At 40.7% G+C, this 69,468-nt stretch overlaps 8 protein-coding genes across 12 annotated transcripts in view; 5 read left to right on the top strand and 3 right to left on the bottom strand.

Moving 5' to 3' along the window:
* The window catches only part of lemd3 (LEM domain containing 3), a 16,321-nt gene extending 8,575 nt beyond the window's left edge, over positions 1-7,746 (bottom strand). The window contains 7 exon segments of the mRNA XM_020601308.1: positions 1,768-1,913; positions 2,035-2,114; positions 2,655-2,728; positions 3,079-3,148; positions 4,098-4,138; positions 6,316-7,443; positions 7,446-7,746. Coding sequence (XP_020456964.1) covers positions 1,768-1,913; positions 2,035-2,114; positions 2,655-2,728; positions 3,079-3,148; positions 4,098-4,138; positions 6,316-7,443; positions 7,446-7,650 — 1,744 coding nt within the window. The 5' untranslated portion in view covers positions 7,651-7,746.
* Positions 7,747-10,316: 2,570 nt separating this feature from the next.
* On the bottom strand, positions 10,317-16,234 carry tmbim4 (transmembrane BAX inhibitor motif containing 4). Its single transcript, XM_020601309.1, has 7 exons — positions 15,970-16,234; positions 15,316-15,424; positions 14,845-14,950; positions 14,150-14,183; positions 13,945-14,062; positions 12,297-12,342; positions 10,317-11,241 (listed from the first exon to the last, which is right to left on the bottom strand). Exons 1-7 carry the CDS (start codon positions 16,058-16,060, stop codon positions 11,035-11,037), a joined length of 711 nt encoding a protein of 236 aa, XP_020456965.1. The 5' UTR covers positions 16,061-16,234; the 3' UTR covers positions 10,317-11,034.
* A 2,241-nt stretch (positions 16,235-18,475) lies between these two features.
* On the top strand, positions 18,476-20,539 carry LOC109960977 (beta-2-microglobulin-like). The gene is made up of 4 exons (XM_020601492.1): positions 18,476-18,634; positions 19,428-19,700; positions 19,811-19,837; positions 19,986-20,539. The coding sequence occupies exons 1-3, from the start codon at positions 18,571-18,573 to the stop codon at positions 19,822-19,824; spliced, it is 351 nt and encodes a 116-aa protein (XP_020457148.1). The 5' UTR covers positions 18,476-18,570; the 3' UTR covers positions 19,825-19,837; positions 19,986-20,539.
* Positions 20,540-21,804: 1,265 nt separating this feature from the next.
* LOC109960993 (beta-2-microglobulin-like) lies at positions 21,805-24,079 on the top strand. Its single transcript, XM_020601518.1, has 4 exons — positions 21,805-22,041; positions 22,523-22,795; positions 23,824-23,861; positions 24,015-24,079. The coding sequence occupies exons 1-3, from the start codon at positions 21,975-21,977 to the stop codon at positions 23,835-23,837; spliced, it is 354 nt and encodes a 117-aa protein (XP_020457174.1). The 5' UTR covers positions 21,805-21,974; the 3' UTR covers positions 23,838-23,861; positions 24,015-24,079.
* A 2,317-nt stretch (positions 24,080-26,396) lies between these two features.
* Positions 26,397-36,345, top strand: irak3 (interleukin-1 receptor-associated kinase 3). 2 transcript variants are annotated; one of them, XM_020601231.1, is made up of 13 exons: positions 26,397-26,629; positions 27,534-27,722; positions 29,673-29,740; positions 29,863-29,902; positions 30,077-30,240; positions 30,480-30,544; positions 30,629-30,743; positions 32,132-32,250; positions 32,398-32,596; positions 33,148-33,210; positions 33,669-33,836; positions 34,178-34,532; positions 35,563-36,345. In XM_020601231.1, the coding sequence occupies exons 1-13, from the start codon at positions 26,527-26,529 to the stop codon at positions 35,673-35,675; spliced, it is 1,761 nt and encodes a 586-aa protein (XP_020456887.1). In that variant the 5' UTR covers positions 26,397-26,526; the 3' UTR covers positions 35,676-36,345. The 2 variants fall into 2 exon arrangements, with proteins under 2 accessions (XP_020456887.1, XP_020456886.1); XM_020601230.1 differs by having other exon boundaries at positions 35,560-36,345.
* A 4,218-nt stretch (positions 36,346-40,563) lies between these two features.
* Positions 40,564-54,252, top strand: helb (helicase (DNA) B). Its single transcript, XM_020601502.1, has 12 exons — positions 40,564-41,020; positions 44,129-44,485; positions 44,769-45,025; positions 45,261-46,139; positions 47,547-47,724; positions 48,052-48,193; positions 48,303-48,433; positions 48,985-49,069; positions 50,781-50,840; positions 50,976-51,174; positions 51,852-51,998; positions 53,214-54,252. The coding sequence occupies exons 1-12, from the start codon at positions 40,843-40,845 to the stop codon at positions 53,553-53,555; spliced, it is 2,955 nt and encodes a 984-aa protein (XP_020457158.1). The 5' UTR covers positions 40,564-40,842; the 3' UTR covers positions 53,556-54,252.
* A 34-nt stretch (positions 54,253-54,286) lies between these two features.
* Positions 54,287-61,113, bottom strand: cdnf (cerebral dopamine neurotrophic factor). Of its 3 annotated transcripts, none has more exons than XM_020601459.1 (4): positions 60,759-61,113; positions 55,805-55,932; positions 55,368-55,509; positions 54,287-55,266 (listed from the first exon to the last, which is right to left on the bottom strand). In XM_020601459.1, exons 1-4 carry the CDS (start codon positions 60,781-60,783, stop codon positions 55,094-55,096), a joined length of 468 nt encoding a protein of 155 aa, XP_020457115.1. In that variant the 5' UTR covers positions 60,784-61,113; the 3' UTR covers positions 54,287-55,093. The 3 variants fall into 3 exon arrangements, 2 of the variants coding, with proteins under 2 accessions (XP_020457115.1, XP_020457114.1); XM_020601458.1 differs by lacking the exon at positions 60,759-61,113 and adding an exon at positions 56,551-56,943; XR_002275074.1 differs by lacking the exon at positions 60,759-61,113 and adding an exon at positions 56,551-56,629 and having other exon boundaries at positions 55,177-55,910.
* On the top strand, positions 59,180-68,250 carry hspa14 (heat shock protein 14). 2 transcript variants are annotated; one of them, XM_020601457.1, is made up of 14 exons: positions 59,180-59,327; positions 60,271-60,351; positions 61,133-61,215; positions 61,485-61,533; positions 61,779-61,884; positions 62,615-62,705; positions 62,811-62,915; positions 63,918-64,079; positions 65,295-65,450; positions 66,944-67,046; positions 67,191-67,406; positions 67,545-67,709; positions 67,939-68,006; positions 68,083-68,250. In XM_020601457.1, the coding sequence occupies exons 1-14, from the start codon at positions 59,271-59,273 to the stop codon at positions 68,159-68,161; spliced, it is 1,521 nt and encodes a 506-aa protein (XP_020457113.1). In that variant the 5' UTR covers positions 59,180-59,270; the 3' UTR covers positions 68,162-68,250. The 2 variants fall into 2 exon arrangements, with proteins under 2 accessions (XP_020457113.1, XP_020457112.1); XM_020601456.1 differs by having other exon boundaries at positions 67,191-67,415.
* Positions 68,251-69,468: the final 1,218 nt, after the last annotated feature.

Genomic DNA, 69,468 nt, shown 5'->3' with positions numbered 1-69,468 from the left:
CTACTGGCATCACAGTCTGGTATGGTAACACCACACAGGCAGAGAGGAAGGCTCTTCAAAGGGTCATAAAGACTGCAGAGAGGATCACTGGGACTGAACTGCCTGCTATGGACACACTATACACACAGCGCTGTCATAAAAAGGCAGAGAATATAATCAGGGATCCATGCCACCCAGCTCACTCTCTGCTCAGACACAGAAACTACAGCCTCAGGCACAGCAGGGCGGACAGCGTGGGAAATACTACCGACCTATTTTTGTGTATTGTGGTTTTAATACTTTGTCGCCTTTATGTAACTTTTCTATTTTAAGACCAAGTGTTCTTTCTGGCTTTTGACTCCTTAGCTGACTCCAAAGGAGAGCTGCACAAGAACTCCTATATGCCTAGACTGTCTGTTTATGCATAAATGGGAAATAAAAATCTTGAATCTTGAATGAATCATGCATTCTTTTGAACTTCTTTGTATCTAAGTGCATCTATTGACTAGTTTCATTATGGATTAACCAGCTGATTATTTTCTCCATTAATCAGATGACTGGTTTGTAAAAATCCTAGCAACAGTGAGAAATTCCATCACAGCAATTATCAAAATAGCTGCTAACTTATTGTAGGTGCACAACAGCGCAGCCAGACTGATCCCATCTGCAACTTCACTCACACTCTCCTATGTGAGCTGGCAAAGCTTCATAAAGCCAGGCGTATTTCTTGATGGGGTGATATCAGGATCACTGTGAGTCCGTTGTAAATGAGAGGTTAGCAAACAAACAATAAGGAAAATTATTTCGATAGCGCATTTTATGACCGACGTTTATATGCTCACACATTTTATAGTTTGGGATGAAAGTTATAAATGGGACACACCTGGAGGGATGGGGTTCTGAAAGGTGTGCTTTTTTTGGTCTATCCAAAGTAATCCTGCGCTGCTGATTTTAATTTCCTTTTTGGTGGACGGAGTTCGGTGAACTCGGCCTCCTTTTCTCTGCCATTTATCCGCCACATGTGTGCGTGTGGCACCCGTTGACAGTCTTACAGTCAGTCGGGGAAAAAAGGTGCGCACACACTGTGTTTTTTTTTTCTTTAATACCAGTATTAAACAAATGTGAATGATATGATAACTATAATTTTTCATACCATGGCATACCGTGAAACTGGCATACTGCTGCAACCCTACAGCTGGAGTGGAGTATTTTGCAGTTTGTGTCTTTACCAGTAAAACCAAGCTCTGAACTGGTTTCTGGATTATATTTGTACATGCGTGGCATTTCAGAGTTGCTCCATCCTTTTCTCCTGTTTATTCCTGCCTCAACTGTGGCTTGTACACAGCAGAACATGGTTTGTGGTGTTTATCTGTCTCATTTTGTCTATTGTATTTTTCAGTGCAGGCTCCAGGGACTGCATGGAAAGTAGTTAGTTACAGAGGCTAAGACCTTTTCTCATCTACTTACAGGTATGTCAATATTGTTTTAAGACCAAGTTGAAAAACCAAACCAAACCCATCCTTCAGTTCCATCCGTATTTTCTCATCTTATTTTCTCTTAACATAGAAAATTTAATACAATTTGAACGGAATTCCCAAAGAAAAACATGCGCTACATATTGTTGCATATCTCATTTCTACTGTGTTATTTTAACACGAAAGCGAAAGCGCTTGCCAAGAATGTTTTCATTAATTGTCGGTTTACATTTAGTCATCATTGGTGACACTAACAGATCAAGGTTAACATTTTTCAGGCCTGCTGTTGTTTATGTGGTGTGGTTAATCTCACCAGCTGCAATGAGGAAGACTCTGCTGATGACGGTGAAGAACGCTCGGCGGAAGCGACAAGCAAAGGGCATCTTTGGATGTGTGGACTCCAGCCGCGAGATCTCGGACACGTCGGTCACTGGTTCGTCAGCTCCCTGCCCAATCAGCCTGCACACACACACACACACACACACACACACACACACGCACACACACAGAGTGAGAACTGTCCTCACATCCACACACTGCTGTTTCTGCAACACCGTTTCACATGAATATTGTGTGTTACCTTATCCCAACATCCCGGCCTGTCCTGATGATCCACTCCAGAGAAGTATGAGTCAGATTTTCAAACTCCCAATTCTGAGTCTGAACAAAAAGACACACGGTGCAGGTGAGAGGAACAGCACATATCAGCTTCCAAGTGGCCCATACATCAACTTTTGACTCCAGCAGTGCAATATCATGTCATCATTGTACTGTAAAAGTATAAATGCAACTGTGTGGGATGACAATAAAGGTCCTTGCATAAGTGTGTTGCTGTGTGGATAACTACATTTCTGTGTGAAATGTGTACTGGCTGAGAAAACAAATCTTTTAGGACAAAAAAAAAGACTATCTATAATCTTGTAAGTGAGAAAAAAAAAGCTATGCTGGGACCTTTACAAAAGCTCCACCCTCCAGTAACAGGAAAAACACAGCTCCACTTATGCTCTCAACACTCATAACATCATAACCAAAACAAACAGCCTAGAGAAAACACTCTGCTGTATTCTTCCAAAGTGATCCTTCTGCAAAATTCACTGAATATATTGACCACTGAAATCTCTGCTTGTTCAAGTAACACAGAGATAATAGCGATGCAACAGGTTTTGTTCAACAGGCAGGGATATTAGTGTGTAAATGTACCAGTAAATATGCAGAGGCCTCGTCTATGGACAGACTCCTGTTGGGATGCTTCTGGTCTCCACAGTCATGCTGGCCTGCAATCACAGTATCAAAAAGAGCTAACTGCTTGGGTCAACACAATGGCTCTCCACAACCCACTACTCTACTGGCATCATAGAATCTGGAAATTGGTTTCATGCGTTTTCAATCTGTATTTCCTACATTACAGCAACTCTCTCAAACTGCAATAGTGTGATAGTTATTCTCATGATATAGTCTAATAATGTCTTGTGCTACACACTACCGGATTTTGCTTACTTTCATTTGTCCTGTGAATATGAATGAATGTGTACTGATACTGTGACCAGAAAGAGAAAATGCTTTACTCTGCACAGCTCTACACAGTCTGTGGCCACATAGTATAGTGCAGAGAGGTAATAGCTACCAGCGATGTGGGCCAGGTGGTCATGTAGGCTGAGCAGTAGCTTTAGAATCAGGTCCTTCTCCGCCTTGTCCTGCAGACAGTAAACATTTAGTTAAACTGAATAACTTTCTGAGAGCATATTTTCTGTGTTCCAATTCAGGGGACGCATTGTTTGAAGGCTGCATGTGAAGACCGAAGCATCGCAACAAGGCCGCCCCATTTCGAAGGCTCCTTCAAATGCAGCCAAGAAACGCGTCCTTTCGCCAGGCACCGAAGGATCCAATTGGTGAATCCTTCATGGCTCAGCTGCCAAGGTTGCTAGGCGACAGGAGCAGCGTGGCCCATGGTCTAGCCTCCGTGGCCTACAACGGCTACATAGGCCACACCTTCGTAGACTGTGTCCTTTGAAGAATGTGGCCCCTGAATTGAGACACAGCTTTTAATAGCTGGAAAACATTTTAAAAAAGCAAAATAATAAAATCTAGTAGCAACGTCCTGATCAAGTTTTTTTGGCCCCAATCCTGATCCAAGTTCTTTAATATTGGGTGTCTGCAGAATCTGAACCAATACTTGTATTTACTTAAATGTTGTTTAATATATGCCTGACATATAGAGACATCAGCAGTAGCTACGAAATCTGACACATTATTCATGAGTTACTTGATCCAAATATTGAAAGTCGTGCTTCAAACAATTACATTCTGAAGCTTAAATTACAGATTATATGAATGATATGAATGAAAGTTAAACTGGAAGAATGCAGCTACTGAAAATGACAACAATATAAAGTTTTTGTTTTGTTTTGTTTTTTTTACAATTCAATTTTTCATTAACAAGAAGTCACAAAAATGTCTGTATATGCTATCGATAACAGTTCTTAGAAAGAAAGAAAATTGGAAGCGGCCAAAATTAGAATCGGCAGATCAGACTTAATAAAAAAAACAAAAAACAAAATCAGAATCAGCCAAGAAAATTGCAATCAGCGCATCTTTACTGTACACAGAACTAATAGAGACAGTCCGGGGAATAGATCTACTTACATATGTAGCATCAAACTCATTGCCAAAAGGATGGCTCTTAACTGTAACAAAAGGAGAAAGAGACAAAGTCAGGGAATAGAAACAACAGCGTGTTCATTAAAACCTAACACAATAAACATGCAAAGAGACAAGATGGGTAAAAGCGCAGAAACAACAGCATGTTCATTAAAACCCAACACAATAATCATGCAAAGAGACAAGATGGGTAAAAGCAATGAAACGCTTGGTCTTTTACAATCTGATGGCATGTCTGGAGGAATGGAATGTTAGTGTAGTACAGACACTACTTAACACACGCCATTGCCTGTACAGGAAGTTCAAGGTGGGAAACCTCACCACATTAGCTAGGCCCTCGGAACACTGCCATCTCACAGACACACAATTCATTAATGCAAGAACTGTAGCTTGCTGGCTTTTAAATAGGATGAAAAGACAAAAAAATAGAAACACCTTTCAACACATTTGGCACAAAAGTCCCAATGAAATCTGCATGTAAAAAAAAAAAGCAGGTGTCAAACTTTGTAGAAAGCTGTTTCACATGGAAGGGAATGCGCTCAACATGTTTACTAAATGCAAGAATGGGGCGCAAAAGCATTTTATTCATCTCAATGCATTCTGAATCTGATGTAGACAACTGAATCCAGTGAAACCACTGGCAGAAATGTGCATCCCTGTGTGTCTGCACATCTTTGGCATCTATGAGATTATTCAGTTGATCAAGTTTTTAACCTTAACCTTTTAATTCATCCATATATCAAGATGAAAGTTTGGGCCGCAGCTTGGAGACTGCTGAAAAATGATTTGCTTGATCACACAAACACACCATAAACACCACCATCTAGAACCTGTTGGGGGCCAAGACTGAACCAACAATAGTGCCAACATTTCTTATAGAGGAATGGATTACGTTATGATATGGTAGCTGGCTCTGGTTATGAAAAAGCACAGCTAGTGAGTGCACCAACAGGAGGGATCGATTGAACACAGGACTGTGCGCACTGATGTGTGCTCTGGGTTTGTGGTTATTGTCTGTTTACACAAGGTGAAGCCTTGGTAGTCTGGTGAATAGTGTATAATATTCAGTTAGATAGCTAGTGATACATACCCACCTGCCTGAAATATCAGGCTGATGTCTTATGAAGAAACACAAGTAGTGGAAACAGATGGATCAGACCACATCCACACAGACTTTCACTCTGCATGAAAGATGCAGCCCTTCTCATTCAATGGGGGGAGTGTATCATGCAACAGGGACCAGCACAACGCACAACAATGCAGCATCACACAGGGAAAATAAAAGCTAGATTTGGTTCAGCTTTTTCTGCAAAGCAACACGACATCCTCCAGCAAGGTGCTGCAATGGAAGATCACGTACATGTTATTTCTGCAGTTCACCTCAAGATCCTAACAATGAAAGATAAAGTAGCTGCCTTTTGATTAACTTCTCAGAGTTGTACAGCCCTGTCTGTGAGTATTACAAACCACTGTGCTGTGTTCTGGAGGCTAGTAAGCTCCAAACACATAAATCTGCTCCTCCAACATGGCTTCCTGGATCATTCCACCAGTGCATGAAACAACACATCTCCACCATCCAAGACCCCTGTGTTTTCTCAATGTAGGAGAGTGATCTGTGTGACTCCGGCCTTGAGATGAAAGCTTTTTTACTAAACATGCAATGTCGTGTCATTTTGGCAGAGCACTCCATGGTGCTGGTCTTTGCTGTGGAACAATATTCCCCCACTCAAACTAGGGAGAAGGGTGCAGACAAGAGTAAAAATCCATGTGAAGTGTGCAGGTTTATAGCACTAAATTGTCGGTGGTGAAACTGATAGATACCTCAATCTTGGTTGAAGCTGTGACAGCTAATGGCTGTATGGCATAGTCTATACTTTTTAAAATGTGCAATAGGCTTTATAGTAGTTTTTTTATATTTCTGTTCAAACGTATTCATTTTGCATTTGTGATAAAAAAAAAAAAGATCATTTTTGTGAATCTTCCAAAGCCTGAAAAAACCCCATCTGTTTTTGCCACGATAGGAAGTTGTAGTAAACTCCACTGCAGGTGTATTCAACAGCAGGTAGTATGTCACTCTTTCAATTTATCAAACAAATCCCACAACTGTGCCTCCTCCATCTACTTAAAACAGCGACATTAAATTGTCAGTAGGCATCTTTTTCATGTGGAAAAGCTTACATCGCACACCCTGTGTGATACTTACTGACTCCATCCACCTCAGATGATCCAGAGCCCCTCATCCTAAGGTACATGAGGCCCAGCAGCAGGAAGAAGAGGCAGGCTGCCATGAGCAAGAACCAGGACAGGTAGTGAGCGCTAAATAAGTTGCCAGAGGAAGCCACTTCTTCTCTTTTGAACTGCTGGAGCAGCTCCTCCTCCGGTGCAGAGAGCTTATGCTTCAGCAGGGCCTGGCTGTATGAGTGGTTGGGAGCGCTGTGATTGGAGTGGTTGCCCCTGTAGGTCTGGGACAGGCTGCTGTAGTTGGAGAAGCGCGGTCTCAAACCAATGCTGAACGTGCTGCTTCTGGAAGCTCCATCCTCGCTGTCGACGTGGTTGTTTTTGCCGGCCTCTCCTCGATGGTTGTCGTTGAGGGACACGTAGATGGGCTTCTTGGGAAAGTAGTGGCCCCGCAAGCCTCCCGATGGGCCCGTGTCCCTTCTCTTTATCTCGTCTTCCTCGTCCTCCCCCCTCCATCGTCGCACCATGTTTAGACTGCCAGGCGGGTTAACCTCTCTGGCTGCCCCACCCGTCTGAGAACCTCGGCCAACTCCGCGGGAAGAGAACGACGCTTTTGGGTGGCTCCGTCTGGGTTCCAACAGATCCAGCTTTCGGTGTCGGGCGCCAAAGCCCCCAAGCACCTCCTCGTCAGAGTCGGAGTAATCCCCTGCTAGCTTGCTAGTGTTCAAGTTAGACCCCCCACAACCATTTAAAGATCGCGAGTTCTTCTCCGTTTCCCCCATATAATCGTCCTCGCCTTCTGATTCCTCGTCTTCCCTCCCTTCCGCCTCAGAGCTGGATCTGGCACGAACTCTCCAGCCGAGCGAAACATTTCTCTGTCCATCTGGACCCGGGGAAGAATTGTTGCTATTCAGGGTACTCCCAGCATCATACTCATTCTTGAAAGCCACACTCGCTGCTGTAACTGGCCTTGTCTTCGGTTGCTGTGACGAACTGGGACTTCGGTCTACCCTGACGCTGTGGCTGAGGCCCTTTCGTTTCAGTGGAATTTCGACGTCCGACTCGTCGGAGCTGAAGCCGAGGACAGAAGACTTCCGGTCCGGTCTCCTGCTAGAGCTCAGGTGCGTGACGTCATGACTGGCTGGGCGGGACTCGTGTTGCCGCCGCCAGTGGTAGTGTTGATGGCCCCGCTGCTACGGGTTTTACCCAGTCTGGAGCCCCGCTGCTGTTGCTCCTCGCGAAGCTTCTTCAGTTTCTTCAAATACACCGGGCGTGTGTTTTCGGTAACAGGGCCTGGAGTGAAACCAAAGCGCTTTAATTCGGAGAAAAGCTCCTCATCTGTTAACTGCATTGACGCCATCTTAGACAAAACTCTCGGAGAAGGTTGTGAGACGGAAATGACGTAGAGGTGAAGCGGCAGCAGACCGATTGGGCTGCGTTCAAAATCAACATTAACCATTTCGATAATTCTCACATTTATAGTTTTGAGTAACTTGTGAGTTCTGACACCTTTCCTACTTAATATAAAAATATCAATAGGTAATAAATTCTATTCTTAGTGTGATTCTAAAGTTGATGACCCTGAACAGCTAGAGTCTTTGTAAATGACACGGCCAGGTTACAGCGTGAATTAGTCTAGGCTACAGATGGAAAATTACTCCAGGTGGAAAATTACTCCAGGTGGAAAATTCACCTGGAGTAAAACTCCAAATTTTCTAAGATTCGGGAGTAAAAACATGCTTCCCCATATAACTGTGTTATTCTCACCCACAGACTGTTGTTAATTCAATTAAGAAAAAATTCAGTACAAATTTGTGCATAATCTCATACTAGCTCTTACATCTCAAAATTTGTAGAACTCATCAACAAATGTGTTTTTTGTAAAGCCAGAGATGATACAATTAAATATTTATTTTATTACAGTTAATATGCAAAAGAGATCTGGGGAAAACTGGATGATTTAAATTGCCAATCAAAAATCACAAATACAACTGTAACTCACTAAATTTAGTTAGGCTAAATTTGTCAGACTTTAGAAGTCTCTTCTATCTAAATTATTTCAGTAAATGCCTTCTGCACCCTTATGAGTATGTGTTCATACTTATGTTTTTTTTTTTATTTGACTCCTTAGCTATATAAATATTATTGCTATAGGATCCCTTTGTTAAACTCCTGAAGTTTGCACATGACACAACAGTCATCAGTCTCATCCAAGACAGTGACATATTGGCTTACTGACAAGAGGTTGAACAGCTGGCCTTGTGGTGTGGTCAGAACAAACTGGAGCAGAACATACTCAAAACAGTGGAGGTGACAGTAGACTTTAGGAAGAGCCCCCACCACCACCACACCATACTCAGCAGCACTGTATCAGCAGTAGAGTCCTTCAAGTTTCTAGGCTCCATTATCTCACAGGACCTGAAGTGGATGTCCAGAGAGGATGTACTTTGTGCGCCAGCTCAGGAAGTTCAACCTGCCCCAGGAGCTGCTGATACAGAGGAATCATCAAGACTGTTCTCTGCTCTTCCATCACTGTCTGGTTTGATTCCAAACAGAACAGGAATCTGCTTCAGCAGACAGTCAGGACTGTAGAAAACATCATTAGTGCCAGCCTGCCCTCCATGGAGGACATGTCCACCTCACGGGTCAAGAGGGGAGCAGTGAAGATTCCTGCAGACCCCTCACACCCTGGAAATCTGTCTGAGCTCCTCCCCTCTGGATAGCACTACAGGACACTGTACGCCAAAACAACCAGAAACACAGTTTCTTCCCCTGCACCGTCACTCTGATGAACATCTAATCGATGACTGTAAAATAGAACAACAACCCTCAGTGCAACACCTTGTATATATACAACCTTCAACCAAATTGGATATGTATTGGTATATTTACAAATACTTTATTTGTATTTTTCTAATGCACATTCATTTTTCTTGTTTGGACATTCTATTTCTTTCCTTGTTCTCTGTCTTATCTTGTTTACTTGTTGCCTTACAGAAGAGCATGTACATACACACTGATAGCCACTGTACCAGAGTCAGATTCCTTGTGTCCAACACATCTGGCCAATAAAGCTGATTCTGATTCTGATGTAATCTTTTTTCCCTCATTGTAGCCCTCCTACAATATGTCCTTATTTTTCTTTACATTTCATGTCTTAATTTAACTTAGTGAAACTACCATATATTTTAGCATTTTTACTTACTTTTTTATATACTAATAGCTAAAGTATAACAAGATAATGAAATACTACTCCTTTCAGAGCTGATACTTCAATTTAACACAATATCATCAAGCACAAACCATCTGCATTTCCCTTGCCTTACAGAACTTGAACTTTGACTTATCTCACTGCGTTGTTCCCTGTTTTAACATGTGAACAGGTCAGTGCATTTTGTCTCCCTTCTTCTCAGGCAATAGATTTCAGCAGCAACTTCTTTGGGGTAATGCATTTCAGATTCAGTATTTAGTAATGCAGTTAATTTGTCTGATACTAATCCAAAGCATTTGCTCTTTCCAAATTTTAATCATTTTAGTTCTACTTCCAACATTGGCAGTATGTCATTTACTTCTCAACTTTTCCAGCAATACTTTTAAACTATCAGCTTCTTTAGCTAGTGGACTAAAGCTTACAGCTCTGATGTAATGTCATAGCTTACAGATGTTCAGAGCAATGAATTCGAGATGTTTTCAGGAATTTCCCCCAGTGCATGGCCATTAATTTCAGTTGTCTGTTCTGCATGAAATTTATTGTCTAGTTAGAAGGTCACATCTATTGTATAAAGACAAAATGGCAATCAATGTTTCTACACAACTCTTATAATAAGTACCCTTGACCACCATTGGAACTTGGAAAAAAATCTTTATAATTTAGATTAAGTTTTTAAAAACAAATAAATATTGATTTTAAAAAAGTATAAACCCCGTTAGTAGTATTTAGTATTTTTAAGGCTGTTGATATATCCTCTAAATTTTTATACAATCACATCAAATAATTTGCCTCTACTATATGGGGGGGGATATATCTTATGGAGTTTCAATGCTTGAAACTCCATAAGATATATCACCTACTATTTATCCAAAACATTTAGATTTAAATCTTCACCAAGTTCAGAAGAGTTTTAGCTTCTGATTCCAAACACTGTGCACATTTACACTACCAACATACAATGTATAATCTTCTTGTATTGTACTGTAAAGCATTAACAGGTGTGGACCATATGAGGGGTGCAGTAGTACATTCAACAATAAATTAGTGGAATTATAGATCTGAAAGTCTGCTGAGACATTCTGCTGTACTGAAAAATATACTTTGGAAAAAGGAAAGCCTTTCTTGCACCAAAACAGATGAGCAGCAATTAGGCCAGTTGGGGGCGCTATTGGTAGTGTACATTTAAGTCACACAGCTGATTCAGTACATTTTGGATCATAAGAAAACACAACTTCACTGATATAGATCTACTTAATGCAAAGGCAGAGTCAGTTACAAGAAGTAGAAGGGTAAAATAAAATGAAGCACATAATCCAGCTGCCTGGAAAGACAGTTCACCAGGCACACACAGATTTTTTGATTTATTAAGATACCTCCCTGAAGTCTCACATTTGATGAACTTCAGTACAGTAACACTCACATAAACACAGGGTAATCACAGCACAGGCATACCTGTGGGTTTCCAGTAAAGCTGTTGGATCAACAACAAGCTGTTACAACTAAGTAAAGCAGTTTGAAGTGGTACTGCAGTTTTCAGTGCTTCTTCATAGAGTCGAGGACACGCAGGATATGCAGGAAGAGGTTGACAATGTCCAGGTAGAGGTTGATGGAGGCCAGGATGTGCTCCTCAGGGGAGAGCTGCTTCATCAGCAGGCTGGTGTCATAGATGATGAAGCCGCAGAAGACCAGCGCCCCGGCTCCAGCCATGACCAGCTCTATGCTGTCACTGTTGAAGAAGAACTGCAAAGAGAACAGAGTCAGTATGAAAAGGGGGTCGTGTGAGGCTGAAGGTTTCTCTTTACAGTTTTAGCAGGTGTTTAGACTGAGTCTGGTAAAACGCAGGTCCCTGCTGTGTTTTTATGAATGGGGCTGCGGTGGTTGGGGGGTGGGGGGTTGCAGAGTCTTGTTGGTGTGTAACGGTCACATTGTGAGGAGTCAACATGAGTGACTTCATTCCCAATCCAGCCCATGAGTTTCTGTTGTGTTTTGGTTAGCCATGCTGCTAATGTAGCCTTTTCTACCTTAGCACCAATTCTACCACCAGGGTGTTTTTAACATCTAGTACTAACAAAATGCATGGCGTGTTGCTATGGTGCATTAACTGTGGCCAGAAATCAACAGTGAATAGCAGTGATTGCTAATGCTAACAAGGTAAACAAAGGAGTATTCTTCCTGTGGGTGTCCACAGCCCGATCATGCCCCTACATGATTGGTCAAAGCAGTGCCTTTACTGGATGATGTCACTGTCCAGTGTGTACACACGCAGTGGCATGGGGCCTTCAGCTCCAAACAAAATGTTGTTGTTACAATGACAGTAAAGAGGATTCTACTTACTGTTACGTAAGCAAAGTGTGTTGGGTGCAGAGTAAAGGGATGTTTTATTCCAACAAGAACTGGCTATTTTGAACGCTGCAATATTAGTGTTCCAATCTAAATGGGCAACAAGTATGTGGACAATCCTGTTCCACAGCCTCCACGTCTTTTGTTGTTTCTTTTACTTTCTGTTTGTTCCTTTCTCTTTTTACTTTGTCTTCCTTTGAATCTTTCTCTGTTTTCACTCAGTTTGTTAATATCTTTCTTCCTTTCTCTTTTTGCTGCTGGGACTTAAAAGAACACTCAGTTTCCTCATTAATGTCAGTGGGGCCAAACAAAAAAAACTGAACCGGGCTTAATCCATCATCATCATCATCATCATCATCAAGTTGCTGCATTGGCCAACTAAATACAGGCACGGTAGAGTACCATCAATTCTTTCATATGAAATAAACACATGAATGTGACACAGTTCCACTCACCCTCATAAAGCCTGCAATGATAAGGATCCACAGGCAGGCGAACAGTCTATAAGGACAGAACAGAGCAGACATTGTGAGTGAGCAACCCTAGAGGAAGGATACAGTTACACTGTTAAAATCACTGTCCAGAACATGGCTACATCTCAATTCCCTTATCTGATTTTTCTTCACTCATCCATGAACTTTGAAGCCAGTATGGTGTTCCATCTTGAAGACTGTCTCAAAGCTCTTATTTCTGCTTTGAGTAATTAGGATTGAGGGGGGGATCTCTGTGGAGCCATAAGCACTAGACCATCCTTCAAGGATTTCTCTTCACCTCTTTATTTGGAAATCTGTTGGTGACTGGAGACCGTGGCTGCTCAGACTGATTTAAAACCTCGTCTCATCATCACCACAGTTCTATACAAATCACAGAGCTCACAAATGTATGCTTTAGTTTGTGCAGATTCTCAGTCATCCAGGTCATAGTAAGCTGAAAAAACTAGGTTTTTAGGTCGAAGACGTTTCACCTCTCATCCAAGAGAGGCTTGTGGATACCCCAAGTGGGCCTTCGCCAAAGTAAGGAAGAGGCCCAACACCAAGAGGGAGAAACCAGAAGCCAGAGGGGATGACACTGTCATCCATTATGTGGCTGGTTTATCAGAGAAGTTAAAAAGGATCTTTCACAACCACAATATCCCAGTCAACTTTAAACCAGGGAACACCCTGCGGCAGAGACTGGTCCACCCAAAGGACAAAACACCCAGACATAAACAGAGTGATGTGGTGTATGCAATTAAGTGTAGTCAGGAGTGTAACGACTTGTACATTGGTGAAACTAAGAGGCCGCTTCACAAACACATGGCCCAACACAGGAGGGCCAACTCCAGTGGACCAGAGTCAGCAGTCCACCTCCACCTGAAGGACAAAGGACATTCTTTTGAGGACAGTGAAGTCCAGATCCTCTCCAGAGAACATAGTTGGTTTGAGAGAGGAGTCAAAGAAGCAATTGTTGTCCAAATGGAACACCCCTCACTAAATAGGGGTGGTGGACTAAGACACAACTTGTCATCCATCTAGAACTCTGTTTTAATATTTCTGCCCAAACATGCCCACCAGGACAATAGGCATCGGTCCACAGGGGACATTGTTGGCCATCAAAGGACTGAAACACCACCGATGGGGATAATTATCTCCGACTTAACGCCAGTCGGGCACAACTGATGAAGCCTCTTGGATGAGAGGTGAAACGTCTTTGACCTAAAAACCTATTTCAGTTAATTTTTCTATGTTTTTTCAGCGTATGTTTTAGTTGTTTTCAGTTTCACCATCTAGTTAGTAGAGGATCTGTGTTCAGTAAAAAACTTTCTTCATTCATTGAGTTTTTCTCTTCAAGATCTACAATCAATTTCTTCTATCAGTAATACAGTCAGAGAGAAGAAGAAACTCTGATGACTTTCAGCAATAAACACATTCATTACTTTCACTCAGTCACACAGGAGGATGAAAATCGTCGAGTAACAACTTCGTTTGATCCACAAGCAGATGAGCCACCGTCATCAGAAGCAGGTGTCACTTCAGATTACATGAGGAGAAGACACAAGTAACATGGATAAGGGATCTGAGATACAGTATATCCTATATGTAGCAGAAGCCATGACACACTTACCCTGCTCCCATTTTGCTGAAGTCTCTCTTGGACTGGAATGTGTAAGCTGTCAGTCCAGCAAACACGGCACAGGTCAGGAACAAGGCTTGTAGTACAGTGGAGTATTCATAGAAAGTCACTGTGGAGAGAATAACTGTGCAGTTAGGACAAGCTGGCAACAAGCTCAAAGAATGGATAGTGACAGCTCCTTAAAAAGATTACTTACAAGCTGTGGCCACAGAAACAGCCTCCAGCAGAGTCTGCAAACAACAAACAATTAGTGGCACCAACATGCTAACCACCTAAAAGCTATAAATACATAAATGTTACAGGCACAGGTCAGCTAATCCATTATTGCAAAATGAAATAGGTAAATACATAGATTGGGTAAATATACACTGAACCCCTCTGCATAAAATATATTACAGTGAAACTCAAGCTTGATATTACATTCACCAGTCATCCATTATCTATACCGCTTATTCCTGAATAGGGTTGCGGGAGGGCTGGCGCCAATCCCAGCTGACACTGGGCAAGACTTGGGTTACACCCTGGACAGGCTGCCAGTCTATCACAGGGCTGACACATAGACAAAGAACCACACATGCTCACACTCACTCCTAGGGGAAATTCAGAGTTGCCAATCAACCTAAGCATGTTTTTGGACTGTGGGAGGAAGCCGGAGTACTCGGAGAGAACCCACGCAGACACAGGGGAGAACATGCAAACTCCACAAAGAAAGGCCCCGTGTTTGCCGGGGCTCGAACCATGGAACCTTCTTGCTGTAAGGCAACAGCGCTACCCACTGCCCCACTCTGCCACTATTCATTAGTCAGCTAATCTAAATGTTCTATTCCCTAAGACTGAGTGCTGAGACAAAACAATTAACTACTTAATAAACTGTAAAAATGAAAGACTTACAAATACAATCAGCAGGTAGAGGTTGACTGGATGTTGGTGCCTGTATATGGCCAGGGCCACCAGGACAACCAGAGAGCCCAGAGCCGAAACCAAAACCACAGCAGGGCTGAAGAAGAAGCCATATTACAGTTGGACAAGATGCCAACAAAAGCTTCATAAATGTTATTCATAAAAGATGTACTGTACATCAACCAACAATTATACAATCAGGTTTTAAGTAAGAAAAGACAACTGCATATACAAGATGTCTATAATGTTTTTAATCAAGTATCAAAACAGGAATAATGTGCGGTTTTGGAAGCATTATACATCCAACCACCCTTTTTAGGGGGTGTTAGCCGTACCAGAATGAAAGGTTTGTCAAGGAAAAGTCACTGGTTTTCTAATCTTTCAGTGTTAAGTGGGTCATGAAACTGTCATATATTATCTTTGCATTTGATCTTTCACATCTTGGTTAGACACCATCCTCACCTGGCGTGCACAAAATCCCTGATGGTATGAGAAAACATGAAGAGGGCAGAGGTGGCTGTGGTCAGGATGATCTGCAAGCTCAGGAGGGTGTACACCTTCCTGAGGAAGTCTTAGCAACAAGGACAGAAGACAGGGCATTACAGGTGTTGAACCGGAGGCAACGACTTGAAAACACCATCATCTTGTGTTATTAACGTAACAGCTGCTTTAATGTGAACGAGTGACAACAGTTACTGCTGTTACTGCATTTGTCCAAACCTGTAAATACCACCTATACGTTACGTCACGTGGTATTTAAGCTAATGACGTTGGGAAAAATATACTGTAACGTTATATAACATTAACAGTTAGTTATGCTTAAAGTCATATCGTTAATGGTTTGGAGTATAGATACACTATATAGATCTATGATCGTCTGTTAGCTGTTAGCTAGCCTTATTTTTAACTAGTAATATCTGGCTAACATGCTGACTTCTAGGGTATCTGAAATCACGTTAGTAAATGGTCTTTAACGATAAGTGAAATACTGTAACAGTAGTTAACATTAGCATTAACTATAGTTAACATTAGCATTAACTAGCGTCAGTGACGTGGCAAGCTTCTGATAAACTAACATTACCACCCTTATGCTACATTAACTCTTACTGTACTTACCCATACGTATCTGGATGCTGGCTGTAGCAACATTTGTGCCATAGTTAAAGTCGTCTTCAATAGAAGACCTGGGGTATTTTTCACTAATCATCTTGTTATTGTAGCGTTACTGCAGATTCGTGAAAATACGTAAGGAATGCTGTTTCAGAGCCTACGCCACTGATGTACTGTGGCCTGCGCTCGAGAATGTGTTAATGCTGCGTTCACTGAACGTGGGAGGTTAGAAATTTTTCTGAGCTCAAGCTTCCGCAAGTCACCGCGTCAAATGTAAACAATACTGTAAACGATCAACGAGGCCGACCGCGAGAAACTTAACCCTTATCATGAATGTCAGGGGTTCTTCTTTGAAGAATTAAAACACATGTTTAACAAAGATTAAAAAGGGCACATTTCAATCTTCAAACCAGACAAAGTAGGTTCAGTATCACTTTGAAAATGTCATATCTGTTGCTCAAGAACAACAAGGTGTCATCGGTACCGCCTGCTCTCACACAGGCTTAATGCTTTCTCAGTGGGCTTCATTGAATAGATTCAGTGGACGGTGCTGGGTGTAATAAAACATTCAAACCACAGAAAGGCTATTTTTAGACACAATCAATTCACTCTGACAATCTTTGTCAGTGCATGATTTAATAGTTTATTACAAAAAGTATTAAAGTAGGCAGGCCTGTTTACTGGTGAATTTAGAGAGCTTCACAGCAGCTAAAGTTATTAAAATAAGCTAAATAGTTATAGCAATTAAGATTAATGAGGCATGCTTGATTTTCATGTTTTCTGAACCAAAACAGGCTTTTCATGAAATAAAGTGAAATCAACAATACATTTGCTGTCTTGATTGATACCTCACAGAAACAAAACTGTTTCAAATCCAGTGCAGAAAGAACACCACCCATGAATATTTTACAAGATAAAATGAAACTACCTCCCAGTGAAATAAACATGTGTGCTTTCAATAAAGATATGGAAAAAAAAAACAGGCTCAACAGGTCTGCAGAATAACCGCATGACTCAGGGACACATGACAACAGAGACACCAATAAGGAACTAATGGAAATGTGATGGGAGGTTCCAAACACAATAAATCTGAGCATTAAATGGTACTTTCCATGCCAGTAAAGAATATATATAGAATTCTGAATTCATATTGTAAACAAAAAGCAAATAGTTTTATGTGTCATGTAATCTCTGTGTCTCTCCAGCAAATAAACATTTGTAAGTTATCACTGATCTTCTCACTGTAGATGATGACATGTCAGCATGAATTCGCAGGTTTTGGTTTTGGTTTGCTTTAATTCCTATCCACCCTTTTTCTTTCTCTATTTGTTCTTTCTGTCTCTCTCTCTGTGTGTGTGTGCGTACTGGTAGTGGAATCCAACAAAAGTGTAAATGAACATATGGATGGACCACAGAATGGACCTACATAACACAGGCCCAGGGGCTAAAGGAGTCAGGGAGCCCCTAGACCAGAGAGCCATGAAGGGACTGTCAACATTTCCATTATAAAGACAATCAAATGATTACAAAATGATTTCAAAAAGCCACAGAATGAGAAAAAACAGATGCAAAACAATTACAAAGGGACATATTCTTAAATGACTAAAAAGAGCCAGAAAAGACCCAAAGACAGCAAACTGGCTACACAAATATGCCAAACTACAAAAAAGACAAAAAACAACTACAAAGAGATACAAAACAATTTAAGGATAATAATAATCACCTTTATTTGGCCAAGTATGTTACAGAAGGAATTTATTTCCAGTACAGAACCAAAGCAACCATCTGTGGTGCCAACACCGATGGCTCCAACCATCAGGGACAACTTGGGGATTCAGTGTCTTGCCCAAGGACACTTCGACATGTGGACTGTAGGCACCGAGATTCGAACCTCCAACCGGGAGACGACTGCTCTACCCACTGAACCACAGTTGCCCCAAAGAACAGACACAAAACAAGTACAAATAGATATAAAATGACTACAAAGAGATGCAAAACGAGCAAAAATCATTTGACTCCGGTTAGAATAATATTATAAAAAGACAGTTTTGTGACAATGTAAGCCTACATATAGTTCATTGGCTATTATTTCATTTTTGAATTTTAGAGCACATATAATCAAAAGGGGCAGTGAAAACAGTCATATGGACATACAAAACAGACAACAATAAACATACAAAAATAGGAAATATATAAACACTGTGTGGAGACATTTGACCAGATGAGGAACACTGGGGTCACGCAGAGAAGGTGAGGTGACAGCTTTACCTATATCCTTCCAGTTATTTGAATATTGGCTCGCTTTTAGCTTGATATGCAAAGAAAACTCAATGAAAAACGCCTTTGGTAGATGTGGGGCTTCAGGTAGTTTCCAAAAAACCTCCCTTTCCATAATAAACCAAACCTGTTTGGTCATATTCTACCTAGTAACAGTATTATGGAACTTAATGATTGGTTGGTTTTTATGTAGTGGGTGGTGTTAGAGCACTGTTATTGCGCCCCTCTGTATACTTTCAGTTTAGAGTAACGCTGCGAAGGACGAGAATACACCCTCCTGCACTGAGCCTCTGTAAAAATACAAAAGAAGAGTTAATCAACAAGATAAACATGAGGTTTGTCTTTGCTCTAGGAGTTCTGCTGGCTGTCTACTGTGTAGTGGACTCCAAACGCAGTAAGTACTCTTTTTTTTGTTGCAATTTTACTGAAGAAACTCTTCAGTATCTCAAGTAAAATGATTTTGTCCTTGATGGCTACAAGTCAACTACATCATATATTATTTAGGCTGCTTGATAACTGACATACTAAATACAAGGCAAGCAAGAAGGTGTAGCCTAGGCAATATCTGTAATGTAGCTCTTAATGATATGGTAGAAAGGCTCAGATGCTAATATAAGAGCTGATTTAAACGTCAAAATGTAAAAGAGAAACATTATAAAAACACATTTGCCCTGCTTTGAATTCAATGGGAATCCCCTCAACAGTCGGGATTTAGTTTCGATTTCCTGTAAATGCTATCTCTGCTGTGAATGCACACCGGCCTCAGTGTGAGTGTGTTTAAGGAATCCTGGATGGAGCAGGCCAAACTCCACACAGTGAATTTCTAAATTCTATGTGAAACATGTTTTGTGAGTTCGCTTATTTCCTCAGCCAGTCTCCAGAACAGCTAACGCACTCCCACACAGGGAGCCCCATGACTACTGTGGAGGCATCATTAACTCAAATCTGCACCTATGGCAATTAATGTGCCACTTTCTTTTTGTGTCCATACAGGTTACAGATGCAGATAGTTTCAGTTTTAATGTGGCCCAGTCAGTCACTTGTTAAAATGGATGTTTCCTACTCCACACTTAGTTTGAGTCCCGTGTGTGTTTTTCATATTTTCTCCAGTAAGATGCATCAGGTGGAACAGCACACTGTGTGGTTAAGGTAGAATGACATCATTTCCCTCTCCATATTTCCTTTAGTTCCACCTAAGATTCAGGTGTACAGCCGTGATCCAGGAGAGTATGGGGTTTCAAACACCGTAATCTGCCATGTGAGCAATGCCTACCCTCCTGACATCAAAATCGAGATTTTCAATAATGGCGAAGAGATCCCAAATGCCAAGCAGACCGACCTGGCCTTCACACAGGGCTGGAACTTCTTTTTGACCAAGAGCGCAACCTTTACTCCCCAGAAAGATGACAAGACTGTCTGCAGGGTGACTCACGGGGACAAAATTAGTAACTTTGCCTGGGGTGAGTTACAATCAGTGAAAAGCAAGGAGTAGGCAGAAAAAATAAATTGAATACTGCCTCATCAGCTTTTATGAGATGGATAAAAACTTCTCTATGCTTTTTTTTTACAGAGCCAAACATGTAACTGTGAGCAGAGGGTGAGTTCACATCCTTATTTGACTTCTTCAGTGATGCTACTCCACCATTCCAAACCGAGAATGTCACGTTTGACTGCCACAACAGATGCTGATGTATTTTCTGCTTTACAGTGACACGATGTCATTTTTTATCATTTTCTCTTTCCAGTGGTGCCAAATGTTTGGCTGCAGCCGTCTTCATTCTTCACGTCTTCAATCATCATTACCTTTCCTACCAAGTTTCTCACGTTTTTTCAAAAAAAAAAAACATCCATATCAATTTTAGGGGATTGTAAATGTTCACTTACTCTTTTGCAGTTTTTCTTAGTTGCTTTGGTACATTTCTCAAAATTTCCTTGATATTTGCAAAAACATAAGAGCATCTCTTGAAACAGTTTGTACAAACACCACAATCAGCACCACACAATGGATTACCTGCAGAAGGGTGTCACTAAGTATTCTCTAATGTCAACTATGGCTCAGGTTTTGATGACAGTGATTGAAAATGCACAGGGATGCACACTTTTACTGTTCATTGCAATATAAAAAAAGTGATTTACAGGACTGCACAGCACAAAGGAAAAAACACAGAAAAAAGAATGGTTGTTCTCACAACATTTGGCAGATGTAAGGATTGTGTAGAGGTTGAACAAATAGATTGGATAATTTAATTTCGGATCTGAAAAATGTACTACAGCAACCAAAAAAAAAAAAAAACTGTAATATAATATAACGCATGGGCTGCAGGTTAAGTCATTTATAATTTAGCTGTATGCTGCTTTGTTTTTGTTTTGTTTAATCTGTCATATTTCTTTCTATACACAAATGTTTGTATAGCTTTTATGACTTTAGTTACCTTTTTCTGTATACCTAAATTACACAAATTGGTAATTTGTAAGATTAACATTAACATAAAGTTTTTTTTCTGGACTGTTCTACGATTATGATTGGTTATTTAAGGTGTTTGTTTTAAATCTGAAATAAATACCGTAAAAATGTACTGATTGATTGGTGTCTCATTTTTAAACATAAACCTCTATAAATTATAGTTTTATTAGTTTGTAAGTAATTTACTGTTATCTTTATGGTTTTATTAAATAAAAAAAAATGCAAATATTTCAGGTAGACAAAGAAGTTAATGAATGCAATTTCCAGCCATTGAATCAGACACCTAGATTTTGCCATTGTGGTTTAGGCTGATTCCTGGCTTGACATTAATTTTACAGAAATGCATTAAAGGTGATGTGAAAACTATTAACACACACATATAGTCTGTTCCTCTTTCACCCTGACATCAGATCAGCAACTTACCTGAAGGTGGAATTTGTGAAGTCATGATAGTAAAACAGTTTCAGTGGTTGCTCTTCGCCCTCCCCACTACTTTACTGTAATTTTTTAATTTTTAAAATCTTGATTAATAAGACCATGTAAGGGAAAGTAAACGCTCCGTGGATATCAGTTGATCTAGCAATAGCCTGCCAACATGAGCTGTTATGAGCTATTCCTTTCTTTTGTGAGGGAAATTGCTTTCTGTGACATAAAAATGTTAATCGCATCAGCTGATTTATCACGGTGTGGCTGTAAACAAGCAACAGTAGAAACTTTAAAATACAGATGACAATGTTACAGCCAGTTACTAGTACAATGTCGGACAATATTTTCACTACGTGGTCCGTGATTCAGCAGCATCTGTTGTGAGAGCGCTGCCATCTTTCTATCTATGTAAAAAAATATATATATATGTGTGTGTGTGTGTGTGTGAGGAATAATAGATAGAACAAATAAACCCCAAATTTTATTAACTGGTTTGTTACATCTCGGTTGCTGCTCAAACCAACATAGCTTCAATTTAATGAAACTGCGCAACAAACTGCAACATGTCAGAGCGTATTCTACCTAGCAACAATTTCGCTTGATTTTTCTATTGGTAGAATTAGTGGCGACCTGGAAGCAATTTTGTATTTCTACCGAGGTACGCTGAAACTTTATTCGGTGGGCGGAGTTAACAGCCAAATTGTTGTAATAAACATCGCCCGAACATATGAGGAAGTACTCCTTTACTTTCGTTTTAGGTTGTGTCCATATTTAACGTCGTTCTTATTCGAACAAAATATACAAAAAGTCTTCCAGTATACAGAGGGTGTCGGAAGGTGAAATCATGAAAGCAGTTGTCCGCCTAGTTCTCCTGACTCTACTGATCCTCGGGTCCTCAATGGCCCGTGAATGTAAGTACCATATACTGCACTTGTAACAATATATTTACAAATGGCGCTGTGTTATGTTAACTCGGGCAGTACGGGGACTAATCTTGAAATAGATTTACCTTTCAGTTTACGCCAACGTCCACGTAAAACATTAAGAAGTATCCTACGGAACAGTTCCCTTAAGACTACGAGAAGTTCGGCGTATCAGAATAGTAAACACATGTTGAGAGTAACATAATGTCTTTATAGGCGCTGTCAATACGTTTTGAGACCGCTGGCAAAACAAAAAGCCTAGCCTATCTAACCAGGTTATTTAGTCAGTTTTATTAGCTTATTGTAATCAAACTGGCCTATAATACCTTTGCAGAGAATTGTAATTTAAAATAATACCGAGTGTCTAGTATTTATGTATAAGTGAGTGAAATGTTCATTAGTACAACTCTGTCCTGTTTTTATCAAATCATTTCTGTGTATGAGTGACAGCTTTTGTGTTTGTTGGTAGTAGCCCCAAAGGTTCAGGTATACAGCCGGAAACCAGGGGATTTCGGGAAACCCAACGTCTTGATCTGTCATACCACTGGCTTCCATCCACCTGTAATCAGCATCGAGCTGCTCAAGAACGGACAGGTGATTCCCGGAGTCAGGCAGACAGACCTGGCCTTCGAGGAGAACTGGCACTACCACCTGACCAGTTTCGTGGATTTCATCCCAAAAAATGGAGATGAGTACACTTGCAAAGTGACTCACAATGGAAAGCCCAAAACATACATCTGGGGTATGTGTCTGTCTTTCTGCTTGCTGTTGTATTTTTTAGTGACATGCCCACTGTTAAATGAGATTGTACTAGGTTTACAATGCAAGTATATTTAATACAAGTAACACATTAAGACAGTTATTAGTTTACACATTACTATTTACACTTAATAGATAGATATATATCAATATACTGTAACACATATATCATTTAGGACAATTATTCATCTTTCAAAAGCAAAAATGAAAATTAGAAAGTGAGCTACAGAAATAACAGAGAAAATCCACAAGGTGGCATCCTTATCATCCATCCATTATCTATACCGCTTCGTCCCGAACGGGGTCGTGGGGGGCGGGTTCTGGAGCCAATCCCAGCCATCATCGGGTGAGAGGCGGGGTACACCCTGGACAGGACGCCAGTCTATCACAGGGCTGACATGCAGACAAACAACCACACATACACTCTCACTCACACACTCCTATGGCCAATTTGGAGACACCAATCAACCTTGATCTTTAGTATTACCTCCTGAGGAGTGCTGAAACAAACACAGAACTCTTGATGAGCGTTATTTGGCTTGACACATTTCAGTAGGTTCCTATAATGGAAAACAAAACCCTATTCTGTGTTGCCAGCCTGTAACTAACCCAGTTTTAAGACTCCCGATTCAGTAAAAAAAAAAAAAAAAAAAAAAAGAAAGAAAACATAACTTCAGATGTCACAAGTATAGCATTTTGTCTCAGACACAAATTAGTTCAGTGGTGGTGGGAAAAGGCCATTTAAATGTTGAACTTGGTCACTTGAATTTAATACACACTTACAAGTTCAAAGTGTTTATCAAAGTGTTTATTTGTCATATGCACAATTAGGAAACGTGTTTACCTGTACAATGACATTCTTACTTTGCCGTCCACATGAATGCCACAAAATACAAATGAAATTTAAAGTAGTGTACTTACACTACACTTACACACTTACAGTGTAAACTGTTGAAGATGTGAGGTACAAGAAAGAGCAGGTTCTCAACATTTGTTAATATCTATTTACAGAACCAGATGTGTAAATCCTGTGCTCAGACTTGCTCAAGGTATGTACCAATGCCAATGCAATTTTTCAGTTCAACAACATTTTCAATATTTTTGCAGTAACGTTTTGCAGTAATTAATAATTGCAGTAAGTAAATTTTGTAGTAACTGTTTTGGTGACAGCACACTTTTTATCCTTTGTTTCATAATCACAGGTCTTCTCAGTCTCAAGATCATTAAGAAGATGGGATGGCAATAGAACTTAATTAAGTGATTGATGTGAAAAGGAAGGGCCACCAAAAACTGGCAGCAGCAAGACTTACTAGATTTCTGGCTCATTATGAAAATATTGTTTTTAATTAATGACGAGACAATTTTAACACCAGATCAGCAGTTAAGTAAGACTGAGCTACATGTGTATGTCAGGCAGAACTGGCGCTATGTATGTAAAAGTAGTGTAAAACTCAAGGAGATCACATTCCAGTCCACATGTGTGTGTGTATATCTATTAGTGTGCAACCAGCCAGAAACAGATCCTGTTAAAAATTAAGGTCACTAATTAAAGGTTAATGATTAATCAGACGGGAATGTGGATGTAGAATATGTATCCATGTAGTAATACTGCTTGCAAACCAATGATGATAAGATGATGTTAGGGGGTAGGGTTAGATAAGTCTAACTTCTTCCTACTCTGTTCAAGGTATAAGTAAATTGAAAATATTTTTGTGGACATGTCTGGAATTATGTGTGATTACATACTGACTGTTGTTACATGTTTGAAAGAATAAATAAATCAAATCAAATCAAATCAAATCAAAGGTTGACATTAAATACAAAATTATGTAAATATATGAGTTCTGAAAAATATTTTCCACTAGCAAAATATTAAATGTCGTTTTAGTCACCTTAGCCACTGCTGCCTGACACAATGGCTCATGGCTCACCATCACATCCTGGACAGCAAGTCATAGCGCAGACAGGCCTAACCTTATCATTATGGGTAGTCGTCGTGTGATTCATTGCTCTTATGAAAATATTGCAGTGTGATTCATTGCTCTTATGAAAATATTGCATCATGGAACTTTTAAGACAACAATTTTGGTGATGATTGGAAATGAAACTGCATTCTTTTGTGTGTTTGGTGCCTAATGTATAAAGGCTACAAGACCTTATTGTTTATGCACATTTTATATGATCAAATATTGAGGGAATATTAAATATTTTCATTTGGCCTTTTATTATTATAAAGAATGGCTCCATACCTGAGGGTTTGCTTATGTTGTTTCTAAAGTAGGCAAGTTGGTCTCTCTTTGAAATACTGTAGCAAATAAGGTCAGAGTGACTTTGTAAATGTATTTGTACACCATGGTCGCCCAATGAATGTGATTATGACTCTTCAAATTAAACAAATTTGGAAATAAATGTGAAAATGTGTTTGTTTGTCTGAAAACAAAGCTCCTGAAGTGTCCACGGTTCAGTTCATCGTGTTTTAAATAGTAATACATTTCACCACAGAGTTGGAGAACCTTGTTGGAAACAAAAGGGCTTGTACAGTGGAATGATCTTAGCTGTAGTTTTACAGTGCTTTAAAACACTTGTCAGTTTCATAAATATTCCAAGTCACATCTATTCATTTTTAGTAATTGTGAATATAATGCATACTGTGCACTGAAATATGATTGAATCAACAGTGAAATATTGTCAGGTAGGAGTACTGAGTAAACCCACCATCTAAAATGATGCATAAGATTGAACTTTAGTTGAATTTAATATTGTGACGACCGCTGGCTCGTTGAGAGGAGCTGGCCTGACCCTGTCCTATACTGGACAGTTAACTAGCCAGCAGTGTGCCGGCATCTGGCTCAACAAGGAGGAGAACATCTGGTTTGTCTTTTGTGGTTTTATTGAACGCAGTATGGAGACAAATGAAAACGCTGTCCGAACTGGCACCATGTGCTCTCTCAAGGAAATAATAAAAGAATAAACAACACATCTCCCAGAACTTCACCATCGCCCACCAACAGAACCAAACCAACACGCCCACCTGTCATCCCTCTTATCTCCTCCCCACCTGTTCCTCCCCCCATCCCACATTGGCCAGAACAGGCGGCATTTCGCAGAAAACAGCGGTAACACACACAGTAAGTGGTGACCAATACATGAACAGCCTTCAATAACAATGTCAAACCCATTTGCACACAACAGAACACACGAACATCAGCGGCCAGTCAGGGTCAGTCAGGGTCAGTCAGGGGCAGTCAGGGTCGTCACACTATGTTGAAACTCTTTCCATATGTAACTGTAGAAGGAAACAGACATTTTCATGACTTTTTAATACATTTTGTTCTCTTCACGTAACTACAGTAAACATAATTAAATACACAAGCTAACTAAGTCCAAATATACAATGACAAAGTGTGTGTAAAGGCAAACTTGAAGAAATGTGAGCTCATCCTTTAAGACGAGTGACATCAATAATGATTCATAATGTTTTTAGTGTTTCGATTCTCCTCGCAGAATTTCATGTTGATTGTTACAACACCAAGATTGAAGAAGCGCCGTTTCCACAAACGAGCTCAAGCTTGATGTAATGACGATGCTGTGAGTCTGTTGACTCAACGTGTCGTTACGTTTCGCTGCGTGAGGGAGTTTCCATGTTTGAGCAACACTGATCTCTACTGTTGTTCTTGTGTGGACCGGTGTCCTCCTGTTAAAGCGTCTGTTCAGATGGACTCCTCCAGTTTTCTTTACGATGTCCCTCCGGTTACCGTGGAAAGACTGTGTAAGATCATGGACAGCGGAGACGACAGCCTCGGGTGGCGGGGACTAGGTGAGGAGCAGCTCAGTTAGCGATGCCACAGAAAACGGTGCGCGGACTTTACGCTGCTGAAAGTTGGAGCTCTGTTGATTCGTGTGCTGTACAGAAGCTGCGTGTTAATAACAGGAAGCAGCTTCTCTTTGTCTAATGCTTGTTACAAAGGTGTGAATTTTTTAATGAATGGGAGATGTTTATTTGATAAGTTAAGGCTAAATAAAGAAATGGTAACATATTAGTTCAGAGATCAAGTAGCCTCGTTAGATGAAATTACTGGTGTTATCTGTAAAAGTGGGGGGAAAACCCCCTTAGGGGTTCATATAGAGGGTATATTGTCTAAAAGAATGGTTCAGATTAACCTACACACGTGGGTTTTATTGATTTACTACCCAGGAGGACACTGAACATGCGAAGTGTATATTTACAAACTAGGAGCAGATAAACAGAGAAGTAGGGCTTTAATGCCTTAAGGCCTGGGGCAACAAACACAGAGACCTCTTGGATGAGTTAATAACATTTGATATGCGTTTTGTATCTGTTTTCTACTAAATAACGAAGTGTAAATGCATAGAGTATGAAATAAGGTCAGAAAACACTGAGAAGGTTTTTCTCCATGCACTTCCATTTTCCTCTTTATGCATCATGAAGTATTACATTTGGTTGCTTTTCTATATTGCATATTGTTATAAAATGATGATTTTCTTTGGTGGCATTTGTACAACCTGAGCAAGTACTGTATGTCGAGCTGCTCTAAAGGGAATGTTTGTTTTTAGAGTAGGTTATAATTGGAAAATTGTGTTACTTATTATTGTGGGGACCTGAAAATTTATGACAGCATGTAATATGTGGCTAAAGGACAGAATAGATGTTATTGATTTATCATCTTTTTATGTCTACCATCTTTCCTGGCCTCTCTAAGCTGTCCGAATCGCTCCCAGCTGGTTAGAGGTTCGCAAGTTGGAGCGCACAGAGGCGGCAGGTCGGAGTCCCACCAGGGAGCTGCTGTGGTCCTGGGCCCAGCAGAATTCTAGAGTGCACGACCTGTGTAAGGTGCTGGAGGACATGGGCCACCACAGGGCCCTGCAGCTCTTCCATAGTCCACCCCAAGGTCAGTTATAAACACAAAGGCAAGTGTAAACTCCAACAAGCATGATGACTATATCATTTACTTATTTAAATGCATAGAACATTACAATATTCTCAGACTGAGCAGAGGGTGTTTAGATAACTGCATGTCTGCAGGTATTCTTCATCAGTGTGCTAAAGGAATAACCATTACAACACTACAAATTACAGCTAGGCTACCTGTTAATGAACCATACCATTCATTCCAAGGCTGAGAGAGTGGCATCTGGAGAGAGTGAGTAGGCACTAATCTTCTGAATCATTTATCAGCGGGGGGTGCTGGAGCCAATCCCAGCTGACATTGGGCAAGAGGCGGGGGACACCCTGGACAGGCAGCAGTCCAACACGCTGACATGTAGACAAACAACTACATACACTCACTAATAGGGGCAATTTAGGGTCACCACTTAACCTAAGCTGCATGTTTTTGGACTGTGGGAGGAAGCTGGAGTACCCGGAGAGAACCCACACAGGCACAGGGAGAAGATGGAAACCACACAGAAAGGCCCTGGGTTGAATTTGGAACCTTCTTGCTGTGAGGTGACAGCATTAACCACCATGCCGCTTGTCAGTATTAATAAATGAAAAATGAATAACAATGACAAGTTCAATTCAGTTCAGTTTAATTTTATTTGTATAGCGCCAAATCACAACAAAAGTCATCTCAAGACACTTTACAAAGTAAGGTCTAGACCTTACTATTATTCTAATTATTATAGAGGAAGAGTCCAACAAATCCCCCCTTCAGCAAACACTTGGCAACAGTGGGGAGGAGAAACTTCCTTTAACGGAAGAAACCTCTGACAGACTCCGGCTCTTGGTGGGCGGCCTTCTGCCTTGACCAACTAGGTGAGTGGATAGAGGAGAGACAAAAGAAAAGCAACAAGACAAAACCAACACAGCTCCAAAGTAGGGCTACCTGCAGAAAGGTCCAGGGAGAGAGAGGACACACTACGGGAGAGAGGAGACACATAGTTAGTGACATGTAATGGTGGCATACGAATGCACGGAGAGAGAGGAGAGGAGCTCAGCATCATGTGACATCCCTCAGCCTATGCCTATAACTAAGGGATGATACACCAAACCAAACTTATCCTAGAATGCATGTCCAGTAATTCCATAGAGTGATAGTCCACTACATGGGCCCAGATGAAGACCATCCTGTCGACTAGAAACCACTAGTATAGTTAAATATACTCAGTACCATCAGAACAGCCCAGGCCCCCCGTTTGCTTGCATTTACCAAGATGATTGTCAGTCTTATCCCTGTTCAGCCACATTAGTTATTATGATGCCATGAAATATTGAAAGACATACCACAGTATACGATGTACCTTTTCACCCTCCCTCACTGTCTTACTAAAATTATATTGAAATGCATGCAGAATGATATTTGCATTTATTTCTCTGACTGCTTTGTTGTGGAGGATTTGGCTTCAACAGGGGTGAACCACCAGTGTCCCCTGGGAAAAAACATAAAGAGCACAGCCAAAGTGAGCTAAAGAAAGCACTTGTGCCCCATTTTTATACAAAATAAAATTATTTTTTCTTATTAATGTTTAGTTTTGTGGAACTACTCTTGGTAGGTAAAGTAAAATTTAATGTGGAAAAGGTGTCAAATTAAGGTGCTCTGTATCAGTCAGTCAGAAATCTATCTAAAAATATAACTCCCACTAACATCCAGGTTTGTGTTGTGATTCATTTATTATATTTTTTGTGTGTGTGTGGCACAAAATGAGTAGCAAAATGAGTAGCAATTCAGTTTTGCAAGAAAAAGTGTGGGGGTAAGTGAAATTCACACGTGACACAGAAGAAATTTAAAGCCCTGTCTTGGTTCCTCTTTGTGGTGCATGGATGATGTAAGCAAACCTTGTTAATCTAACTACTGAATGAATAGAAGTGATTGAATATTTAGGCAATCTTTCTATTTCAGAGTCGTCTTTGCCCTCCAGCAATCACCATGCAGAGTCTGCAGGGCAGGTCTCAGCAGCTAAAGAGAAGGTAAAATAGTTTGTTCCACCACAGAATGTGATTTAGTCTTAGACAGAAGGCAGCTTGCATGACCTGTGAGTAGTTAGAAAAATAAATGACCATCCTATCCTGTCTTCATTTTTTCTGATAAGGAATCCTTCAAACTAGAGGCAAGTTCTCCATTAAAGTCTGGTAAGTAAAGTGAACATTATAATGGAATGAATAAATAAATCATGTTACACATCAGTAAAATGTAATTTTGGTGGAATTCCCCTTTTCCACTATGGTTGATTGGTCTTGAAATTTGACTTACCACATGGGATTTTGTGTGTGTGGTAATGTGAGTTATCCATTTCTGTATTCCAGTGAGGTCTGTTGAAGAAAACCAGTCTTCCATCATCACGTTCCAAGACATCAAAGAAGGAACCAGGGATTTTCATCAAAAAATGAGAATTTCAGAAGGCCAGTTTTGTAATGTCTACAGAGCACAGCTGGGAAATAAAATGTTTGCAGTAAAGGTTTTTAAACAGGTGATTTTTTTTTATTGTAATGTCACTGAGAAAACATTGGTCATTGATAAAGACTGTAACAAGAACATCTTTAATTTTCATATCTTTAAAATTGATCATGTGTGCTGAAGTATTGTCTTTATGAATGCATATAAAAGCAGTTTATATTCTGTTTACTCATCTACCGTGAGGTTCTGGTCTGAGTTTATGTGTTGAATGCCACAATAATTGAAATGTATTCCTTGTCCATCATTCTCCAGACAAATAAGGCATCCTGGAGGAAGCTATGGGAAATGTTCAGAAAAGAAATGGAAATTCATCATTTGTATGTATTAGCCTTTCACTCTCAATATACCTTTTTTGTTTATCTGATAGTGTGTGTTCAGTCCTTAGTGTGGTGTTGTTACAGGTATCAGCATCCACATATAGTGGACTTGTTGGGCTGTTTTTCTGAAGAGGACCACTACTGCCTGGTCTACCCCTACTTCCCCAACGGATCACTATTCCACAGACTTCACCATCAGGTACATTTGTAATTTACCACAGCAGTTGTTCATTATAATGTATGCTTCTGTTTGCACTGTGCTTTCAGTATCAGAAAACAGGAAGTTAACTTGTGGTACTTTTGCGGAACTTAAATTCTTTATTATGAAAACATATCATTCAGACTTTAGAAACTAAAATCAGAAATACAGGTATTTGCTGTTTTTAAGCTTTTATTGTATGGAAATAGAAATTTTCTGTCATGGAACAGGTAATACTGATAGAGCACAAACCTCCCTGCCCCGTAAATTCACTCTCTGTTCCATATTTCTGTCGAGCTTTAAACATATTTTTAGTTCCCATGGAAATATTTTAGATCCTGTAAGTTAAAAAGTCAACATCTTCTTCTTAATAATCAAAAAACAGGATCACACTCAATGATAAGGAATTACTTTATTCTACTACAAAAGATGCAATGTCTCCAGCCTTGTCTGACACAATCGGGCAGTGTCGCTGCCTCTGAGGTGACACATTCAATTAGCTTACACCAGATGGGGCAGACATCAACAAGGCAAACAGTGAGTTGATAATACAGAATTAAATGTACCAAAGAATCGGTGAGCATTCCTGTAGAAGTATTCAAGTTAAATGCTGTTTACTCATCATTTTGGCCCAACAAATACAGTATCAGACCATGCCTTCATAAATCATCAGGGCCCCATAATAAGCCACACCACTCTCCAACTCTACCCTAACCTAAAATACACATATACAATAATTTCACAGACACTATTATGCGGGACACTGTTGTCCAACACTAACCTATCATACCATGCATTTATCAAAAATAAATTCTCCACTCTGAGCTTAACACAAATCATCCCTGAATTCTGTCCTCACCCAAAGAGCAAATATTTTGTGACTTGACACATATTATCCTCATTGTACTTGCTCTGGTCGTACAGTGGCTGGCCTCTGAGAGCAAGGCCCGCTCAGTTGTCCCACTGCCGTCACTGTTCTTCCACGATTGTTTGTTTGTTGATTGAAGAAAACTATACCAGTTGGGCTCATGACACCAAGAAGGCCCAACAGTGTGTTCCAACATCCCAGAACTGCCTCCCTCTGCGCCTGCACCCACACTCCCAACACACTCCATTAACCTCTATTCAGGCTGACTGGTAACAAACAAAAACTAAGCCACAGCAAACACTAGCAAACCCTAGCAAACATTTCAAATCCTGTCCTAGCCACCAAACATTTCAAATACAATACAGTGCAAGAAAAAAAGGGCTAAATCAGCTCATCACCACAGACTATAAATCCCACCTGGTGAACTTATTCTGTTCTTGTCATGTCAGGTCCTTATGTCATGTCTACTCAGTGGTCTGTGAAGGTGTTATAACTAAAATGGCATGTTGTCACTGTACAGGATGGAGAGCCCCCTCTGTCCTGGCAAGAACGTCTCGACATTATCAAAGGAATCGCAAAGGCCTTGCATCACCTCCATACGGCCCAGCCCTGCCCAGTCATCTGTGGCAACATCTCCAGGTACAGTACACCTCACATGCACACTGTGGGATGCATTCTGATACACATTGCTACGAAGCTGTATAAGACAAAAAATGTACTGCATTGTGTTTTCTGCTGTCTCTGAAGTTCAGAGGCTAACAGTGTTTGTATGGCTTCTCTGTACAGTGCTAACATACTCTTTGACGATGCTCTCCAGCCCAAGCTGTGTGATTTTGGGTTGGCTCGTCTGCGCCCTCATTCAGTCAGCCATTACTGTACCATCACTCTTGATACGAGTTCCCACAGCAACCTGGGATACCTCCCTGAGGAGTACATCCGAGATGGCAAACTGTCCTTCAGCCTGGATGTTTACAGCTTTGGAATGGTGACTGTAACAAGATCTTTTTAGCTTAGCAGAACTTTCTATAATCTTAGTATAAATTAGGGTGTTGCATCAACAAATGATATGATAAAATTGGATTATCATTATAGTTGCATTCATGTGAAGGCAGAACTTTAGCTCATGGAGCTCATTTTAACTGATATATTAGTACATTAATGTTGTAGTATTATTACATTAGTACATCATATTTTATACAGTGATTACATCTGTTGCATATAAAACAAATTTAGTGGAGTAAAAGTACAATTTTTCCTTCTGAAATGTGGTGAAGCAGGAAGTATAACATAGAAAACATTCGAAATAGTTAAAGTGCTGCGTCCTGTACATAGCTACAGTATTGCAGTGGATGCAGTAGTAACTTTACACCACTTCCTCCACTATAAAAATTTTGCAATTCTAAATATGGAATTATGAAATATGAGCTGTCTATTTGTATAAGTAAATGGTAGTGTAATGAAAGGACTAAAATATCAGAAATATTATTAGAATATATATTTTTTAATTGACATTAATTACAGTTTGCTTGCTCTCAGGTCGTAATGGAAACAGTAACAGGACGGAAGGTCATAGACGATGTACCTAAACAAACACTGCTGGTGAGCCAACACTGAAGTCCAAAAAGTTCCTTTTTTGTCAAAACGTAATGAAGCCCTTCTATGTATATATACACACATAATACATTATGATCTCTCACAAGAACAGTCAGAAAGGTTTAGATACAGAGGTACCAGAACAATTAGGACACTTTTACAGTCTGTTGTTTTCAGCCCCAAGACAAATCCTGCCTGTATAAAGCTGATCATTTCCAATATATGGTGAAATTTGACTCCAGCAAATGTTAGCAGTTTCAGTACAAGGTAATCTGTGATCACACTATCCAACCATTACAGTCATAAAGTTTCATGGTCTCTGTCACATCTTGATAGGAAAGGCTTACAGCCACTCATTTAATGATTTATTGCATGTTATTTAAAGTGTTAGTGCCTTGTCATGTACCGTACTTACTAACCACATTTGCTCATTGTGTTTTTCTGTGTGATGTCTCCTCTGTCAGAGAGATTTGCTCATCACTGAGGTGGAGGACAGCGGTGGTGTGGACTCCTGTCTGCAGTTTTTGGATGAGACGGCCGGTCGGTGGCCGACTGCCATGGCCCTCAGACTTCTGCGTCTGGCCTTGGACTGCACTGCTAGCCGCCACCGCAGCAGACCAAGCATGGAGAAGGTGAGCTTTAAAGGCTGATCCTCGTCCCTTAGGAACAGTATACTGTGTGTAAGAAAATATTAAAAATGCTAAGGTCCCCATCCCAGACTTTCCACTGCAATCAGCTTTTTCTATATTTTGTTTGAAGTACTTTTATGCAGTTGAGTGGAAGAGAATTGGAATCATTGCAGTTTTATACTGAATCTTTGGGGTAGCGTCATGTTATTGCATGAATGGCTGCAGTACTGATACTACACAGCATGAAAGCCATCTTGGCTAACCTTTGTTGCCTGTACATTTTGCTGACATATTCTGCTGGAGGAATCATTTAAGCGACTGCTATAAATCTTAACTGTCCTCAGGTACTTCTGTCACTGAGCGAGCTGCTTCCTCCACCTTGCCCCCCTGTCGACCAACCCCACAGCCTGGATGATGGAGCTGCTAGTTGTGCCCAGCAGAGCCCCCTGTTGTCCATACCTGTGGAGCACGATGAGCAGGATAGCCCCCCAGGGTTTCCAACAAGGGAAGGGCCGAGTGAATACAGCCAGTCTGAGGTGACATATCTGAGTGACATTGCGGGTGCTCATGGTGAGGCGGCAGTAAACCTCTACAGCAGTTGGCCTGTGCAGTGCAGCTGTGCGGCTGAAACAAGTGGTTTAGCCTGTGAGGACTGCAGGGCCAATGGCTTCACCAACAATAACATGGACTATCCTCAGAGTAAGTCTGATTAAGATATTTAGTTCTTTATTACAGAAACAGAATTTGAAAAACTTGTGAGACTCTGTGGGTAAAATGTACACAGATAGGTGAGTCAGCTCTACCTCCTCTTTCTGAGGAAATACCTGAAATGCTTAGCTGCAATTTTCATCTCAACACTGACCTGTGTCAGTACCACATAGACTATATATAAAGATGTGACAGCTCCCACAAGTCAGTCACCCCCTGGTGGCTGATTGCAGTGTAGGTCATACATTTCGCCCACTACAAGTTGGGACATGAGCCAAAATTAAAACTCAAAGTATAAATCAAATAAATTTCTTCTAGAGGTGAATTCGGTCATTTCAGGTAGATATTATGACGCTGATCTGTGTACAAGTGGTCATTTTTCTGGTAAGTTTTTAATAAGTTATTTGATGGTATAGAAAGGAGTGTATTTTAGATGGTTTGACACTTTGATTGGCAGCTGTATGTCACTCCACTTCTCTTCACTACTGCACAGAATCTAGCTGCAAAATGCGTCACAAACGCAGGATGGCCACCGCCATAGTGCCGATATTTTGGCTTCGCTTTTACATAATGGCAGAAAGTGGTGACATTTCATCCATTTTTCTATACATGGCCAGGACCTTCAACCACTTACTCTAGGAGACTGTCAACAAATATTTCAACCATGTTTGATAATGATTTTGGGGTATATTGATCATTTCACTACAAGGAGGTGACACTGATCTATAATAACCCCACTCTCCTGTCCCTCCAGAGCCAACTCAGATACTTGATTGTTAATGCAGTGCCTGGCTTATTTTTATGATAAAATACATATTAGAATCACTTTGACTTTGAAGGTTAAACTTGATGTGGGATCAATTTAGCCATGTTGCTAAGGGGAACATAAAATATCCTCAAAAGAAAAAAACAGTGAATGCAGTTGTTTGTGTGTATTTATGACATGGAATATACTGTATGTTATGTGCATGTATTGGCCTAAACAAATGAACCTGTTCCTGTGTTGTGTGTGTTTCAGCAGACGTCACTGTAGTGGAAAACCCAGCCAAGGAGAGACTGAGGAACAAACTGAGTCTTTATAACAAAGAGCAGATTCACACAGAGGAACTGTTCTCTGATGCGGGGCTACCGTAGAGAACACAGTACCTGTTACTGTCCTGACAGCAGGTCATTTTTGCAAGCTTCTGTGTGTGTATGATGTCTGTTTGTTACTGTAGGATCCCTGTTAGCTACTGTATCACAGCAGATTCCTCCTGGGGTCCATCACATCACACTATAACACCCGACAGAGCATATGAGCCGAGTGGAGCGGTGACAGTTCAAATCTGCTCGCTCTCGTTCACGCTCCACTCTGATTACATGCTCTGACACCTGAAAATGTTCTCATTCACATAGTAATTATTAAAACATGCAAATAACATGGCTTTAGTACAAATACTTGAGGATTACCATAGATAAGCTACCATAGAATAGAAATAGTGTTTAAATAGTACAGTACTGTAGAAGTAATTGTAGCATGGTAATCAGTTAAGCCCTAATACATTGTTATTATTATTATTATTGCTATTATTACCATTGTAGGACTGTTATTCTCATCAACTGTATATAAAAGATGGATAAACCCTCCATAACGTCACCCACTGGTTTTCTGCAGAGCGGTTTGGAACCTCAAGTCTGGCTGCTGTTGTCTCGGTAGCGCTTCACTCCACCCATCTCCAGCTAATCCAAAAATGGGCAAAGAGGTGGAGCGTGAGTGGAGCTTGCTAGACAGCTAGTGGCTAGCCACCAGTAGTGGGACCCACCCCCCGTTGCCACACCCTTAGTTATGCATAACTTTTAGTGTCAATATAATTGTCATGGACGGGGAAATTAGCTGTAGAGACCAATCCCATTTTTGTACTAGGCTGTAAACATGTTTATTTCTGCTGTAAATCTGGGTATTTAACATGGGAATCTAAGGGGATTGAGTCCTTTTTAGAGCCATCCTCAAGTGGGCATTCAAAGAACTGCAGGTTTTGGCACTTAAGCATTGGCTTCATTTCTCAGCCTTGGAGGTTGTCGCTTGGTTATTCTCTAATCATCATCACTACCTTGTAATTTATGACAAGTAGCAGGGGACTTTTTAATCTTTAGTGTTTTTGTGGATAAATGTTTAGGGAATTGGCATTGCATAAAGAAGAGATAGCAGAATTTATTGTGAATAAGCTGAATGAGCCTGGCATTTTGAACTAGGGTTAAACTGTTATATACTCCCAACTGAGAGCTCATATGATCAGTCTGAGTTGAGTCTAGTTAAAGAACGGCATCAACAATCAGATAAAACCATAACCATATACAAACCAAAAGAGAATGTTTGGCAAAATGTTCATTGCTGTGCACAAATCCCAGTGAACAAAATGCAAATATGAACCTCCTGAACTCAGTGTTCCAATGTTACACACTCTGGTAACATCACCCGACTGCTTATTGGAACGCCGTCCTCTGTTGTATTCAATCAGCTCAAAAGCATGCAAAACTGTGCTGGAAGGATCATTACACATATCAATTCCACCAACCATATCACACCTTCCATATACAACTATACTGGCTCCGTTCATCAACTGATTCATTATGAGATCCTACTGCTTACCTTCAAAGCCTTCCATCTTAACCCATGACTGTATAATAGAACAACAACCCTCAGTGCAATACCTTGCAAATATACCTTTGTATATATTGATCTGGAAAATGCATCTAAACTGTGTATATACATATACAGTATATTTCTCTGTATATGAGTACTTATTTTAATGTTCCTAATGCACATTCCTTTTTCTTTTTTACATATTCTTTTTTTTTTCTTTTTTGTTCTCTCAGCCTTAAATTGTTTACTTGTCTATTCGTTGTTTTACGGAAGGACATGTACAGAAGAGCCACTGTACCCAAGCCAAACTCCTCATGTGTCCAACACACCTGGCCAATAAAGCTGATTTTGATTCTGACAATAATCACTCTATTCATCTGAAAGATATTTTTCCCAGTTACGCTTAACCGGTGAAACTCAGAGAGACGAGGCGCTCCAAGTGGCTACAAAAAAAATGTGCTGGTTTATTCAAGGATCACAGGTAAAATTAACATTACACGTCCAGGTATCTTCCACCTTCAATACTGCGCACAGGCAGATGAAGAATGTAAGACCCCGAACCCAACAGGCCTGTACATTATATCTGGTTTGGGCTAATCCCATTCTACACAGGCACGTCAAACCGTGGCGTCACCTGATATGTCAGCTTTACAGCTGACCGTAGCAGTAGTCAAAACATGGAGAAAATCAATGTGTGTGAGTGTTGATTAAGTGGTGTGTATCTAAGAACATACAGGACATTCAGGGACATGTCCGGACATTAAGCCTAGGAAGATATTATGATTAAGATTACGGCTAAACATATCATAATAATAATAACAATAATCATCCTGCCTGCTGACAATCAAACTTTTCTATCTCGTTATCCTTGCCCACGTACACCCTGCTAAAATCTCATGACAATGACTAAGCGTTTAAACTAGACATCCTGTCTCCACTAAACATTTCTAATACAACAAGTATCTAACCAATTTCTATCTGACTAAAAAATACCTAACAACATGACTAAAAAATACCTAACACATCCAATTCTTCTTTGATTGTAACTTTGCTATTGTATATTGCTCTGTGCTTTTATTTTTTGTTGTTGTTTGCTCTGTAAAGTGTCTTGTGTTTTTTAATGAAAGGAGACAACAAAAGTAATTTATTATTATTATTAGTATCAGTAGTAGTATTACCATGTCATTCTTTTCATTGTAGATGCTAAAAATGAACATACATGTGTAAGACACAACATGACATTAACAAGTCATTAAATACAGTATAACCCCAGTCAGGCTGATTTGGTCAAAACTAAAGTTCATTATGATTTGTACCAGCAGGAGTGTCCCTGGCTGGGTGTTAGTAAGGAGCACAGGCAAACCTAGCTGAAGGAATCACTATGTGCATTTCATTATTATACAAAATAAACATGTTTATTCTTAATAATGTATGGTTTATTATTTCATAGAACTATGGGTACTACCCCCTGAGGGGTGCTGAGATTTAGCTCCCAGAATGCACCTCCAAAGCAGGGCAAGTGTAGTGGAAACAAACACACAACTTGTGATCAGTGTGACACATTTCTGTACGTTCCTATAATAAAAAAACCCCTTTTGCCACACTCCCACTCTTCCACCTCATCATGCACATCATCCATTTGATGTATGCTCATATATACAATATATCACATTTTACATACATAGCATCCTTTATGCTGAGTGCATATGATGTGTGGCTGTCACATATATGTGTTAGAAATTCACCTTCTTGTTAGAAATTAACCCAATTCTTTTGTTGGAAGCACGAGAAGTGAAGACAGGAGAGGACTGTTTAAAATCAACAGAAAGTTTACTGAAAGTCTGATTACAAGCAAGTCTTACAGCTGTAAGATATTACCCAGTTCTTCTAACCAGGAACTCACCACTTGGATATATAAAAAATAACCGTGCTGGTTTATTCAAAGGATCACAGGTAAAATTAACATTACACGTCCAGGCATCTTCCACCCCCAAACCTGCTCGCAGGCAGCATGGAGGATAAAAGACCCTGAACCCTCATGCCTATACAATTTTATCCCTTGGTTGGGCTAGCCCATGCTACACAGGAACGTCTAACCGTGACGTCACCTGATATACCAGCTTCACAGCTGGCCGTAGCAGTAGTCAAAACATGGAGAGAATCAATGTGTGTGTGAGTGTTGATCATGTGGTGTGTATCTAAAAACATACTGGACGTTCAGGGACATGTCCGGACATTAAGCCTCGGAAGATATTATGATTAAGATTACGGCTGAACATATCATGCTACTAGCAATATTCATCCTGCCTGCAGACTCTTCAATCTAGTTGACCTTGGCCTAGATGCAGCCTGCAGAACTCCTGACAATGAACTGAGCATTTAACAGCCTGAGCTAGACATCCTGGCTACACTAAACATTCCTATACAACAAGTATCTAATCAATATCTACCTGAGTAAAAGCTTATATAGTAACTAGAGTCTACAAGACTCAAATCTTACATATGCATGTGTACATGTACATGCAAAGGTGAGTGAGTGAGTATTAGTACTTCTTACAGTGTTCCACAGTTGTGAGGCTCTTACAAAATGGCATCAATGGCTGTAGGAGATGAGAGATCTAGTATCTGTTGTTTGACTTTTTTCTACATTGATGACTTTGTTAGTGTAAATAAAAAGAGCAGCACATTGCAACAGTCACAGTAAATATTTTCACTCTCAGTTTGTGCTTGTGCTATTAGCTTTCACTATCTACTTTCACCTGAAAAGACTGTGTACCTTCAATGAAACAAAAGGTTGTGTTCTAGCTCCACAGTCTTGTAAAAGACAGCACTGGGGATTTTTTTTCTTGTCAAAACAGACAGAGCCAAACCAAGTAGTACTGTTTGTGTATCAAAAGCCTGATTGCTTCCTCTGTGCGGGCGGTTATTAGCTTTGATATGATCGAGATGTGTCAAAATGATGTGTAATGAGTCATCTTGACAGTGAGAAAAAAAGGTGTGAAAAGGAGGTGTGAAGCGACAGGATGGAGACTCAAAGGTTTAGCTGCTATTTGTCTGTGCAGATTCTTAGTCCTCCACTTCATGGCATATCACCAAAGTGGTACAATTGACAAGTGGGCTTGCTTTGTTTGTTTGTTTTTAGTTTTTTTATTGCGCTGCATTGTTCCAAGGGATATAGTTATCTTATCGGTGGCTTTGTGTGTAAATTACTAGAAACACACAAAAAAAAAACAGGAACAATTTGATAAAACAACTTTACAACAAACAACCACAGCATAAACTAAAACATGTCTCCGTTAGATCAGAAGCCAGAGGAGCAGCCGGGAGGTAGTCACATGACTTTACAGTGACTCTGACATTGGCATGGATCACGTAATTACTCGCAAAGCACAGAAACCGAAACCATGGAGCAGTTTTTTTCATTTATTTTACCCCTGGCACTGTTCTGTTGTGTTTTCCTTGTATTGTATATGTATTTTGTGAAATAAGGTTTTAAAAACCACCACATCCGGCGGGGGGTGACCGCGCTCGTCAACCGCCGTTAAGCGCGAAGAAGTGACCGCGCTTTACGTCCATTGGTCACACTTCATCTGCGACGTTCACACTTCGACCAAACAGCGAGTGTTCGGGCACAGCTACACATTTCCATTGTTTCTGAACTCTCTTCCCAAGTATAAAATGTCAGGTAATCCAATGGAACTTAAGGGATACATTTTACCTGAGGAGAAAGAATCCAGAGTGGAAGATGAAGACGAGGAAGAGGAACAACAGCCAGAATTTCTCGATATGGAGGAAATAGACAATGTTGCTTCTGGAGGACGCCGCTTATTGCGTTCGTCATTGCGTCTGCAAGAAGGTCAGTATTGTTTGTTGTTCTCACGCTGAAAAGTTGTAATGTTAATAGTGCTGCTACAGAGCAGTGCTTCTCATTTTCTGTTAGACATGTCCGGTCAAGTCCCAGCAGTATTCAGCTGCAGCATGGTTTAAACAGAACAGTCACAGTTTTCTCTGTTCGCGCACATCTGTACAACTACAATGCCAACTTAGAATCAGCTTTATTGGCCAGAAATTTGACTCCTGGTGCAGTGGCTCTCAATGTGTAAGGCAACCAGTAAACAAGTGTTATGATTTAGTCCCCCTCACCAGGAGGGTGAGGGAGAACTGAGGCAGGACTCAAGATTGCTGACCCAGGTGCTAGTTAAAAAAAAGGTGGTTTTAATGGTGGGGAACACGAGAAAAGGAACGCATACAACCAGGGCTGAGCAAATACGGCTAGGGAGAACAGGACGACCAGGGGAGAAGACAGGCTAACGGCAAAAAACAAAAAAACAACAACAACAACAGGAGAGTGAGGATGAGGACGGACAGGAGGATTAGCGGTATAAATAAGGTAGGAGGGTGATTACAGTGATGCGCCCCAGCTGTGCGCGACAACCCACAAGTCACTAATTAGAAAATGCGACACAGCTGAGGCGCTGATCCTGCAAGAAGAGCGAGCAGGAGAGAGAAAGGCAGAAGAGAGGCAGGTCACACCGAGTGGACCTGACAATAAGACAGAGAGCAAGAAAAGAAAAAGATTGCCCAAACAAGAAAAAGGAATGAAACAAAAAAATAAGGTGCTTTTAAAATATATGTACATATACACAGTTTAGATGGAGTTTAAGATGCAGTATATACAAAGGTATATCTACAGGTTACTGGTTAGAAACCAGTTAAAACGGAAGTGTTTATTTCTGTACAGTCAAAACAAATGTGCTGACTTTTATTTTATTCAGGAAACTCTGCTTTATCATTCTGGAGGATTCAGTGGGGGAAGGATGTGTGGTTTTTATGTGGCGGTAATAGATCAGCAGGGAAGGGACGTTTAGGAGACATAAGATCTATGAAGGATATAGATGGAAGATGGGTAGTAGACATTGAGCACTTTAAATGTATTATTACTAATGTTTATGCTTCCAATAATAAGCAAAAAAAAATGACATTCTTAACAAATGAAAGCAAAATATAACAACTTGTTAACACTTCCTTCTGCCAAAATTATTTGGGGAGGCGACTTTAATACGGTGATGGATAGTTACCTAGATACACGGCCTCCTAGAAGTACACTAACATGTAGTGTATGTTACACAAGGCGTGTGGAAGGCTTGGATTGATTGACATCTGGAGACACAGACATCCACACAAATTAGATTATACTTGGGGCAAGGCTGATAAATCTAAACAATCTAAGATTGATTTTTGGTTGATTTCACAGGATATTGGAATTGATGTGGAATCAGTCCTGATTGAACCCTCAATTATTAACACATCATAAAGCTGTTACAATTAATGTTCATTTACAGGGATCATTTGTCAGAAATAAATACTGGAAATTAAATGTGTCTTTATTAAATAATGAGGTATTTTGAGCTGCAGTTGAAAAACATAATTGAACACTGGAAACAAACTAATTTCCTAGACAATTATAAGAAATACTGGGAATGAATGAAGTTAGGAAACTTGCAATGTCAAGGACATGAGGCCGATCAGTATGGTTGATGGGACAGGCTTCTTACAGGAATTGGAACCATGGTACCATAGTCGTACCAGTATGTATCATGTGTTAAAATAAATATACATTTACAAGTACCCGTATTTTCCGCACTATAAGGCGCACCTAAGAGCCTTAAATTTTCTCAAAAATCGGCCGTGCGCCTGATAATCCGGTGCACTTTATGTGTGCACTGAGTTCCAAAATCTGTAAAAATGTTGTTGTGCGACTTTGGTAAGCGCTCCGCTTGATTGAATGTCGGACCATTTCCCGCTGACACAGGGACGTAATACGTACACTACGTACGCTGGCAGCGATAAACCAGTCTAAACTGGTCTAAGGACCCCCGAAAATGGCACCAGTGAAGAGACATGCTTACGAGGCACAATTCAAACTACAGGCTATCAGTTACGCGGTTGTAAATGGGAATAGAGCAGCTGCGAAATAATTCAAATTCAATAAATCTATGGTTCGGAAGTGGATTTGTGGGAGAAGATTGATTAAAAAATAATGTGAGTGTATTGTTAAATAGTAGAATAAAGTTCAACTAAACTCACAGTTTTGCTTCCGTTACGTTTTAGCATGCGCCTTATAATACGGTGCGCCTTATGTATGGGTTAAGTACAGAAATAGACCCCGTAATTGAGACTGCGCCTTATAATCCGGTGCGCCTTATGGTGCAGAAAATACGGTAGTAATGTGCCTCTCGCCTGCAGCTGGCTGGGATTGGCTCCAGCCCCCCGTGACCCCGTTTGGGACTTAGCAGTTTAGAAAATTGATGGATGGATGAAAGTAGTAATGTCTCTCAGTGTGATAGTTTGTCCTCTTATAGACATAATGCACAAAAATAGATGTTCAGATGGTTTGAATATTCTACGTTTTTATTTTAGGACAAATAATCAAATGTCATTTTTGGCCAATTTTGTCAACACTAGCCATCGCTCTGATAAATAGTTAATCCATGACTGTATGACAGGACACAGCAATCACCCCAGTGCAATAAATTGTAAATATAAACATTGTATACAATGTATCATAAATGCTGCCTCTTTTTCTCTCATTTCCTTTTTTTGATTATACATATTTCCTATTTAAAGGCACACCCACTGCTATTATCTTTTTACTTTTTATTTTCATTACTATTTTCTACTTCCTCTTGCCTCAGAAACAGACTAAGCCTCTGTACCAGAGTCACCTTCCTAAGTTTAAACATATGTGGCCATTAAAGCTGTTTCTAATTCTGAAGTAACTTTACAAGAACAAGTGTTGAAGACCAGACTTGCAGGCAGGCAAGTAATGAACAGCATGAAGGGAAACGCCATGAGACATGCAATGTGTAGAACTACAGTATGTAGAAAATATCAGTATCTGACAGGTTCAACATAGCACTATAATGCCTGGAAAAGCTGTTTTAACCCAGTGTTTCTCAAACAGTTGACTTCAAGGATTTCTCTGAAAAAGTCTACCAAGTGCAGGGACACTTCGCGCTCAGGAGTCCGTGGTGGCAGGTGAAGTGTTCTGTACAAAACCGTGGGAACAGGCTGGTAATGAAGGGGTTTCCTTCCTACAAGCTACGCTCTGACCTGGACAGAGAAGGCTGGATTTCTATTGTGTCCCTGTTTCTAAGAGCCTGTGGCGTAGAACCGGAGGTCATTTCCCACTCGTTTTTCCACTCGTTGCCACCAAACATAGAAATCTCTCTTCACAACCTGATGGAGGTCATTGATGAATTTTCCAAAGCAGGGAATGAAGATACAGCAAGCATGATTACAACTAGAGTCTCACGTTCAGGTTTGTTAATACTAATTTATTTGTCTATGTAAGAACTGAGTCTGTTTAAAGTTTGGTTTACAAAGAGGAAAACTTTTTCATTTCCACTTAATATTAATTTTATTTGTCGAGGTTTCTACTGCAGTACAGCAAATTAAGTAGTTTCTGGTGTTCACAGTCGTGGAAAAAAACTAAGTATCATTATGTTATACACTAAAGAAAATGTTTTTAAAAAGTTTGTTACAACCTTTTTCACACATGCCTCAGTTGTGGCTTTCTTTAGTATTTGTCTGTTATGTTTCAGTTGATTGGATGCAAGTCCAGACATCCCTTCTGCATCCACATGTGATGAAATACCTGCCAACCCTACTGCCTGGCCAATTCATTGACCTGCTGGGAATCAGAAAGCAAAGGCCAACTCTGCCAGACACTCAGACCCTACAGGCTGGACTAACTACACAGCAAAATGATGACAACCAAGAAGGAGAGGTTGACGTCAGCTTGCTGAACAAACTGGAACACATCATTAAAAATGATGTGTGGATACTCGGATTTCGCACTGTAAGAGCAACTGACTATCTGCTGATGTTATATATTCTTGTTTTTGGGAGGACTTCTGATTAGGTGTCTCCTAGTGATTATAAATAATTTCCTGGAGAATGAATAAGATGGTATCTTTGTGTTCTTGCTGAACAGAGTTTCAAAAATTCAAAAACACTCCATGTTAAGATTTGGTGAACAAGTTTGTGTCATCATTTGAAGCTTAATGATAAATGTTGCTTTCTTTTATCACCAGCTTGTGTTCAGGGAGCTGGGACTTGTACGCTGTGAAGCTCCACTCAAGGCGTTTGAAGAATGTGACATACTTCAGAAAATCCCACCACTGCAGCGTCACGCCCTGTTGGTATACGACAAGATAAAAAAACACTGTTATTCTACAGGCAGCACCTACGTGGATCTGACAGAGCTTTCTAAAAAAAGGTTTCCTGAAAAATTGTCCAGTGATCAGGTTTCAGAAGCCATTAGTTTCCTCAGTGATGAGCGTGTAGTAGATGTACCTGAAAAGACAAAGGTGGTATTGCACAACTTTTATTTGTATGAGACGGGCATTGCTGACTGCCTGCACACCCTGGTGGACCGTGGACAATGGAACATCCCTGTAAATGCTACAGAGGTACTGTATGCAGCTGCAGTGAAGAGGCAACAGGAGAAAAAGCAAAATGGAAATGCAAGCCCTTCAGTTCAGTCAGATACTAACACAACCCAAAGACCATCATCTGCATCTTCAGATCAACAGGCTGGAACGGATTCAGGCCTTTCCCCTATTAAACTGGACCAAGACCATGTTCAAGCTGCAAAGATGATCTGTGCCAACCCAGTCACAATCATCAGTGGAAAGGCTGGCTGCGGGAAAACCACAGTGATCAGTGAGTTGTTCAAAGCTGCTGTGCTATGTGAACAGGAGGACATAGAGAAGGCCTGTGCAGACTTTGAAAATGATACTGGAGGATCCCTTGAGTGGGACGACCCAACAGCCTCACCTAGTCCACCACAGCCAGACAAGGAGCAACCAGCCATATTGAGTGAGAAAGAGATCCTTTTGACTGCTCCTACAGGGAGAGCTGCCTCTCTGCTGTCCAAGAAGACCAAGTTCCATGCATACACTCTGCATCAGGTACAAGCCTGTAATCAGAAAAACATACATTTATTTATTTTTTTGGTCACAGAAACTGCAAACTCAGAAACATACAGTATTTAGAAGATAGAGGAAAATTATCATTTAGATTTGTTTTTAGGGATTTACACAGTTTTTCAGATGGCTTAGGGTTTTTTTTTTGGAGCAGGGGTTAAAATTCAAAGGAAATTCTAACTTAGTTATTACCAAAAATATTGACACCCCAACATTTCTGTCAGATAACGCACCAGAAAATTCTTGCAATCACAAATTCTTTGTTATTCTCATATTTATTTCTTCCTTTAACCATCAGTGAGTTTCTTACACCTCTTTGCTGGAATTTTGGACCACTCTTCTTTTGCCAACTGCTCCAGGTCTCTCAGATTTGAAGGGTTCCTTCTACCAGCTGCTGTTCTGAGATCTCTCCACAGCTCTATGGGATTTAGATCTGGACTCATTGCTGGCCACTTCAGAACTCTCCAGCTTATTGTCTGAAACTGTTTCTGGATGCTTTATGAAGTCTGCTTTGGCTCATTGTCCTGCTGTAAGACTCATAACCTCTGATGGAGACCCAACTTTCTGGGCCCTACATTGTGCCCCAGCATCCATTGGTAGCAGTTTCTTTACTTGTAAAATAGGCTACATCCTGCTATCTCTATTGTTACTACTTATAAGAACAGCTCTCCAACAAATTCATCCCTACTTCATGTATTTTTTTGGAGAGGCTAAGGTTGTTGATGGCTGTAACTACTGTCCTGACTTGCTGGTACAGAGTATTATCCAGTTAGCTGTTTGATTAGCTCGGTGATTCTGCCAATCACACAAACGTTCGTCCAAACACTGATTGTTGCTAGACAGGTCATTCCTGTTGCCAGCTTATGTTACATTTGAGATCAAGTCACCTCTTTATTAGGTACACCTGTTCAGTCCCTCGTTAACGCAAATATTGATGGTTATGCGCAGTTGTCCCTCGCACATGTGCAATGCTGAAGAGATTTCTTTTGCACCCTGTGCCCTGCACTGGGCTGACCCTACTCAGGTCTGCTGTGGCTGTATAAATTCCTGCCTGACCTGAGCTCTGCTCCCTTTGCCAGTGCTTTTTCTTCACCTGGCAGAGGTAGAGTCAGCGGGGCTGCAAGCTTAGAGTGCTACGCCTATATCCTAGAAGCTTGGGTTACTGTATGTAACCATCATTCTATTTTCTATAGGCTCTGCTCTCCAAGAGCTATTGCTATTGGGGTAAAAGCATTCCTTCTGATATATTGCCTTTTTATGTCCATTTGGATTAGATGCTCTATAGTAGAGACAACCCTGCATATAATCAGGTGTTTGCATGCGGCATGGTAATGTTATAGATATTGTGAATTAGATCCAACTCAGTGTTTCCTGTGTTGTCCTTTCTCCTAGGTGCTGTTTAGTTTCATGATGAGACAGAAAGATGAAGAGGAACGTTTTAAAGAGTGGAAGTTCAAGGATGTTCGTATCTTGATAGTTGATGAGGGCAGCATGGTCTGTGTCCAGCTCCTCCATTCTGTCCTCAGATTGCTCACTGAACGCGCTCAGCTACGGAAGTTTGTTATACTTGGTGAGCAATGGCATTTTACTGTGTTTGCAGTCAGATTAAAACAGGGCTTGACTGTTTTTGACTTTTAGTGAAAATATGTTTGTACTCAGGCTAATAAAAGCTGCTGAAACTAGAAAAGTGGAGAGTGCAATCCCCTCAGGGCTGGAGCCCCACAAGGGCCATTAATGGTCTAGAGGCATGTGTGGGATCTGATAACATTGATAGAATCAATCATAGTTCCTACGATTTTAGTATGATACTGTACCAGCTAAACACTAGAAGCACTTACCTGACAGTTTAGCTGAATTAAAACTAACCATCATCTGTTGTCTGTGTGTTGCTGTGTAGGGGATGTCAGGCAGCTTCCAAGTATCCAGCCTGGAAATGTCCTACAAAACCTGTTTGACAGTCTGAGACCTATTGGGTGGACTGTTGAGATGATGACCAACCACCGTGCAGAGTCCCATCTCATTGTTAAAAATGCTGGACTGTAAGTATTTTTGTTTAACTTCAGTAACAGAAAATGTTCGCAGACCCACATACACTATGTGTGTAGTCTAGATAATACCACATGCAGTAATGTTGCTGATGTGTCGCAGCATCGCAGAAATGGGGGAGAGGCGTCAGTTTGGTCATCTGGAGTTTGATGCCAAAGTGGATATAGAGGAGTCTGGTAACACACTGTCTGCCGACAAGAAGTTCATCCTCGTCCGTCTCAACGACAATTGTGGTGAATTTCCTCACATTTGTTCTTGTATAGCTGGAGGTATGCCTGTGTCTCAGGCTAAACTGTGATCCCACTAAGATGCCTTAAAACTGATTTATAATTAATCTTATGATGGACCACACCAATTAGAAATCTTTTACAGTATCAGTTTGTGTTTGCTTTCTACCCAGTATTAATCATATTTACTTTCTTTCAATAACTATCACATAGAGACAGTCTGAATAAATTACTAAATGTTTGTTGTATTTCTGAAAAGGAAATTACTAAGTCTTTCAACTCAAAGTTGTCTTCATTATCTACTGCCTTAACCAGCATCAGCAACATGTCAGAGAGAACTCCAGCTGACCAGTCACAATCCTTGCAGTCTTCACAGTATGGCTCAGCAGCTGTCAAGTCCCAACTGTAGTTACTTTTCTGAGTAGAAGTGCACCAGCTATGGTGTGCATTAGCTGTCAGAGCTGTGTGTGTAGGCAGTAAGTGTAAGTCCATCTTTAAGACAGATGGCACCAACAAGTGTAATATGGATCTTAATGTACATGCATGTTGAATTTCAGAATTACAGAGGGCTGTCAAGTTCCTGATCGAAACTGCACCTGGGCTGGATGACGATGCAACTTCACAGTTCATTACTTTCAGAAGGTAAGAGTTTATAGGCAGTGCATAAATGAGAGGACAAGTGAAACAGCACTGTGTTATGATCTCAGGCTACTTCTTTTAGAATATTATGATCAGAGAAAGCTGAAATTTGCATTTCACAATTAGCCATTTGTTTTTACTGTGATTAGTATTGAAAACATTTTAGTAGTTTTCTGTTTGTGTTTTTTTTTTTTAACACAATTTACTAAGCCATAATGGATAGGAGGTGTCTGTTAGCAGAAATAAGTACAAGATGCAATCACAGTTGTCATGCTGGTAAGTAAATGCAAGGGTTGTATCTGACTAGGAATTTTGTCCGTCGATTGTCTTTTTAGCAGTCGTCTTGCTTTTGCCTCTCCATTATCCCTGAAGTTTAACTGACTTGGTGTTATATAGTGAGCAAGTGTTCCCCTAATTTGTTTGAGCAGTTTATAATAAAACAAACAAAGATTCAGCTAGAAGAGTCTTGAGTTGACTGACAGCTCTCTCATCTAATGGTTCAACTAGTTGACTTTCATGGGGCAGCCCTAGTAAACACTAGGTGAAGATTATTTTGCCCAAGTATAGGTTAGAGACTCAGAATAGTAAATTCTTAATTGGGTTTTATTTTCTTACCCTGAGACCTAACTATTCACACAAAAAACAACTACAATATTGACATGGACACATATGGGATTATCAGAGCACTAATGAAAGTCCAATTAAAGGAAATTTAATTTAGGTAGAAGTAAAATTATAACTGTTATTGTCTTATGTTTTAAAAACAGGTGAGGTGAAGGCAAAATGTTAAGAGAGCTGAATGGAGAGCTAACCAGCTGTCATTGTTGGTTAAATTAAAAGTGGTCCCTCAGATTTTTTTTTTTAAAGCATCCTGCGCGTCCTTTTTGCTCTTTCTTTGTCTCACTTTGTGCAAAAGCACGCAACCTCTCTGGTCTGGTAGCCACTGTTTCAGACCTTTAGCTGCCAAGATTTCCTCCATGGCTGGGTGTTTGAAATGACTACTTGCAGTTCAAAAAACACTTCTCATAACCTTGGCTAGGCACAGGGCAGAGAGGCTGGAATAACAGCATACGGGTTGTATGCAGCAGAATGTCATGGGAAGTGTAGGATAGCAGAGAGACATCATTTCCTGTCCAATTTTAACTGGATTTATCAGACAATGTGTAAAGTTTTACTGCACCATTTAAGTATGAGCTAGCTAAGCACTTCTCTTCATCCTTTTCAGTGGGAAACCACACTAGCAGCATGAATGTGTTATACATGACTTCATCTGTACCACAGAATGAGTTTCCCCTGCTGTTTACAAAAAGTCAGCTTAGTACCTGAGAGGGAACTCTGCCCTCCTGTGGCTGCAGATATACCAGTAGCTTCTTCGCTTTTGCAGCTACTCATTTAGCCCCTTTATTTTCTTCCATTGTCACAGTTTATCATGACTTTACATGTGAGCTTTTATTTAATATTCAAGACATTTTAATTAAATGTTTGAGCTGTCCTGATGGCATTGTAAGTGACATTTGTTTGCTAATAAGCATATTACAGACAGTATCATAATGGAATATAACACATGAGGCAGTAGGAAGTCGAGGCTTGCAGCAAATGCCTTCTGACTACTCTCAAAAAGTGTAACTACAGAAAGACGGTTATTCAAGGAGTTTTTAGGAAACATGGAAGTTGGCAGATTTTCTACTTCTCTTAAAATTGTATTCTTTTATAGGAATGATGTCAAATTGATCAATGAACTTTGCTGTAAGCATTACAACAAGCACACAACCAGGTAAGTGTCTAACACTGAATAAATGCCTGTCAAAAAACTTGCCAAACATTTTATAGCACTAGAAGTGTTTTCCATTAGTCAGATGCATTGGTGCATGCATTACACTGATTGGATATATTTTCTCCTTGCTGACAGAAACCACAAAAACAAGCTTGCCTTTCAGCCTGGCGACAAAGTCTGTTGCACCAAGAATGGTTACCTTATGAACATTGACGATACAAACAACAGGAATGATTTGATTCCAGTAGACATGGCAAATGATGCACAGAGTGGGAAAAAGGTGAAGAAAAATGATCTGCGTCTCTGTAACGGAGAGATTTTCTTCATCACAGAGGTCAGTATGATGGACGGCAGCTGTTTCCCCTCATCTCAATTTTGATCTCGGTTTGAAAATATACAAGTAAACACAGAGGTGTGGCTTTACTTAAAGGGCAGGTTCACATTTTTCAAGTCAAACTAAAAAAAAAAAAAAGCATTCTAAATTCCAGCTGAAGATAACATGAGCCTACAACAGTAGTGTAATAGTAGACTGGGTGTTTCAAGGGGTGCCAGTGTGGTCTGTCCGCTGACATTTACACAAAATGGATAGTAAAACATTCATTCATTCATTCATTCATTCAGTTTCTACCGCTTAGTCCCTGAACGGGTGCGCAGGGGGGGCCGGAGCCAATCCTGGACGGCAAGCGGGCGAAGGCGGGGGGCATACTGTCAGCACACCTTTTGTTTTACCTTGTTGTTTTATGTGTTTGAACATTTGTTATTTAAAAGTAAGTGTGTGGGGGGGGGGCTGTATCGCTTGGTTAGCAACAATCTAGATGTGTCAATCGTTCTTAAAGGGAAACCAAATGAAAGGTGGAAAGACTTGTTATTTTAGTTTGGAAAGTAAAAAAAAAAACAAAAAATGAATTAACTGCCACATTAATATAAAACTAGTCTCAGCTATGCTCCTGTTTTTGTCAGTTTCCATAATGGCTGGATAAAAATTCATTTGTGAATATAAACCTCTGGCAGGACAAAAAAGTGGAAGAAAGAGGACGCAGCAGGCGTTATGTGACTCTAGATGATAGGGACGGACGTGAGTTCACTGTGGACTACAGACAACTGCAGCGGGAGTGCAAGATGCAGCATGCCTGGGCCAGGACCATCCACACCTTCCAGGTATGAACAGCTTTGGTTTAGTTTTGACTGAGTGAATAGCATCCATGCTACTACTGCCTAAAGAGATTGATTTACTAAGTCCTCCATGATTCTTAAGTCATTATTCTACTATCAATAGGCTGTTTCATTTGGTTTATCTTTATTTTTGTTAGTGTTGCTCACATGAGTAAAACCAAACACTAGAAGGTGATGCACAGACGGTGACCTGCAGAGTCACTACATAGTTTCAGTTATGAAGCACAAAGGACAAATATTTCAGCTTGTCAAATAACAGTGTTTGATGCATTTGTCAGTTTTCAGGGAAAAGCAGCAAAAATATTACTACTTGTATGGGTTTGCCTTCACCAAATAAGGTGACCAGAATATTATGGAACAGCTCAGCTGCTGATGTGCTCTGAGAAAGGTGCGCAGTAGAAGACAGAACCACTTATTTTGCACCCGAATTGTAGCATGGTGTAAGATTGGTATCACCACAACTTCTGCCACTCCTCGCCTCCCACTGTTGTGTACAACGGGTCAATAAGACATCAAGTCCACACATCTGAGGACCCAGCGCAATGCTGCATTTGTGCCGTGCTCTAAACAAAAATAGACCCCTTGAGGTTCTTCTTCACCAGAACACTCCTGGTACATTTCATGCTTAGGAACTAAAATCCAAGAACTGTTTCAAAGGTACAGTTCTTTGTCATTTCTAGTCGCTGTCTGAAATTCCCTTTCAATGTCGTCCATTGCAGATTTGGACAACAAAACCTTGATTGTCTATCCATTGAGCCTGAAATTTCATGTTGGGCTGCTCCATGCTGATTTTCCAAACAAGCAAAACATAACAGCCCTCCATGTTCAGTGGCGGGTTTAAAACTCTGTGTTTAACATGCTGCATGGTGTTTTACTAGTCAGAAACATTCAGTATTGCAGGTCTTGCCCCCGATAGTTCCTGGACCTTCAGAAAGTACCTTTCCTTGACTATGTACTTATTTGGAGGGGTAGAACTGTGCTCCAAAACTAAATTTAGACCCTGGTTTCTCTGGTGGAAAGCAAGTAGAGGAACTATGTTCCAATAAAAGTTCCTGTCCCCTATGCAATTTCCTTTGGTGGAAACAGGGTTTTGGTCAAATTGTGGTTTCATTGATTACGGTCATTTTCAAATAGGCCAGGATTCCAGTGACTTTATTTATGTAACTTGAATTGTAATAATTTTTGTCTTTAATCTTTCAGGGTTCAGAGAATGAGACCATTGTCTATGTGGTAGGAAATAATACTTGGCCCCAGACATGGAAGCACATCTATACTGCTGTAACCCGGGGGCAGAAACGTGTTTATGTGGTTACAAGCGACAAGGCCATTGAATCAGTCATCCAGAGGCGTGAAATCCCAAGAAACACCAGACTTGGAGGTCTGGTAAAGGAACAACTGGTTCATCCCTGGATGCTGACAGGCATGCAGTCAAACACACAAACAACATCAGCAGGCAGCAAAAGGAAAATGACACTTTCTGCGGAGCATGCAGAAGTGCCTTGCAAACAGCCTCAGGTCACAAGCACTAACAGCAGTGTGTGATGTCCAGAGGTGATGCTTAATTCTTACTGTAATAATTGTATTCATGTTTAACTGTCCATGTGGGAAAGAGCTAAACATTATGAGGCTGTGATGTGTTTTTTTTTTTTTTTATGAAATCTCCCTCTAAAAAAATATGATCATGATCATAATATGGCAATGATCATGTAAAATAATTGGTCATCTTTATATTATTAACCATAAAGTTTTAAAATACAGTTGATCAAATGCACCATTTATTAATTGTTAGATTATCTTGTTAATGTGCAAGTGGCCCTTGGGCATTTGTTTGTCATGTTTTATAGGCTGAAATTATTAAAACATGACAAACAAATGCCACAACCACATTAAGGTCTTTTATTCAATCCATGTGCATGAACTCTTCCTGCAATGTATTTATTCATCAAACTTCTTCATTACATTCACACCTTACATGGTCTCAGGCAGTGTCTACAGCTTGTAAAGAAAAGAAACTGAAATACACAGAGTTAGCCATGGAGGCAGAAGAGCGTGGATGGAAAGTTAAAGTCTGCCCCATGGAGGTTGGTTGTATGGGATTGTAGCCAAGTCACTGTAGACCTGCCTTCACTCCTACACCCACACAGAACCTGTACTGGTGTTGATGATAATATAGCTACAGACTCACTGGAAGTGTTAATAGTCTTCTTTTGTTAGATAATCTTGGTAGAACAGTGGTCAGTGTCAGTGGTTGGACAACTGAGTAGACCCGGCTGACATTTTGTCAGTTTTAGCCTGTTTTTCTCTTGTAAAGCTGCTTCTGTTTACATTTGTTTTTAAGAAGTTTGGCTTCTTTTCTGAAATGAAAACCCAGGTTGTCGATTGTGCAGAGCTCACGGGGGAAAATAACTGCTTCAGTTGTATTTGTGCTTTGAAATGCAACTGAAATAATTAGTCAATTAGGTCATCAGTAGATGAATTGGCAATCAATCAATCTTAATATTTTTACATGCTTTATTGACTAAAATATACTGGCTCTAACTTAAAAACAACATTTTCTGTTATCACTTTTATAACAATGTAAATTACCAATGATTGGGTTTTGAAGAGTTTATCCAGTAAAACAAGTCAAATTATTACCTTGGCCTTTGGATACATGTGATGTTTTTTGTTTTTTAAATTTTATTAAGAAAACATACCAAAGGGTGACTGCTGTTAATCAGTTGGGCTGTTGTCAGTCAAGTGCACATTAGTGCAAATGTTTTTGTCCCAGTTTGTGCCCCAGGACGTACACTACCAGTCAAAAATTTTAAAACACTTTCCTATTGATTTCAATGGGACACCACTCACTGAATTCAGTGGGAAAGTGTCCAAACATTTGAATGGTTGGCAATACTTGCATCAGTGTAAACACAATACCAGCTCCTTCATGATTGTTGCACACTGCAGATAAATGGAACAATGTAGTGTTGTGTGCATCAACATCACAATCAGAAATAGGATGTGACTGCAGTGTGTATGTTAGAAGTTTTTATTTAAATCAAGTCTTGGTCGGTTATAGAAGGGTGTCCTGAAATGGCTCTTTATAGTTCCATAGTGTGAGCATGCAGTGGCGCTTTCTCCTGGATCAGGCTGACAAATTCATGTTTCTCCAGGCAGCCTCGACACTCTTCTCCCCACGAGGCTAAAATGTTCCTCAGCTCCACAACTCTCAGCTTTTTGAGCCCATCACTGCTCAGATCCTTCAGCTGAGGCTCTGTGGACAAACACACAATACAGAAACGGGCTTTATTTTGTGTCTACCTGCATACATGCTGGTTGGTTAGTCTTTGTTGTGTATTTAAAAAAACACTTTACCATATCTGAGCTCACAGATTTGTGTGTCGCTGCTGCTAAGGCGCTGGCAAATCTTCTCCACGGGGACATGGAAGGCCAGAGGTCGAGACACTGATGCTATGACGCGTGTTGCTGCATCAGTGCTGGCTCCAAGGTAGTAACACTAGGACGGCACATACGCATACGCTTGATCATCCTGGTAATTAGGTTCATATTGGTCGATTGTGCAGTTCACAGTTTATGACATGGAAAGTGGTTCATCAACTAAATGAAGGGCTCAAGTGAACATGCTTCAGTCGTTTCCTCTTTTTCATTAAAATAAGTTGGAAGAATAACCTACACAGCAGAGAACTGATAAAACAAATCAGAATTAGGGTGAATCATTGGGATTTAACACAAGTCTCTGCTGATATGGTCACATGGTAGAAATGTTTCTGTGCTTGTGTGTGCGCTCGCACCAGCCTGGCCTCCTTCCCCTGGGCCACAGTGCAGGCCTGGAGCAACTCTTCTTCCACCAGAGCAGGAGTGAGTTCTGTGTGGGCTGAGGTCAGTCTGCCATACAGTCTATGGAGAAAGCCCACACACACTGCGCACCATTTCACAAAGGCAACTCATCAATTCTGTTCATTTGGAGACTATATGGACAAAAACTCTTGAAAAATGTTCTATACTTAAAATATTTTCACAATTAATGGCACATCTGTTAAAATAAACACATCTGTTTCTATCTGTTTCCTGTGCTGATTGCAGTCTCACTCATTCTGTATAAAAAGCATACATTGGAAATTATGTATCAAGTAGCTAATAGTAATAGCTAACAGTATTGTTTTAGACTTTTTTTCAGCAACACTCTGTTTTTAAGAATGAAAATTTAAGTTTGTACCTATTGGGTGACACAGGACTGTTTTGAACAGGACACAGATCTTAGGACTCAAGTGTCAAAAGAGTTTTTTTACACACTGTGGCCTAAAGTGTGGCAAGCTATGAAAGATAATCAATATATGCGTCTGTAATTTTAGAGTAACTCCCGCAGAGCTCATGACTCAAATCTCTGCAAAATTATATTTGCAAAAGCCACCCGTTTTATCAGGACATGCAGGGCAGAATACGGCCACGTTTCAGACCTGTTGACTTGGCACATTGTACTGGTAAAACATAACCAGGCTGTAGGCTAATAACTTTTGCTCACACCATGCGGTCTAACCTTCACAGTTGTCTGTCGCAGAAAAAGTAAGCTGTCTGAAAAGCAACAGAGTGGCGAGGGACAACACCAACATTGTTTGTGGTTATTATTAACTACAACTGCCCCAGCCAGTAGCGAGACTCTGGACTCCAGCTGAGTCGCGCAGTTAAAAACAGACGAGCACAAAACAGCACCTCCCACATCAAGTGCGCCACTGTGCTATGTTTCAGACCAATGGGGATTTCGAATAATCCCCAATTTATTTCGTCCTAGAAACGACAGATAGGCCATAGGTATATACAGTAAATGCCCCATGAGCCAGTTCTGTCTATTACGGCAACATGTCACCACGGCCGCCATGTTCCTACGGTCAAAGCTGTGCCTCCTAATACATGTATGTGTATGAGGGCAGGGATCTTATCCACACTAAGTCATCATAACCCGCTGTTTGGTTTGTTACAAACCCCAGAGATGTAGTTATGATTCATGATGTTTGTTTCAAATTAAATGCAGATTTTCATATCAAAACACTTTTGCAGAATGTAGTCAAATATTATACAGTATAATGTAAAATGTACACTTCATAATTATTAAAGCGCTATTCCTGCCACCCCTCTGCATTGAAATGACTGCAATAATACATAATTACAACAAACACTCAAGTTAAAAGATTAACTGTAAGGAACACATCTGCCTTTGTGCAGCAGCCCTGACTGAGGCATAGCAAGTCAAGCACATGCTGCGCTCCCCCAGGTTGAAGCACTGGGTGTAACAGACTGACCTTGAGGGTACCACCATCACCACCACCACAGCAGAGAAGAAAGAGAGCAGTGGGGTAGTGCAGAAAGGGGTGTTAGCACCATGGGGATCTGTACCACGTTGCACATCACTGTCTAGCACTGGTACCCCAGGACCTGGCAACCAGGGCCCCATTAAACTAGGTCAGGATGGTGCCAGGAGGGAAACACGTCCCCAAATATCTCATCCACCCTCGACATGCTGCTGTTGAAGCTTTGCCACCTGGGCCAAGCACTATATTTGGACTGTGAACACTATGGCACCTGGTGCCGGGCCTTGGTGGACACGGGGTCCACTATTTCCCTCATTTGGCTGGGGATACTGCTAGGTATGAGAGGGTTGAGACTGCAGGGCTGGAGAGACACCCAGCTCTTGCACACTATAGTGACTGGTGAGAGTGCAAGGATGACAGGAGAGAGGACTCTTGAAGTGACTGTTGCTGGCCACACTGTTGAACATCAGTTCTGGCTGGCTAACATCTAGGACCCATGTATCATCGGTCTCGGCCTGCTGGCTAGGCAGGGGGCTGTGGTGTACATACTGTAGGACTAGGGTTCTTGTTACCATTGCTAACTCTGAGAGACGAGACAGTCCAAGTAACTACAAAACAGTGCTGATTTATTCAAAGGATCACAGGTAAAATTAACATTACACACTCAGGTATCTTGCACCTCCAAACTGCTCACAGGCAGATGAAAGATGAAAGACCCCAAACCAAACCAGGCCTATACATTATATCCCCTCGGTTGGGCTAGCCCCATACTACACAGAAACGTCAACCGGGACGTCTCTGTTACCAGCTTTGCAGCTGGCCATAGCAGTAGTCAAAACATGAAGCAAATCAATGTGTGTGTGTGTGTTGATTAAGTGGTGTGTAACTAAAAACATTCTCACAACCTCTAGTAACATGTCGTGATATTAAACATAAGAACATATTATGGCTAAGTCTACAGTTATACACGTCATAATAATAATATTAAACACCCTGTCTGCTGACAGTCATCAACTCTTCTCTCTAGTTATCCTTGACCAGATGTACCCTGTAGAAACTCATAAGCATGACTAAGCATTTAACAGTCTAACTAGACATCCTATCTCCACTAAACATTTCTAATACATAAAGTATCTATCCAATTTCTATCTGACTAAAAATACCTAACAATACCCAGCTCAACACTCCTCCTGGGTGCTAAAGCTGTGGCTCCCCACTAAGCTGTGGGGAAGGGCTGTGACCCGGTGTCTCCCAGTTGGAGGTTTGAATCTCAGTGCCCGAATCTCGGTGCCTGCAGTCCACATGTCAAAGTGTCCTTGGGCAAGACACTGAACTCCCACGTTGCCCCCTATGGTTAGAGCCATCGGTTGAGTTGGCGCCGCAGATGGCTGCCTCGATTTTGTACCGAAAACATATTCCTTGTATGTAACATACTTGGCCAAATAAAGGTGATTAATAGGGAGCAACATTAAATAAGGATGCGACTGCGATAAGGCAAACAACATTCTGCAGTGAAGAACCATATCATCAGTAGACAGAGACGCAGGACAGAGATTGGCATAACTCAAAACTGGGACACACAGGATAAAACATTGTCAAACTGAGTCAGTTAGTTTATATGTTATGTTTGTGTCAAAAATATACTTCAGAAAAAGACACTAAAGAGGCAGTTAAACACATGCTAAACTTCTAAACACAGAGTTGTATCAGTTTATTTGAAGAAAACTGGGTGAATTTTTATAATCTAATTTAATAAACTGAATAATTTATTGATTTTTGTAAAGGGGTCGCTAAATCTGGTTCACACCCCTGCACAGCAGGTGGCGGACACATACCTTACAATAAATATTAAATACAAAAGAAGAAGAAGTAGTACCGGAAGTTGTCCCTGGCAGCGGAACACTTTGCCGCATGCGTGAGAAGCATTCCCTTTACATTGAGCTCTATCAGCATGGCTGCGATTGGAGTCCACTTTGGATATACCTGCGCTTGTGTGGCGATATTTAAGGTGAGTTACGCTGTGTTTATTTTTGGTGGCTCTCTCACACGTCCTGCTTGGTTTTGATAGTCAGGGTTTTCATGTCACCTCCAAAATCTTACTGTCACAGCGCTGAAAATAAACTATACGTGCGAGTACTATGCCATTTTATCCGTGATTTTCAGCTAGTCAGTGTAACACAGCGAATAGGTACAACACTGCACTGTTTAGCATACTGTGCTTTAATGTTTTACTAACACTTCAATGTGGATTTGTTGTGCTTTGAACCAGCATGACAATAAAATATAGTACAGTTCGAACAGCACCACACGATGCTACAGGGAGAGATGGTATTTCAAATGCAGCGTTTCTTAAGTATTTAGTGAAACATTTTGACTCATTTTACTTCTTCAAACTGATAACAGAGTAACTGTAAATGATCATTTGTCTTAGTCCTATATTTATAATGTGAGTTGTGTTCTCAGTGATGCACACTGTTTACTCTGAAGGGTGAAGGTGGAGACAGACTAAGCTTTGGAAGTGATCACCCTACCCAACTAACCCTGAATCTAGCCAACCTGTAAAAGAAATGCTGTTCAACTGCTGGAATCTGGAGTTTTATTAACCCACTCATTACTCAAAGCTGTAAAGCTGAGGCATAGGTGAAGTTGGGAACATCTAGTATGCTGGTGATGAGAGAACATTACTTTTAGGCTCAGTTCCTATGTAGGATCCCATCCCTCCTGACATGACACCCACTTGTCTGCTGATCTCTTGCTTCGTTTTACCTGACTCATGACCTTGAAATCCACATTTGAGAAGCTGAAACAAATGAATGTTGGGGTTAATCTTCTGTAGATCAACTAATCCATGAATTGTTTTTCTCCTAGTATGTATGTTGTCCAGCTCTACCTGCAGAACTAACAATATCTAAGTGAGTGGCTGTAACTGAAATGGTGTGTGTGTTGCTCAGGATGGGAGAGCAGATGTGGTGGCTAATGATGCAGGAGATAGAGTAACTCCAGCTGTGGTGGCCTACAGAGACACAGAGCAGGTACAGCAGATGCTTCACACAGGAGCTTCATAGTTTTTCAGTAATTGCAGTGCTGATTATTGTTATTCTTCTTTTGATTAGTGAGTAATTCAGCTGTTAAAGCCTCTACAGCTTCTTCTCAGAGTGGCTAACATTTTGATGTGTGGCTTATATAGGACAGTGGAACCTCGGTTTTCGTGATTAATCTGTTCGAAAAAGTCCGACGAAAACCGAATCGTACGAAAACTGAAGCAATATTTCTTATAAGAAATAATGTACATCCAATGAATCCGTTCCAGATACCCAAAAATATTAACAAAAAAATACATTTTACAGAGAATAACTATATTTTTACATCCAGAAAACAATGAGAAATAAATATAAATGACTAATGAAATGGATAAATGAACATTTAACATCACTTTTACCTTTACTGAAGACTCTTGTTGGCATATGGAAGATGGCGAGGAGGAGAGGTTATTGTTTGGAAGGGGAATCCCCCTCCATAAGGACTTAATGTATCAAGGCCCTATCTGGGGTTACTTCCCTTCACTCATTTCCTAAGGGAAACTCATTCCTAAGGGAAATGAGTGGCTGAGTCACGCGGGCAGGCGGACGAGTTTGGTACGGACTAATGATGCTGAATCGACCAATCAACTGTACGAAAACCGAGCGGATGTACGAAAACTGGGACAAAATTTCAATGAAAAAAGTCGTCGAAAACCAAATCGTACGAAAAGTAGGGCATATGAAAACCGAGGTTCCACTGTGTTTGCCTCTGACTGATTTGTATCTTCTGCAGATTGTAGGTATTGCAGCAAAGCAAGGACGAGTCCGCAATGCTGCCAACACAGTTGTTAAAGTGAAACAAGTGCTGGGGAGGAGGTGACTCATTTAATAATGTCTTGTTTACAAATCTTAAAATTGCAGGTGATACAGTTTCATATCAGCTTGTCTCACTTGTTGAATATTAAAATCTAATTATTTTATCATGCAGTTTTAGCATACAAAATAAGATAATAATACATGTTTTAAAGCTGATTATAGCAGGGTCAGGCTTGGTACAGTAGGTTGTCACCTGCACCTTACAGCCATGCACTGAATGACTTGTTTAGAGTGACTTATGGATTCTCTCTCTCTCTGTCAATGGGCAGCTTTGATGATCCAACGACACAAGCTCACAAATCCGAGACAAAGTGTCAGGTAAGTGTGTTGACAGATCCACTTTGTGTGTTGTCTGTGCAGTTCTTCCAAGTGTTTTTCCCCCAAAATGTCTAAAGTGATTGCTTTACACCAGACATTTTGTTTCCTTTGTTGCAGTAGTCTTCAGTCAGTAGCATGTTTTGAATGCTCGGTTTTATTTTTAAAAATACTTGTTCAGTCCTAAACAGCTGTCTGTTCTGGTGAAGCAGTGAATCCTTAGTCTGAGCAGTGGCTGTTGTGTTCAGGTGGTCAGCAGAGAAGAGAAGCCTTATTATGAGATTACAGCAGGAGAGCAGTCAGAGTATGTTGCTCCAGAGGAGGTTGCAAAACTCATCTTCCACAAAATGAAAGGTGGAACACGCACACACTCACACATGCACACTTAGTGAAGCTAAGCAAACACTGGACGACTTTTATTGTTCATTTATGATGTGTTAACTGACATAATATGTTTAAATTGGGCCGACTGCACCGCCAGAATCTGCGATTTCACTGCCTGCGCTGTACATTTACTCCATTGGACACAATGTGGGTGCTCACACCGGATGTTTAAACAAAACCCTGGAGGAGCAGGTGTGTTCATTGACAACTCCAGTAAAGTTTGGGCCAACCAAAAGAAAAACCGCGTTGGCTTTAGCCATTTTACTTTGTACAGATGATGAACAACAGTAATCTGGTGTCAGTATTTCTCCTGTTGCTGCTGATCATGACAGCGTTTTGATGACACGTTGTACAGAATTCAATTAGCCTCGTCCTTATACGGTTTCTAAATATATTATATGCAGCCAGTGGATTCTGTGCCATGTTCTTATGTAGTTGTCTCTGTGCTCATGCAAGTGCACTGAACTATCTTCGGTCTGTGAATCTGCAACACAGTCAGCCATATTTTTGACATGTCAGAAATTCATCCAAGCGGTTGGGACGCAGGTTGTTGTTTCGTTTGGGTCATAAAACGGGAGCTGGAACCATGCTCATGCTGCACGTCAAATGACAACTAATCAGGCCAAAATTTTCCCCAATGCTAAAAGTAAAGTAAAGGTAAAGCTGCTCGGCTTAGATTGACTGACCATTCTTTCAACAGAAACAGCTCAGTCAGCTCTGGGCTCTGATGTCACGGATGCAGTCATTACAGTCCCTTTTGAGTTTGCACATGCTCAGAAGCGTGCTCTGAGGTAGGCCACCTTACCACCCACTACAAATGTAGTATTTTGTTGTGAGAAAATTGTTCCATCTGCACCTTTTAAGAAGGTCAACCAGTCTGTGTTTGTTCTCTGCAGGGAGGCAGCTGAAGCTGCAGGCTTCCATGTACTGAGGCTGATCCACGAGCCTGCTGCTGCTCTGTTGGCCTATAACATTGGACAGAACTGTTCTTCTGGAAAAAGGTGCAGCCCCAAAGACATGGCCCATGTTATTAAAGCTGACCTGTTTAGTGATTTGCTGATGTTCGCTAAAGTGTCCAAGTCAGACATGGTTGTTCTTGCTGAAATGATCAAGACCAGGAGGGATTTTACTCTGTTGGGTAATGAGAATTGTATTAAGGTCACCTGAAAACTCAAGACTGAACCTGTGAAATTAGGTCTGTGTTCACATCACCAGCCTCAGCGCTCAATTCTGCTCTTCTTGTCACATCTGATATTTTTGTGTTGATGCTTCATATTCATGGTTGTAAACGATGCATCCAGCTTTGATGTGAACACCATCGGTGTCCTAAACAGCCACTGTGTGAACTATAACATGGCTTTTGAGGGAGCTCACTTTTTTCCCACTTTTTTGTGGTCAGACTAAATGATAGATAAAACATTATTTCTTTAATTATCATTCCTATTGATAAGAATATGAATATGAATAAGAATAGAAAAGCACCACGGAGGCATGGAGAGAGACAGAGACCATTTTACTGTGCACACCCTCCTGAGTGAATATGTACACCTTTGTATTCCTGAATTTTATGGTTCATACATTAATTATCTATTTTATTTTCTGTTTTACAAATGTGAGAAGGAAAACAGGGTTCCTTACGTGTGCCACTGACTGTGACACTTGAAATGTTTCTAGTTAAATGTCCAACAAATGTGAAACGTCCTGGTCTCCCCACAACCCCCCCCCATAGTGGCCAGATCTGCTTTAATCTGTTCACACATCTGGCCATGATAAGTAACAACACAATGTTCAGTGTTACTTTATCGACCAAACACACTTAATATTCTCTAACCAGACTCCGAGTATAACAAAGCTAAATCAACAAGTGAGTTTTTTTTTTTTTTTTTTTTACCTGGTCAGTCACCTCCTTCACAAAGTGTGATTTCACAGCAGGGTGTTGAGTAGAGAGGACACAGGTGAATGAACCTGCCAGCTAATCACACTGATCTCGACTGTGCTGACAGCCACGTCCTGGTGTATAAGCTGGGTGGGACGTCGCTGAGCGTGACAGTGCTACAGGTCAGCGGAGGAATGTTCCGCGTTCTCAACACCCACACTGACCACAGCATCGGGGGAGAGAGCTTCACCCAGGCCTTGGCCCAGCACCTCGCCGCTGAGTTCAGACGGTAGCTACTGTGTTTTGCTGCTACTCCTCAAAGCTCTCCTAGCATTTAGTAACTTTGCATTTTCCAAAAAAAAAAACTGGCAATATTTTCCTTTTAAAGTTAAATCTGCAACAGAACAAAGTGTGTAGTCTGCATTATTTTAGCTAGGTATATCTAAGATTTTAGTAACTGTGTTTGTATGGCTGTTATTTGGCGATATTGTCTTGCGTTGTGTTGACAAATGATGTTGGTTTGCACTGTGTTGTACCCGGTACTTTCTACCATGCTAACTCAGAGACGAGACAGTCCAAGTAACTTCAAAACAGTGCTGATTCATTCAAAGGATCACAGGTAAAATTAACATTACACGCTCAGGTATCTTGCACCTCCAAACTGCTCACAGGCAGATGAAAGATGAAAGACCCTGAGCCCACCAGGCCTATACATTATATCCCCTTGGTTGGGCTAGCCCCATACTACACAGAAACGTCAACCAAGACGTCTCTGTTACCAGCTTTGCAGCTGGTCATAGCAGTGGTCAAAACATGAAGCAAATCAATGTGCGTGTGTGTGTGTCTGTTGATTAAGTGGTGTGTAGCTAAAAACATTCTCACACGACCTCTAGTAACATGTCGTGACTTAAACATAAGAACATATTATGGCTAAGGCTACAGTTATACACGTCATAATAATAATATTAAACACCCTGTCTGCTGACAGTCATCAACTCTTCTCTCTAGTTATCCTTGACCAGATGTACCCTGTAGAAACTCATAAGCATGACTAAGCATTTAACAGTCTAACTAGACATCCTATCTCCACCAAACATTTCTAATATATAAAGTATCTATCCAATATCTTTCTGGCTAAAATACCTAACAACTGCAATAAAAGTTGAGCCATGTACAGCCTTTATTTGTTGGCCATGCAACTTCTCAGTCTTCCAGGTCGTAGTATACTGAAAAAACATACGTAGGCATAGTTTTAGGTAGAAGACGTTTCACCTGTCATCCAAGAGGCTTCATCAGTTCGTTGCCATTTGTTTGATGGCCCTGCGTGTGTGTGTGTGTGTGTGTCTGTCTGTCTGTCTGTCTGTCTGTGTTTTAATTTCTTGTCCTACCCTGACTCAAGCTCCTTCCCTTCTCTCACATCCAACCACATCTAAGTATTGTCTGATTTTTTTTTTTTTAATGTATGCACAGTCGTCCTCATGCTATTCTTCTGTTTGTTGTGCAGCACCTTTAAGCATGATGTGAGCAGTAATGCTCGGGCAATGCTGAAGCTGATGAATGGAGCTGACATGGCCAAACACTCGCTATCCTCTCTGGGATCAGCCAACTGCTTCGTCGACTCCCTGCACGACGGCATTGACTTTGAATGTAGTATCTCTAGGTAAGCTGCTAAGATGACAGATTCTACATGATTATACTTTGAACACAAATTGAACATTATCATCTTCATCACAGAGGATTTTTTGCAGGACTTTGGGATGAGACTGCATTAAATTTAGCTAGGTGTACCTAATAAACTGACTGAGTGTATGTGATTAGCATTGTCAGAGCAATGAGTCCAAGTAAGGTGCATAGACAACAATCCCAACCATGTGTCCTAAGATCTACCAGCACTCCCACCATGCAGATGAGAAAGAAACAGCTGGGGATTCCAGCTGTGATACCTAATAATGTTATGTTAAATGTAGGGTTAGTGATTCAAGCAAGAGGAAGCTCAATTTTGAAAGTTCTGACTTCTCTCCAAAGCCGCCACCCCAAAACGCAACGCGCACTGTCTGAATACTACTTAAAGATTTCAGGAAAATTACACAATTATCAATACAAATTATGAATTCAAATTATAAATTAAGTTAATACAATTATCAATACAAATGACAAAATTATCACTGGACAGCGATAATTACCTGTCCAGCAGAAATACGGTCACCATGGCATCACTTTTCAGCCCCTTTTGTTCTCTCAGTTGTCGCCGTCATTGAAAAGCCACACCATTGTTAATTGTTAATTCTGGTTTTACTTCTTGCAGCATCCAACTTCTTTTTAGTTGTGTCTTTCTTGAATACGGTGTTACATGCCTATATCTGCAGCCCCAAACCATAGTTGGGGACCTCTGGGTCATGAATAAACTGCTTTAGCCGTAGCCCGTAGCCAGTAACTATCCTTAGAAGTCTGTGCTATTCCAGCAGCGAGAAGGGAAGAGGGAGGCCAGCTACAATTCCTTTCAAAGCAGGCTTTATTTTGTCTTTGTAACATGAACACTGCATGTGGCCTCGATGCTGGACTTTTTCTGTGTTGTTAGTGCATTTAATGTATTATTGCCATAGGGATGACAAGAGGAATTCAAGATATGCAACATAAAATGCATCTGAAAAGAATCACCAACCCTACCTTTAAGTTACTAAGGGGAAGCATAGCTCAACAAGGGAACACACTTTGACACAACACTGACAAAAATGGCTTGCAAAGCTTATGCTGGGGGCTGGGAGGAGCGGAGTGGGCGAATGCTCCTCTTTGCAGTGACCACTTATGTAGCTATCTAACTGCTACTCTGCTGTGCACTTGCAATGAGCTGCAATCACTAATTGTCCTGTTTCGCAATGATCATCCAGTGTCTTTAGAGCTGTGTCACTGGACCTTTGAGAGTGGCCTCAGACACTGAAGATGCAGAGAGACCCAGTACTTCTAACTATATGGGGAATACAAATGAAGCCAGAACTTACTGATGGAGTGTTGACATCTGGCTCATTGCCAGTTTGTTGACTGAGGACTTGACTTGAGGAATATATTTGATTGATATGTTTGGATCTAATGCAAGTTGTAGACTATGAGTCATGTTGCTATCAACATGATAACATCAGTGTGGTGTTTCCACAGAGCACGATTTGAGTTGCTCTGCTCCTCACTCTTCAACAAGAGCATCCAGCCAATCAGAGCCCTGCTAGAGGATACGGGACTTTCCACCAGTAACATTAACAAGGTATATCAAGTTATACAGCTGTTGTTTGAAATGAGTTGCTTTTATTCTGATAGTGAATTGGTGTGAATATGAGTAAAAGAAAATCAAAGTCCTGGATCCCTCAGTAGTAAATGCTCCTGGTTTTGATGTGATGTGTGTGTTTAGGTGGTTCTTTGCGGTGGCTCAGCCAGGATCCCACGGCTTCAGCAGATGATCCGTGACATGTTTCCTGATGTGGAGCTACTCAGCTCGGCACCGCCTGATGAGGTCATTGCTGTGGGAGCTGCCCTGGAAGCAGGCTTACTGGTCGGCAGAGACAACCTTGTCCCAGAGGAAGAGTCTGTCACAGTGGATGTTTCCGCCACTGACATACTAGTGAAGGTTTACCAAGTTAGCTTAAAAACTCACAATCAAATATTGCATGTACTTGTGTTTTAATTGTATTCAGTTTTACTTGATCTAAATAGTCCTAGATCCTAACCTGTTCTCTCTGGGTTGGCGGTGTGTGGGTGTTAAAAGGAGATGGATGAATCTGGAGCTGAGGTGTTCACTGTTGTTCTTCCATCGGGCACACCACTTCCTGCCCGCAGGCACCACACAATGAGTGGACCCGGGAAACTGTCCTCCCTCTGTCTGGAGATTTACCAGAGATTTGTCATGGAGCAGCCAGAAAAACTAGCTAAGGTATTAAAAAAAAAAGCACTAACACTGGGTCAAGTGTGAAATTACAGACATTTAATGATTTTGCTGGAGTGCCCAGTGGCAGTTCCCCCCCCGTTTGCTGATATGTTTACAAACTACAAAACATAGAAACCCAGCATATATTTTTGTCATTTATAATGAATGAATTAACCTGTTAATAAAAAATACCCACTTATCTGCTTGTGTCTATATGTTTGTGTATAATATACAGATTATCTTAAGAGACCTGCAGCCTACAGAGGACAACCACAACATTGACATTGTGGTGACCATGAAAAGGTATACATCTTTCCAGGATCAGTGCATGGGCTACTTGATGTGAATGCTTGTATGTCATTATTTGTCTGTGTTGCAGGGATGGCTCCGTTCATGCTTCCTTTGTAGAGCAGAGCACCGGAAGATCTGAGGTCGTCACCATAGCGGCTGCTTCATAAAGCCATGGGACCACAGTCCAGACCACACAACACACAGGACACTGTTTTCGTTTTCTATTTTTCACCCAATAAACATAATGAAATCTGGACTACTTTCTCAAATTTGTTACTGTATGAATTTTTATGCAATAATTTAATAATGTACCATGTGTCCTCTACTTTGGTGGTGGTTGTTGTTCTATCACCAGTAACTGAATGAATTATGAGCAGCATGAGGCGAGTGTGTACCACACAGGTAGAAAAAAGTTTTTAAAATGGGTGTTATTAGACACTACTATGGACTAGTATAGAGTCGGTAGCAAAAGAAAAGCTACTTTTGTTGAACTGTTCATGTAGCTGCAGCTAAGGTGATGGCAGTATGTGAATACAGACACATGATTTCTGCTCACAAATCATTTGCTTTATTTCAAAAGCGCACAGGTGTTCAGAAGGAGTGATGGGACCCATATACACAGTTATGATACACAGGACTTATACTGAAAGAGGTAGGGGATTTTGACCGCAATCTTTCAGTGTACATATGGCACATACTACGATATTGAGCTAGATTTTCTTTACTAGCTGCATCTACAGAGTCATCACATGATTTGTTTCATCAGATGACCTCAGTAGTGTATTGCAGTGTTTAAATGGAGTCTTCTCTTTCTATCATGTATCTCTGCTGTAGAAATTACAAAAGAAACATTGCATCCATGTTCCTTTAAAGGTTTTATATGATATTACTATATCTGACATGAAAAGATAACTATAATAATGTATTACATTTATGCCCTCGTGTTCACACTTAAATCATGCTTGTCCAAGCTCAGGCATGAAGTGAGGAATATGCAGAACCTTTGGGTTTCACAAGCACCTCAGTCATAATAGGAGTGACCATACAGTATGTGTGTATCACTTAACATCCCATATCCTGCAGATACAAAAACAACAAAACCTACAGCTTTAGCCATGTAATTTCAACCAAAGCATTTTCATTCCAATGTGCTGACTTTTCTGGGCGGTAAACAGAACTTCTATTGTTTCCTGGCCTTTAGCATCCATAGTCTGGCATGATGTGACGCTTAAGCATTTTTAGGTAGTTCTGGACTTTGTTGGAGTCTCAGCGAAAGCAGTAGAGGAGGTCATTGTCTTTCATGAGGCGCCACTCAGCACTGTCAGATGGCAATGAGGCCTCTGGAGAAGCCTGGCTGCTAATGGAGCTATTTATTATCCCCAGCATCAGCATCTGGAGCAAAGGATACGCATGCATACATCAGCATTGCACAGATACAAACAAATCATTTAAGGTAGAAGCCATTCCAGTGTTT

Source organism: Monopterus albus, unplaced genomic scaffold, assembly GCF_001952655.1.
Source record: "Monopterus albus unplaced genomic scaffold, M_albus_1.0 scaffold51.1, whole genome shotgun sequence".
Lineage (NCBI taxonomy): Eukaryota > Metazoa > Chordata > Actinopteri > Synbranchiformes > Synbranchidae > Monopterus > Monopterus albus.
The sequence above is the reverse complement of the archived record's forward strand: the minus strand, read 5'-3'. Positions and strand labels throughout refer to the sequence as shown.

Coding starts and splice junctions, on each gene's coding strand:
- tmbim4 (XM_020601309.1), bottom strand. CDS start 16,060: ATGATTAGTGAAAAATACCCCAGGTCTTCTATTGAAGACGACTTTAAC. Junction 14,951..15,315: donor AGGGATTTTGTGCACGCCAG/GTGAGGATGGTG, acceptor CTTCTTCTTCAG/CCCTGCTGTGGTTTTGGTTT. Junction 12,343..13,944: donor TTCAGCAAAATGGGAGCAGG/GTAAGTGTGTCA, acceptor CTGTCCTTATAG/ACTGTTCGCCTGCCTGTGGA.
- LOC109960977 (XM_020601492.1), top strand. CDS start 18,571: ATGAGGTTTGTCTTTGCTCTAGGAGTTCTGCTGGCTGTCTACTGTGTA. Junction 18,635..19,427: donor TGTAGTGGACTCCAAACGCA/GTAAGTACTCTT, acceptor TATTTCCTTTAG/TTCCACCTAAGATTCAGGTG.
- LOC109960993 (XM_020601518.1), top strand. CDS start 21,975: ATGAAAGCAGTTGTCCGCCTAGTTCTCCTGACTCTACTGATCCTCGGG. Junction 22,042..22,522: donor GTCCTCAATGGCCCGTGAAT/GTAAGTACCATA, acceptor GTTTGTTGGTAG/TAGCCCCAAAGGTTCAGGTA.
- irak3 (XM_020601230.1), top strand. CDS start 26,527: ATGGACTCCTCCAGTTTTCTTTACGATGTCCCTCCGGTTACCGTGGAA. Junction 30,744..32,131: donor TCCACAGACTTCACCATCAG/GTACATTTGTAA, acceptor GTCACTGTACAG/GATGGAGAGCCCCCTCTGTC. Junction 34,533..35,559: donor TAACATGGACTATCCTCAGA/GTAAGTCTGATT, acceptor TGTGTGTTTCAG/CAGACGTCACTGTAGTGGAA.
- helb (XM_020601502.1), top strand. CDS start 40,843: ATGTCAGGTAATCCAATGGAACTTAAGGGATACATTTTACCTGAGGAG. Junction 41,021..44,128: donor GTCATTGCGTCTGCAAGAAG/GTCAGTATTGTT, acceptor TTTCTCAAACAG/TTGACTTCAAGGATTTCTCT. Junction 47,725..48,051: donor ACGGAAGTTTGTTATACTTG/GTGAGCAATGGC, acceptor GTTGCTGTGTAG/GGGATGTCAGGCAGCTTCCA.
- cdnf (XM_020601458.1), bottom strand. CDS start 56,623: ATGTTGGTGTTGTCCCTCGCCACTCTGTTGCTTTTCAGACAGCTTACT. Junction 55,933..56,550: donor TGCGACAGACAACTGTGAAG/GTTAGACCGCAT, acceptor AATGGTGCGCAG/TGTGTGTGGGCTTTCTCCAT. Junction 55,267..55,367: donor AATCTGTGAGCTCAGATATG/GTAAAGTGTTTT, acceptor GTTTGTCCACAG/AGCCTCAGCTGAAGGATCTG.
- hspa14 (XM_020601456.1), top strand. CDS start 59,271: ATGGCTGCGATTGGAGTCCACTTTGGATATACCTGCGCTTGTGTGGCG. Junction 61,534..61,778: donor AATCCGAGACAAAGTGTCAG/GTAAGTGTGTTG, acceptor TGTTGTGTTCAG/GTGGTCAGCAGAGAAGAGAA. Junction 68,007..68,082: donor ATTGTGGTGACCATGAAAAG/GTATACATCTTT, acceptor TCTGTGTTGCAG/GGATGGCTCCGTTCATGCTT.